Source organism: Ambystoma mexicanum, chromosome 2p, assembly GCF_040938575.1.
Source record: "Ambystoma mexicanum isolate Mex_15411 chromosome 2p, UKY_AmexF1_1, whole genome shotgun sequence".
NCBI lineage: Eukaryota > Metazoa > Chordata > Amphibia > Caudata > Ambystomatidae > Ambystoma > Ambystoma mexicanum.
The window spans coordinates 216,078,696-216,150,784 of NC_090923.1; positions in this window are offsets into that span (position 1 = coordinate 216,078,696).

The following is a 72,089-nucleotide window of genomic DNA, read 5'->3' on the forward strand; positions in this document are numbered from 1 at the left end:
TACCATGCTTCTGTGAATACCCTGTCTACTGGTCCCACAGGGCAGGTACTGCTTAATGATCAACGCCTTGAAACACTTGTGTATAGGGGTGTTACAAATGCCATATCATATCATATCTTTGTACATCTATGATTATTTCTCCTAAGTGCACTGAATACCTATTTTGAGCCTATGCTTCTACTGGTGCGCCATTTTAAAATTGTCCTTAGTCATCAAGTTACTATAAGTATCATTCTGCCTATGTACATTTATGATTATTGCTCCTAAGCGCACTGAATACTTTTCTTGAACCTATGCTTCTACTGGTGCACCCATTTTAAACTGGTTCTTATCCATTTGTCAAGTTACTATATGTACCCTGTGCCCCCATAAGGCAGAGACATCCAACCTTGTGCACCGCAATGCACACCTTCAAATACCAACCCTCACACACCAACACACAACTCGACCTATGAGCACCTCCTGACGTAACCATAGACTATGCTCCAGGGCTTTGAGATACACCTAAAGTGTGCCATCTCAGCTCACTCCAGCCACAGGCCCCTACACCACCGGCCCCTCAAGAAACATCAACCTTAAACAAGCCTACCTTCCTAATGACCCACAGGCAGGAAACTGCTATCACTACCACCAGTCATGCTGCCACAGAAACTCAACTAAATTGTGCCTTTGTCAATGCCCCTTCTATCCCTGCTCATGCAGCAGGTTTACACGACATGATCACGACCCACAACCTGGTCTTATGTGCTGTGACTGAGACATGGCTTCAGGAAGAATCTGGCCCAACTCTAGCATTAGCCCTCCCCTTGGGCTATACCATATCGCACCAGGACCGCCCCCTCACTATAGGAGGCAGAGTCGCACTCATAGCCAAAGACTCCATTGCCATCAGGAAAATTCAACCACTCAACTCCTGCAACTATGATATCTTATCATTAAAAATTGCCACCTCACATAATTGCACCATCACGCTTCAAATTGTTTACCACCCATCTGGCCGCCTAGCAGACTTGCACTCCTCCATCACACACCTTGTCTCGGACAATATTAAAACATCCTCCAAGGTCATTCCAGCTCATAACTTAAATTTAGGTCTCTATGACCCCAAAGACATCCTGGCCAAAAACCTGGCAAAAACTTTGGAAACACTAGGCTTTTCACACTCAATCACCAACCTCACCCACAACAAGGGCTGCACCATTGATTGGATAGCCCACCACAACTGTGCTCCTGAAGTTACAGCCAACCTCCCCCTTCCATGGACAGACCCCCACCTCATCCTCTTCACACTCTCCACACCCAAGAACCAAAAAGCCACCAACTTACCTATCCTTTCGCCATCCACTAGAAGTGCACGCCTAATCAGCAGGGAACGGTTAGCACCCTATCTCAATGTCCTAGCCCTCATAGAACCATTCTCCTAAAACCCTGAGGCACTGGCTCTCTCCCTCAACACCATTCTATCCGAAGCCATTGATGCCATTGCCCCCAATGGTCCGCAAAGCCAAACACACTAAACACGCAAACACATGGTTCACTCCCAAATTCTCAAATCTACAAACCAAAAAGCAGGCAGCCCTATCAAAATGGCAATCCAGACAACTTGCTGTAGACAGAATCGAGTTTAACAAACTGTCTAATGAATATAAAAAAGCTATTGTCCTCGCCAAAGCTAACATATTCAGTACCAGAATAAGTAATTCCAAGTCTAACTGTAAAGAAATATTCTCCATCTTCAGAGAGTTAGAAAATCCTGACCCCCCCCCCAAGACATCTTAAAGAATGAAGTATGGTGCGCTGACATACAAGCAGCTATGCCCCACAAACTCTATGGTCTGCACAACAAAATCAGAGCAAATCAGCTTTACCCACTCCTCTCCAATACCAGCCAATCACCTCCTCCCAACCAGCAGACTACCGACCCTACTCTCTTTTCATTCAGAGACGTCAGTGAAACAGAAGTCACTGCTATCAAGAAGAAAATCAAAACATCCATGTGCAAAGGGGACATGTGCCCAGCCTCCCTCATCAAGGAATGTGCTGACCTGCTAACTCCATTCATCACAGTGTTCATCAATGCCTCCTTTGCCTCGGGATCGGTTCCTCCTAGTCTAAAAGAAGCCTTGTTCTGTCCTCTTCTAAAAAAAAACACTTGTCCCATCCAATGCCAATGATTACAGACCTATAGCCACTGTACCCTTCCTGCTCAAGATCCTGGACAATGAAGTTTACCTGCAAGTCCAGGAATTCTTAGAATCAAAGAACATTCTAGGCCCGGCACCGAAACAGCCCTATTGGACTTGAAAAATCAAATTGACGATATCAGAGACACTAGCAAACCTGCTCTTCTCTTTCTCTTAGACCTATCGGCAGCATTTGACCTCGTCGATCACAATCTACTGTGTCAACATCTCTCATCATCAGCCTTCTTCTCTCAGAATGCAATCACATGCATTGCTCATTAATTGAATGAAGAGCCATGCATGTCTTTTCATACCTAGCAGCTGCAAACCCAGACAACATCCTCTTTGGAGTACTGCAAGGATCCTGCCTATCGCACACATTGTATAACATTTTTACTATCTCACTGTTCAACCTACCTGACTCGGCATCATGTACACTAATTATGCTGACGATACTCGGGTCCTCATTCCTCTCTCAGGCAATTAAGAGTCTGATTCCAACACCCTCAACTCCATCTACGCAACCATCCACACATGGATGGCTGAAAACTGTCTATGCCTAAATGGGGACAAGACTGAATTACTACTGCTTTCATCCACTGACTCACGCATCATCCTTGATGAGAAATACCAATCATTCACTATCGACAACATCACCATCTCAGTCTCCCATTCAGTCAAAACACTCAGAGTATACTTACACATCAAACTAACCATGTCCAGACAAATAAGCACAATCACTACCTCTGCAGCCTACTACTCCAAACTCCTTGATGTCACCAGACCCTTTCTATCTACCCCCAATCGTCTAACTATAGCATGAGCCATTATTGGCACAAGGCTAGATACTGTAATGTACTCTTTACAGGGACCTCATAAAAAAACCTAGACAAATTGCAAACCATTCAGAATAACGCACTCCGTGCAGCTTTGGGCATCTCCAAAAGAGAACATATCTCTGCAGCCAGACAACAAGCGCACTGGTTGCCTGTACACCAGCGCATTATGTTCAAAACAATCTCCATCACACATAAATGCATCCACCACACTGCACCATAGTTATGGTTTTCCCCCCTCCCCCTGCTAAGGGTAAGTTGTGTGCTCCTGGAGGGGAGTCTTTCTCTGGTCACCTGAACTGAACAACATTTTTTCACTACAGCTGCATAATTCTTAGAGACTGCATTAGCAATTTAATTGGATTCACCTGAAAAGCAAGGCCACACAGCCTCCCTGAAGAGTGTTGTTACACGAAAGCACTAGGAGGAGGAGAACAGCAGGACAAATGCAGCAGAAGGGATCCAAACCTGTGAATATTTTGGCTACAATTGGGATCTAACCCAGTGAATTGGACACTTTTGGGAATTAACCCACTTATATATTTTTTCTTTCTACGGGTAGTATATTGGCCAGGAATTGGTGTGCGCGCCTCATCTTTTTTACATGTAATTTGTGGAGATCTGGACTCCAGAGGTTACAGCACCGGGGATATTTTGCCCTACATTGGAGAACCATAGTTATGGTTTTCCCTCCTCCCCCTGCTAAGGGTAACTTGTGTGCTCCTGGAGGGGAGTCTTTCTTTGGTCACCTGAACTGACCAACATTTTTTCACTACAGCTCCCATAATTCTTAGAGACTGCATTAGCAATTTAATTGGATTCACCTGAAAAGCAAGGCAACACAGCCTCCCTGAAGAGTGTTGGGACACGAAAGCGCTAGGAGGAGGAGAACAGCAGCACAAATGCAGTAGAAGGGATCCAACCCTGTGAATATTTTGGCTACAATTGGGATCTATCCCAGTGAATTGGACACTTTTGGGAATTAACCCAGTTATATATTTTTTCTTTCTTCAGGTAGTATATTGGCCAGGAATTGGTGTGCGCGCCTCGCCTCATCTTTTTTACTCTTTACATGGACCTCATCAAAAAACCTAGACAAATTGAAAACCATTCAGAATAACGCACTCCGTGCAGCTTTGGGCATCTCCAAAAGAAACATATCTCTGCAGCCAGACAACAAGCACACTGGTTGCCTGTACACCAGCGCATTCTGTTCAAAACAATCTCCATCACACATAAATGCATCCACCACACTGCACCTCCATACCAATCCCAATGAGTCATCCGCCTCCAGCGGCTAGACCCATCAGAACAGCATATTATAACCAACTACTGGTCCCAAGAATTAACTGTGCAAGAGGTGGGGTGCCAGCTTCCATTTATTGCCTCTAGACACTGGAACTCACTGCCTCACTCCATCAGAAGTGAACCCTCTCATCTTGCCTTCTGTAAGGCCATCAAAACCAGACTGTTTGTTTAATCCATACACACAAACTGACAGGCCTCACCCTCATTCTTTCATACTTAGTACCACTGCATCATTCAGACTAGGATCTTCCTAACCTAACAACTGTATAATGCATGGTTGCATCTCAAATGTAACCTTGCTGCCTCCCATGTATTCAAACAATGCAACTTTCAAGCATACTGTAATGAGATAACCTCTCACCCTTATCCAATGAATGTCGGCTACTGTAACCAAGCCATTCACCTGAGAAATGTAATGAATACATGTTTTGCGGTCCAATGTAACCCAACCGTCCATTTATGTGTTGCAAATAAGACAGAATCTTGTAACAGCACCTCAATGCCCTGGGGCTGTTGCGAGCACTATACACATGCACATAAATGAATAAATACATACATTAACGATGAAATAGAAAAATTGTATTGATTGATCCCACAGACCTCCTGTCTCTGCTGACCATTTCTCCTGCATTTTAAGTATGAATCCAGCTGGGTCCTCATCATCACCCATGGTATATTTCATCAATCAATGTAGATTGGGAGTATCTGGAAAGGCCCTATGTAATGCATCACATACCAAGGCACTAACTCCATTGAATGATGCCCCATCATGTGCATCGTTCCCCAAGGTTACTCCTGGGTGTCCAGCCTTGACCCACACATCTTCAGCTTGATCCCCAACTACAGCAACCAATAACTTCTTCAGATCCCCTATTGCCAGGGGCAACCCTGCCGTTTGTTTTTCAAATTCATATATCCACTTGTTCGCCCCTGCTGTTTGCTGTGGGAGGGCCTTAATTTAATTAGTCTTGTCCATTTGGAGTCACGGCACATACTACGTCCTCTCTTCAACTTATGTATACGGGGCTTCTGCATCTTTGGTCAACTTCCCATACCCTTCTTCATAACACCTCTTCTCTTCACCACTGCCATACGGCCAGCTCTGTTCCTTAACCTGCCTCCCACCCACATACCTTCTGCTTGGGAGGTATTTTCAGCCAGCATTTCACCCCTCCCTTCATCTTCTCTTGGGTCTTCTATGAACGTGCCATCATGTCCTCCCCCTACATTTTCTCCCAGTACCGTAGTCTCCTCTCCCAAGATAATCCCCACACCTGGACTGTTTTCTTTCTTAACCCCTGAACATTTTATACCTTCAACATCCATTTTAAGTAATATTTACCCTGACTTCCACTCTCCCGCCCCCCGTTCTTAGTGTACTTACTTCCCTTCCTGTTTCTGGGGTTGTCTGTAACCTCTGTCGTTCTGTTATAAAACCTTTCAACCTATACTGAAACTCCCTAGACATGTACTCTGTCGATGCTGGTGCTTCGGGCAGGTGGGTATACAGAGGTGGGGGAGAGTTAGCCTGTAATGTTGCTGACACTGTGGGGGACCCTACTACTGCCGGAAAAATTCCCTATCATGCGGGTACATAGCTTGGGTTAGTGTACTCTTCTGTGGCACATGTTGTCAAGGGATATAATCCTTTAGTCCCTACCTGCATCTCATATTCCACATCACTATTTCCGCCCTTCTCACTTCTCTGTCTCTGCGCCTCCGCTCCATTCACTTGATCCTAGAAATCTTCGAACATATGCCAAAGATTGAGAATCTCTTTTCTCTTTTGTAACTGCTTCCCCTTGTATTTCGCTACTAAGTATGGGATATGTGTTCCAAAATACTCTTATTGTGTGAGTGCTACCTGGGCCATGGGCAAGCCACCCCCCTCCTCCTGTCTCCGCAATCCACCGCTTATGATATTTTTCCACACTGTCACGAAAGTGTGAGGGCAGGGCCTTGTACATGTGCTCTATTGGTGATCCTCCCCCCATGCTAGTGCCATTTATCCCTTACCAGCACCACAAAGCCCCTCTAATGCACCACAAACGATGCCACTTATTTTTAGCAACAATAACAAAAGAATCAAACCCCCACACTTCTCTCTCAAAGATCAGGAAAACACCACACCACACTATGACTCACATGATTACCTCCCCTTCTAGGGCCTGCTTCTTCACCCAAAAAACATTACTACCACAAACTGAACCAACGTGGTACACTAACAACCGTTATTTGTTCCTGGCCTCCTACTTATATGAGACAACTACTGTGTTTTTCCAAGAACCTATTCTGTCTCGTTGTACCACCTTCCCACCCCTTTCGAGGAGGGGATCCCTTGCCTTACCCCTGCCTTACCTTATCATGCCTTACCAAACTGATCAAACTAATGCTACAAATGTTCACCAGCTATAACCCTATCCTCATCCACGTCACCTCAGTGACCTTGCTCTCCACATTCTCCTACTGTTCACACTTCCTCATGCATCCGTCCTCTACTTGTTATCTCTTACAAGAGTCTACTCACATGTGCGTGTTCACCCGAACTCAACACCGGCCTGCACCCTACTCAGAGCCAACCGCCATCCAAAGAACAGAGAGGACTTTTCTTAAAATGACGCCTACTGGACCACTCGGAACACATGTTTTTTCTGAGCTGGTATCAGTAGGTGGGCGCTGCACCTTCTGGAGAATTGGCCTGGAAGCCTCCGAAGGTACAGGAGTGCTGGGATCACATCTGGGTCACCAATTGAAGGCAAGCCCCTGAACGCTCACACCAGAGACAATACAATCGGCTAGGGAACAAAGGCCCAAGTCAATCTTGCCAGGATAACAAGTTTTAATCTCATGCACAAATGAGAGCAACAGCAAAGAGCTCTGCTGCCAAGAACGTTCTGCCAAAAGGAGGTCCAATCAGGAACATTTAAGGCAAAAACATCATCAGAATGATGCAATGCATGTATCACACACCCACACAGCTGATTGGATGGACCCTATACAGGTGCTTCCTTTATCCAAAAGGGATGGAAGTTTATTGGTCCCAACACAGTCTGTCTGTCTTCCATCACGTGGGCACTGCAGGGATCATCTTCTTTTTGCGTCGAAGGTCAGGAAACAAATTAACTATACTCCTACTATACAGCATGTTTATCACTCATACCATACACTTAGCAGACTTCAAAACAGACACACAGGAGGTTCCAGGACATTCTAACCTTCACCCGCACATTTCACTCCCTTCCTCCGCGTCATCCAACTCCCAGGTCTTCCACCATCGTTTGAACTATAATTTATGCTTCCCAGCACCTCGCAATACAAATCACACAATTGTCGATGCAACAATACATCCTCCCCATCCTCTTTGAACATTTCAGGACTTGTTACTTTACGGTTGATGGTCAAAGAGCACCTGGTGTCATGGAATTTGTGGATCTTAGGGTTTAGTCATTTATACGGGCTACAACTTGTGGTCACTCGGGAATGGATTGGGACGTGCTTTTGTCAAAGTGAGATAACATGGCCACCAGGTGCCTGCCTCAATCGTGCCCTTGTGGGGCACATTCCTTTTGGGTGAAAGACACATCTTCTCAACACTTTCAAGAACAATGGACAAACAGTGTGGCTGGTGGGGGTGCAAAATGTCCTCATGGGAGCTCAGGCATGACTGGAGATTTCCATTGCCTCGTGGATTTGGGCCTAGTGCATGCAATGCTGCCTTTACTGTGCTTACCTCGCAAGCCTACTCTTCTACTTATAAATATTAATCTTTATGCAAAATAGCAATGATGCCCGCTCCTTGGGCCGCACCATATGAATATTCTATAATTGATGATGTTAGCATGGGGTCCTATTGGATGGAAAAGCACTCCAGTCACTGACCCCCATCTCCCCCCTGGTTCATTACAGTGCCTCAAATGCATCTTGCCTTATTATCAAGCTCCTAGGAGGTATGGGGGTGGAGCTGTTCCCTTCCCAACACTTCACCTTGTATCCTCTCCAAACAGACACATATTTCCATTGCGCACACACAAATAACGTGCTTCCAAATTATTTTCTTAATTCTAAAATAGTACATTTGGAATACAATTAATTTAATTCATTAATGTATTGACCACCTCTCCAAACTGATTGACTCCTTTCCTCCCCAACATCACTTAATTGTCACTGGTGACTTTAACCTCCCCTCTCTCTCCACGTCTCTATCCACTTACTTTCGCTCTTTTCTCCTTAACCACTCACTCTCTTTTGTCAACTCTCTGCCCATCCATTCAAATGGTAACTCCATGGACCTTATTCTCATCTCCTCTCCATTTCTAATATCTCCATCTCTCCTTCTCCCTCTGATCATTCCATTGTCTGTGCCTCAATCTCCAGTCCTCCTTCACCCCCTATCTCCATTTACCACTTGCATTACCAAGCACAAGTTTCTCTCCTCCAAATTCCCTATCTACCTCTCTGAACTACGCCATTCCCTCTCTCCCAATGCAATATTCACTGTTCCATCCACTGATAAAGCCTTCACTAACATTATGCTGCTCTTAAAAATCCCTTCTCCTCTCACTTACCTCTTACTACATGCACTCCCAAATCCTTCCCTCCAGGGTCTTGTTTTACACCTACTATCTGCACTCTGAAAATAACAATGAGACAAAAAACCTTCACACTTGGTGATGGAGAGAGAAGGGTGGACGTAGGAGTGGGATTCCAACTCTACCTGACTGCTCTTCAAAACTACTCCTCTGCTCTTGCCAAATGGGACTTCTATCTCTCTCTCATTTCCTCTCAATCCTCTCAACCTAGGCATCTCCAAAAATAAATCAACTCAATTCTCTCACCCCCTAAATCCTCCACCATCTCTTCTCTTTCTGTTAATGATCTAGCTTTCTACTTTGTTTAAGAAATGTCCAAACTTCAAAATGCCCTTGCAAAGTGCCTTCTACTCCCCTCACCTGCTCACTTTTCTGTACCACCTCCTCCTTCGTCTCCTCCCTCAATGCCTTCCTTTGCCCCCACTAGCCCTGATGTGATTCTTGCCCTTCTCCTCAGGGCTAACCCTTCATCTACCCCCATCAACCGTCTATCTCCACACATAGTGAAACCCATAGTTCTGCGCATTGCTACATATATAACTTCAACTGATCTGTTGACAGTGCTATTTTTCCATCATACTACAAGTCAGCTTCTGTCACCCCAATGCTTATGAAACCTGGCTAAGATCATAACTGCCCTGCCAAATTTAGTCTGGTCTTTTTTCTACCTCACTTTCTAAAATCCTAGGGCATACAGTTTGCAACCGACTCACTGAGTTCCCTTGACACAAACAACCCCCGGGATCGTCTTCAATCTGTCTTCCAACCTTGGCACTCTGAGGAGTAAGCAAATACATCTTTTTCACTCATCATTCATATATTCTTATTCTTCTCAATCTCTCTGCTGCCGAAATTACCACCAACCATTATTACCTTCTCTGAACATTATCTATAAAAGGCATCAGGGCCAAGATCCTTGCTTGGCTAGTTTCATATCTCAAAGCAAACTCTTGCAGGTGTCTTGGAACAGCCTTAATTCTTCCCCCTCCCCCTTACTGTTGGTGTTCCCCAAGGTCAGTCCTGTTTCCACTTCTCTTCATTCTCTACACTTTTCCACTTGGCAACTTCATCTCCACCCATGGCTTCTACTAAAAACTCTTCGCTGATGACACTCAGAGATTCTCTTTTTTCTCCTTATCGGACAGGCTACTATCAAAAACCTCTAACTTTCTCTCAGTCATCAACAACTGTCATCAACTGTCATCAACAACAGTCATCATCAACTGTCTCTCAGTCATCAACAATTCTCCCTCGCTCATGCTCAACTCACTAACACTGAAGTCCTCTACTTCCCATCCAAACAGACTATCGTTTCCTCTCCCTCTCTTCTATTCTTCTCTCCTGACTACCTTCCCTACTCTTCTAATGCTCACAACCTTGGTGTTATCTTTGACCCATCTCACAACGTCTCACTCTTACTCTCCAAATTTGCCACTGTGGCCAGACTTTATCTTCTTAACATCAGAAAAATAGGACATCATCCCTTCAACACTGTTCAGCACCTAATCTCCTCTTAAGTACTCTCTTTATCTTACTAGTGTGCCAGTCTACTCTCTGGCCTTCGCAAATATGTTTGTTCACCTCTCGACATATTTTGCAATATTCTTGTATGTACACTCTTCCCCACTTCACCTCCCCCCCCAGCCAGTGTTCAGTTATGCTGGTTGTATATGGCAAAGTATAAACTTATTCTCATCATCTTCAAAACTCTACACAAACATGTCCCAACATACATATTAGCCTGTCTCTCTTCCTACTCTCCCCCACTCCCTACTATCATCCTCGGCTAACCTCATTGCCACCTCTCATACCCCTTTTCCTCCTTCATTTTTGCCCTTAGTCTCCTCATTCCCTTATTTAGGAATGCTCTTGCTCTCCCACTCTGCACTACTTCCCCTCTATCTCTAGCGAAATCTAACCTCCTAGCGCACCTCCGTTCTGAATAACCACATGCAAAGCATTATAAACCACTACATCTACCTATTCTCCTCTCCCCTACCTCTCTATGACAAACCCACAGCTCGTATCCCTCACTCCTTCATTCTAAAACATAGACCTTCCTACACTATCCTGTTTGTATATCTTGCTCTACTCTCCTTGTCCCTGGTTCATGTTTCGACCTCCACTGCATCATCTAGTCTTATATCCACACCGTCTCACTCATTGTTAAGAACACTAGTCCCCCGCTATGTAAATCACTCTTAAAATGGTTTTGTAAGGATTTTTTTGCCAAAAATGTCTTTTCCATGTAACTATAATTAATTAAACAACCAAATACAATAAACAAATGCAATCATTTAAACATAAATACATTTGAGAACAATTGAGAAAATATTAATTATTGTTTATGATTATGATTATTATGATGATGATTGTTATTATTATTATTATTATTATTATTATTATTATTATTATTATGATTATTATTATTATTATTATTATTATTATTAATATCATCATCTAAGTAGTATGCCTAATGTAGAACTGTCGGGTTGCTGGCTGTTGATCTTACATATAGATGTATTTACACAAGCTAAGAATGTATAATTAAACCTATGCAACCTCACTCTTGTAGAGTACCTTCAATTAAGCACAAATACAGGTATGGCACTAAGTATACATTTAGTGTTCAAATTCTCATTCTCTTAACTTTGAACACTAAGAAAAAGATTGAGCAAGATACACATCAAACTTTATGATCCATGTAAGTGTTGATTAGCATTCATAAAATAAAAATAAGTTTCATGACTGGCAACAGGGGTGCACGGATGCAGTCACCCTCAAAGTGAGCTCTGCACAGAGTGGTCCATTAAGCGGTCTGAGAACCCACTAAGAGACCCCACGACCGTAACAAGGTGAATAGAGCTTGATGTAAACTCTCCCCTCCGCACACTGAGCAGAAAAACAGAGTGAATCAGAGACATAGGAGAGAAGCTTCCCCCGTCTGCGATGAGAGACCCGCAAGGCAACTTGTCGGAAGTGGGCTGAAAGTGAAAGTGACTCTTTGCCCGCACGATACCTAAGGCACAAAACTTGCCACTACAGGGAACGAGGGACAGGAAACCCGACACCAGCTGAAGGGTGCAGACAACATGGTTCTCCCCCGCCAGACCCGACAGGGGTCCCCCAGGCCTGTAGACCCACGGCAGACTATTGGCGGTGCACCCTGTCTGTCGAAGGTGGCATGTGAAGGTATTATGCAGCAAAGTGTGTGAACCCCAGTGACTCCCCCCTCATCCGGTTACTGAAGGATCCCCCTGCCTAAAGCGGCTGAGTTCAGGGATCAGCTTACACCCCCCGGGGGAATGAAAGAGTGAACAGCAAGGCCGCAATAACTGATTAAGGTACCAACAGAGGCGCACAAGACTTCTCTGCAGCTCACTCCGGTCCAGGCGCTCTAACCCCGGCTGCGCACCCGACCAGCCCCCACTAGATCAAACGCATCAGGGCCTGAGGAAAACTTACAGAACACTGAGGAGGAGGGGAGTGACACCCCGACACGTCCCTATGCACGGACCTCCCTCTAGCTGTGTGCCGGACTCAGATTGTGCAGGCTCTGACACATCCCCACACAGGAATCCATGTTCACGGCAGACTGGACTCTGACTGCATTGGCACTGTCTGGGATCGCTCAACTGGCCAGACAGCAAAGTGCTCAAGCTCTGTTGATCTCAGGGGCCAGTGCATAGGTGTTACGCTCACCTGGTATCCACAGGGATGCCACCCAGCTGGGTTACTTGCTGGTATGCTTCTCAGCTTTGCCCTGATGTGGTCTGCGGGGAAGGTTCTGCCTTGTGGTAGAATTAGGCGTGCTCTCCGTCCTGCCTTCTTTGCAGGGGCACGTTGTCTTTCATGGGTGAGTGCGGTCCAGTTACTTCCCTGACACCGGCCCGTTTGATATTGTTCAGGTAGGTCTTATTGCTGTTTTTTAGTTTTGTTGCTATCCTGCATGCCCTTCTTTGTTGAAAATGTCTCTTTTTTCTCCCTTAGGTATGCAGAGCTTCAGCACGGTGAACTGGCTTGGTTGAGCCCCGCTGGTAAATGATGGCGCATTAAAAGCACTATGATGCTGAAAGTAAGCGCTATGCGCAGCGCTGCGAAGTCTTACCTTTGCTAACCTGTGTTTTCCTTCCTTGTAGGTCGCGGTGTTCTTCAACACGAGTGAAATGTCCAGAGTGGTGCCAGTCAAGAGGCGACCAGCCAGGTAAGCATTTTGAGCAGTTTGTAATTTGTAAATGTCTACAGCTTTCTTTAATGTTGCCTCGATCTTCCTCTTTCAGGTTGTTCTGTTCGGGAGGCGTGCAGATTCGAGGAAGCTGTTCTCAGTAGCTGCGAGTGTTTAAAGATGAAGACTGCAGGTAAGATGCTGCTGCTAATGATGTTGTAAGAAGATTCAATCCAGCACTACAGCCAAGTCAATGCCTAGTCTGGGATACTGAATGAAAAACCCTTATTGATATATCTTTATGTCCAGGTTCATATTCTGGATGACAGCCCCTGTATAACACCCCTCTCTTAGAATCCCCCTGACCCCACTGAGCCAAGAAGTAGTTCTGTTTTGCAAGTTTAAAAGGTTTATTTGAGAATGTAAACAATATATATATATATATATATATATATATATATATATATATATATATATATATATATATATATATATATCACACTTTATAATAAATTAATAATTGAATATCACACTTAATCTGAGCAGTAATCAATAATGGATAGTCTGGCACTAGCACACTTCTTTATAATCAATGATGAGTGGGTATAGGATGGATAAGATAGCAACAATACTTTTATGGTTTCAAATAGATGCAATGTGGAATGAAAATGCAGTACAGAAAATAACTTGATAGGATTTCAGCAAAAGACAATGTAATTACTTTCTTGGACAATACACCCCCCTTTATGCAATGTAAGGAGATGAAGAGGAGAGCACACAGTTCTTAGGAATGCAATCAAATAGAATGCAGTTCAATTTCCCCCCAGCAGCTTATACAACAGATAGGAGTTTTGAAACACAGGCAAAATGCTTTGAATATGGTGACAATGAAGTGAGAAATATGCTGAAAATGCTTTTAATTCCCTTTAGGAGGTTCAGGGTGAGTGAGAGATACTAGGGATGAGTGCAGGCTCACTTTAGCAATGATTCAGAGATGGTGATTAAGAGGCAAATGAATTTTTAGCAAGGAAAGACATGACTGCTGATGGTTACACGTGGCTGGATTTTTAACCAAATCGCAAATCGCGGTAAAATTCGCAAGTGCATGAATCGTGATTGCGGAGGTCGGTTCTAGACTTGTTGGAAAGGTAAGTTTCTAAGTTTTCAGTAGAAAGTTAAACCAAGTTCCTAGCCCAAACGGTTCCAGAGATACGGACGATTAAATAAAGGTAGTTTTTCGGATTTAAAGTAAACTCAAAATGACAAGTGACAGCTATGCAGCTGCAGAATTGACAAGTGACAGTCGTGCAGCTTTAAAAATGACAGATGATACGATTTCTAGGAGGCAGATCTACTTAGGTTAAAATAGTTTGGATTAGATTATTTTAACTAAGAGATTGGTTCTGCACAGTTCTGCTAGGTACTCACAATATAAATTTGAAATAGGCCTTGCCACGGATCTGGTCAGGTTTTGGACTGGACTCCGGTTCTGGTCTCGGCATTTCACAGTGATCTGGGTCAGCTCTCTAGCTCTGCTCACAGCGGTCTGGGTCACTCTGGATCTCTGGTCTGGTTTCTGGGTCTCTCTGCTTTCTCTGGGTACAGCACTGCTTCTGGATCTTTCTGGCGCAGGGTTTCAGGCCAGAATCAACAGCTCAGCCCGGCTGTGAATAGTCTGCAAATGATTTTAAGGTTGCTGAGGCCTGCTGAGAAAAGTTCTCAGTTTGTGGGTTTAGGCCCTTGCTTTAAGTTCTGAAGTAAAGTTCTGGTCTTTGGAGATTGATGGATTTGAAGTCTGGATCTCTGGATGTGAAGTCGTCGGTCAGCATGCTCCGCAGCAAATGGAATTGAATGTCTCTATCTGTCCCAGCAGTCTCTTTTTATGTGTTTTGAAAATGGGTGTGTGCCTGGGCCTAGCTAAGCCTGCCCCTCTCTACTTGTCATTGGCCCAATTCTCCCCTCTCCCATGATTGGGGGAAGGAAATGTGAGTCAGAGTGATGCTGTAGGTTTTATGGGTCAGAGGATCCTCCCCTGGTCAGTTTGCCCACAAATCTATATTTGATTCAAATACATATTGCACAGATACACAGTTGTTTAAAATTACATCCACCCATCACATATCACATGAGGTATACTCTGTTCAAACTCTGCTCTTCCTGGGGGCTTGCATTCAGAAATGGCAACATTTTGCACTTTTTAACTGGTTTTGCAATATCGGACATTTACCCAAATTTACACACATGTGCGCAAGGAGTGTGGACATTAATTGATGAAGTGTCAGATTTTTAACATGCAGACATTTGGAGTGAAACTCTATTTTCCGCTAGCAACCCCCCAGATCATACCACCAGGTCCTAAAACCTCTTAAAATGTGGGCAGAAAAATCACGTGAATTATGGTATCATTTAGATAATTTTGACAAGTCCGCACCATGAGTTATACATCTTTCTTAAAATCATATTCTGGCCAACAGGGGTATGTCTTCCCAGGTCACATGGTGGAGAAACCAATCTATCCACTTTCTTTAAGCTCAGCCTGTCCTCAGAGGGGGCTGCCCCTCCCTGTTTCTGCCAAGAGGAAGACACTTTTACGATGCCCCCAATATAACTTCTGCCTGAGACAAGGAAGGGCTTTGTTCAAAAGGAAGCCATTTACGATCCCCCCAATAAACCATTTGCCTGGCCCAGGACAGGCCTTTGTTCAACTCCCTGTAGCTGCTCCACCCCTAATCTAATCAGAGAGGTGACAACTCCTTTTGGCAAGGGGAAGAGTGCTGAGCAGGTTTTAACTCATGTGGGGGTAGATGTCAGGCAGAATTCAGTTTCATTATGCCAGGTTTCAGCTAAATGTCACTTTTTGTCCCCCAGTTTAAGTCTATTACGATTTTTACATACACATTAAATAATTACTTCCTTCAAGTCATTTCAGAGTATAGTTTTACATTGTATCCACCTCTTATCAAGTCTTTCCTTGGTCTGGTTTTGTTTCATTTGTTCAGTTTTACACAAAAGTCTGGTGGTTTTAAAACGCCGGCTTTCTGATAGTGGTGAGTACTGGTAATGCAACCATTTTTGGGATTTAAGAAAATGAATTCCCCACAGTTCTAGGTTGCTTTTGGCAATCAGCATTGCCATTCCCAATGGTTTCAGGCTACTGTGTGGGTAGCCCAATGGTGGTTTTAGGCAGTGCCCTCCTGTGCTCACAACCTACGCAAAAATGGGTGGCAGCCTATTCTTCATGCATTTCCCTGTGCATTTTCTGGGAAGTTCTGGCCATCATGATGTTTTCCATGCCAGTACTGCACAGTTTTCCTATTCTGGCGTACATGTGGGCTTTTTGGCCATCTTGGATTTTCTAAGCCCACAGAACCAAATGTTGCAGCATGATAGCTCAAACGTGGGTCAGGACACCCAACAATGTTCCTTTTGTCTCCTTGCAGGTTCTGCTTCTTCGAGGTTCGAGGGAATAGCTGGACACGATGAGCGTCACGTTGCAAGCTGCAAAGTAACATGAAGCATGTTCTGCAGTCAAGGTGTGATTTATTTAGCCCAGGTAAAGTAGTACCAGGGAAAGTAATTCCAGGCCTGCCACACCCAAAACACTAGACCGCATAGCTTGGTTCTTAGGAACCAAGCTATGTGGATGCCTCCATGGTGGCTGACAATACAATAAAGTAGTTCCCAAGCACATTGTTGTTCATGGTGTATGAGCCTGGCGCCATAGGCGCCAGGACTGTCCCCATGAGGGCTTTTGAAGAGGATGCCAGGCTCTAGAGGCCCGAGTCCTGACTCCACCTGGCCAATGGGTTTGCCAGAGGGGGTTTTGGATGAGGGTCGTGACAGCAGGCCAGCGTATGGTTAAGCTCTTAAACAGAGAAGCAGGGCACTGGGGCCTGCAGCTACGACTCACAGGTTCCAAAATGTTTCACATACTGAACACCCGCCTTGACCCTCAGAGCCTTAAGCCCCAGGATGCGGATATACACATCTCAACCTCTTTTGCGGATAACCCATGGACAGCATGGCTACCGCACACATTGTTGACCCATGTTAGAGAGGAACCGAGAACTAGGGCCTGTGAAAAAGGCACATGGTCCCAAACTGAGGACTAAACGCAGTGGAGCAAGCTGCCCAGGCACAGCCACAGCCACAGAGGTCCTGCTTTGCACGCAGCTCACAGGTGAGGACGCTATCCCATGGAGAAAGCATACTGGACACTCAATTGGTGGGGCCAAATGGGACCACCCTCTTGTTTTAGCAATTTCGATTGCCCCACTTTCAATAATTCAAACCACTAACTGCAGGCCAAACATGCACATGCCATTGTCATTTGGTGGAGTGGTTGGGCTCCCAATCCTGGGGCATGTGCCCTCCTTCAACCCAATGTCCATGCACCCCATGAGGCTCACACAGGGACAAAGCTGCTGCGAGAGAGAAAATAAATGGCACAGCAGACTCTGTCACTAACGAGGCGGATATTACTAAGTGATTCACACCAACCAGAACTGACATGGAGAGGTGAGTCGTGTTCCCCACTGCAGATCCCCCACAATTGGATTGAAACCGAGAGCGCCTCTGCCATGCCAGCCCCTCGTGGCTACTTGAAAACTGGGCTTCTGTTGGACAAAGGGCCACCCCAAAATCTAACACCCACCATCACCCCGAAGAGAACAGAAAGCCAACCCTCCACACCTTAAAGCTATCCCCAGGCTCCAGCAGAGGCAACCCCAAGGATGACAAAGAGGATTGTAGAGGATACAAGCAATGCCAAAAGACACCTCTGCCCACGCAAAGCTGACCAGATAGTGACCTGTCTAGCCCTGGCTGCCAGATTGCTGTCACCCCCGGGTATATCTGCTGCGAAATAGCAAAGGGTTGGGCCCCCAGTTAATGGGGTGTGTGCCCTCCTTCATGGCACTACATTCTGCGTTCATTTGATCTATCCCGAAACACCTCCGGGGAAAATACAGGCTGTAAGGACCAAGTCTTTTCACCTACAGGACCCTGTGAAGTGGGACTGTCATCTTCATCAATTCTCGCCCGCACTTGGGTGAATGAGTGCAATAAAATGTGTTAGGTTGCATATCTGGCTTGACAGGAGTTCCTGACTGAGTGAATTCTCTTTAAGCCGAAACATCACCCATGCCCCAGCTCACAAAGGCCTGACAGCCACAAAACCGAATTAAAGACATCTGGGCACACAATTTGGCACCTACGAACAGGAACTCACCACACCTTGATACCACCAGACTCTCGCCCACTGAGAGTGTACCCCCTGCAGAGCATACTTCGATAAAACCTCAAGGTCAACCCTGTAAACTGTATACACTTTTCCTACAAGGGCTGGGCCCCCATACTGGTCGTGGGTGTGCGCCCTCCTTCGGGGCGTGAAACGCTTCATATATACAGACGCATGGCCCCACCCCAAATATGACCAGTGAGCGCAAATCTCAGCCGGAGGACCTGTTACGAAGCCCATGGACTTAAGGTTGAAACTAGCGAAATTCGTATACTCTCTATCTCCCTTGACGCTGGGAACCTTCCAAAGAGCAATCATGGCAATCTCAGGAGCGGAGGCGACTGCCACCAGGGGGATGTTGTGACTTTATTGAATGAAATTAAAAACACGGGGGCCAATATCAGAGGGAAAATTGACAAAATCACGCAATGGACGGACAAGATGGAAGAGATACTCGAAGGAGTCGAGAATAATCAGTGTTCGCTAAAAATACCTTGGAGACGCAAATGGACCAAAGAATCGCTGAAATAGAACAACGAGAGGAAGAATTGCGTCTCAAGATGGAGGATTTAGAAAATCGCGAGAGGCAAAACAATCTATGCTTTGTTGGCATACTGGAAAAAGAAGGGGCGTCTGAAGGAGACCTCAAAAAGAGGCTCCACGACATAATGAAGCTCCTATTCGAGGACAAAGCAATTGATGAACCAAAATCAGAAAGAATACACAGAGCTGGAGGAACAGCAGGCATACCAAGGACCGTTCTGGCTCGCTTCCATAATTATCAAGATAGGGCCAGAGTCTTGGAGAAGGCTAAACATAGCCGGCCAGTTGCCCACGGCGAAGTACGAGTGACGATTTTTCAAGATTTGTCTTCCCTGACTCTCGCCGTGAGGTGGCTGTGCATCCCCCTCACAAAATGGTTGAAGGAGCGCAGAGTACGCCACAGATGGGGCTACCCATTCTGTTTCTCGTTCGAGCTTGAAGGCAAAAAAGAGCGGCTGAGGTCCGAAAGAGACATTAAGAACTGCATATCTGAGTTACCGGACAGACACGAAGAAGGGCGAGACCAGGGAGAGGAAGGAAAAGGAGACAGACTGTGGTGCATCCAAGGCCCAAGGAGGAAGCGTATACCTGGCTCAAAGAAATATGGAAGAGGAAATGCCTCCCCTGATGCAGAAGATTGAGCATGCCTGATAATGCAACACATCTCCTAGAAGCCACATATCACTCCACTATAAGGGGGATCCGAGTGCTCACTGACACACGATGCTCTAGAGTGAATGGTTGGCAGATCGGACCCGCTGTAGAAAACCTCCCTGTTCGCCCGGAGCATGATGGTCCCTTGGCTTCCGAAGTAGGAGATTGCATATACCCCAGATACTGAGGGGACCATGGTTTTCAGGAGGTGGTTGGTCGGGATCTTGTTTGCCCAGGAAGGCCTCACGCTCTGCCACAGGTACAATTGTATTAAATTTGGAAACCCCTTGCTTGGAGGATGTGTTAACTGTTGGGGCTGGATTTGTACAGCAAATACATGTTCTTTCTCTGAAGTTAATGTTTGGATTTTCGGTGTGAGGAGTGAAAGATACCGAACATGCGAATGGGAACAGAATACTGGGGGTCTGGGCCTCTGAGGAAGGCGGGAGTTGGAATACTTATTAGAAAGGAATTAGACTTTAAGGTCACCAAGATATGGGCTGATGTGGAAGGAGGAGCGCTGCTGGTGGCAGGTCTCATAAGGAAGGTGTCCATCATGTTTGCTACAGTGTACTCCCGCCAACTCGGGCAGTCCCGATTCCTCACTAGGACGATCCCCAAAATTATGTTGGAAGCCATGGGGCATGTTCTCCTTGGAGGGGACTTCAATTCATGGGCTGACCCCAGACTGGACAGGAGGGCAGGCAACCCCAGAGCACGGGAACCAGTCGACCGTGGTTGGGCGGAGGTCATGGACATGATAGACCTCTACAGATTATGAGACGCATGGCGGGGGCTCCACCCTGAGGAAAAGGGATACACCTTCTATTCTGCCCCCCATAATGCAAAGACGAAAATATCTCGAAGCTAACAACCTTCTTGGCAACCTTCTTGGAATACGACTATCCGGTTTCCGACCAGGGTACAGAACAGAATCTGCACTCATGGACCTAAAAATCCAAATGGATGAAATCACTGAGAGGGGTAACATAGTAATTCTCCGCCTTCTCGAGCTCTCTGCAGTCTTTGACTTAGGGAACCATAAAATATTATGCCAAATCCTCACCTCTACAGTCTACTTCTCCTCCAAAGCCACTACCTGTATTGAATCCTTCCTATCCAAATTAACAATGAGAATCTTCTCCAAAACCCCCGTGGCCTCACCATCACCCATCACATGTGGAGTCCCTCGGGTCTCCCTGACACTGTATAACATCCTTGTGAAGCCCTTCTTCGACCTACAGGATGAACAGGGTGTCCCCTACACTAATTACATGGGCGACACCCAAATTCTCCTGCCCATCACTGGCAACTACACTGCCAACACCGATACTTTGAATAAAACATACCTAATCATCAAAGCCTGATGGCCCAACATGGTTTATGCTTAAATGATGAGAACACAGAGCTACTCCTCGTTGACACTCAACCACGATAAAATAAACTACAAAATGACTACAAATCCTTGAACATAGACGGCAACACTATTGCAATTTCCAAGGAGGTAAACAGCCTGAGGGTCTATCTAGACTTGTCATTGTCACTAACATGACATGTGAATGCAATGGCTTCCATGGAAGCATACATGGCAAAACTCATTGACGGTTGCAGACCATTCCTCACCTCCAAGAGCTGCCTCACGTTAGCCAGAGAATTGTTTCTCTCTAAAATTGAGTATTGCAACTCACTCTTTGCAGGTTCTGCCAATCGCAGCATCAAAACACTCCAAATGATACAGAACAATGCCCTAAGATCATCCCCGAACCTATCAAAAAAAGAACACATATCTTCGACTAAATGGGCAGCCCATTGGCTGCTGGTTCATGTTTAAAACCCCTCACTAAGACACACATGCCTTGCAAAAACAGCCCCACCTCATCTCTAGGAAAGATTTTCCAGATTACAAACCAAAAGACCCACCTGGTCAGCCCATGTCCAACTCCGCTCTTTTCCCAGATTCAAACTTAAAACATCTGGTGACTGCAGGTTCCCAGTGGTTGCAATCAAACTATGAAATGCACTCCCATTAGAGCTAAGGTCAGAGAACTCCATCGTGTCCTTCTGAAACATCTTAAACCATGGCTCTTTGCACAAGATGTATAACTCACTGTGGTGCTTACTATACTCTGTACTTAAGCTCTCATGTAACCACTGGCACTTTGGGCTCTGGACAGGCACCTACGTAACCAGCCACCAGACCCTTGTTATTTATGGAATTGTACATAACACCAACTGTTCTGCATCTATACCTTGACACTGCTCCACTCAGTGATCAGAAGCCCCCGGACTGGCAGCGCTATACACATGCGAAATAAAGGTGTCACTGGTCCCTAAAAAGACTAGTGATGGGAAGACTGAAGTCTGCCTTTGTGTGGACTACAGGGGGCTCGATTCTGTCACGTAGACAGATGCTCACCCATTCTTCGGGCAGATAAGCTTATTGACAAGCTTGGTGCTGTCAAGTATAAGAGTACTTTCGACCTAATGGCAGGGTATTGCCAGGTGGGCTTGACAGATTGAGCGAGAGAGAGGTCAGAATTCTCAACCCCAGAAGGACATTATCAGTTCACTGTGATGCCTTTCGGATTGAAGAATGCCTCTGCAACTTTTCAGTGGATGGTTAACCACATTTTTTTTGGGTCTGGAAAACGTCAGTGTCACCTATTTATATGAAATTGCTGTGTTCAGCCACATCTGGGAGGATCCCTTATCCCACCTTATCCCACCCTGTGCTTTAGGTGCTGCAGAATGCAGGTCTGGCTATCAAGGCCGTGAAGTACCAGATAGCACAGGGCCCCATGACTTACCTAAGCCACCTGGTCAGTGGAGGTAAGAAACAACCTCTTGAAACAAAGGTACAGTCTGTGAAGGATTAGGACATCCCCACCACACAGACGCAGGTGAGAGCCTTTCTAGGTCTCACCGGGTACTACTGGTTGTCCATCAAGGGGTATGGGACCATTGCCATGCCCATGAATGATGTAACTTCCAAGAAAATGCTGAAACAGGTAACTTGGACCCCTGCCTGTCAAGACTCCCATCAGGATTTAAAGGATGGGTTGTGCAGGGCCCCATTTCTGAAAGTGCCAGTCCATGGCCAGGAGTTAGCTATTCAGACAGACGCCTGTGATTGTGGGACTGGAGCATTGTTAGCTCATCTGAACTGTCAAGGGGTAGAGCAACCTGTCGCCTACATTAGCAGGTGATTGACAAAAAGGGAAAGGAACTGGGCCAACAAAGAGGCTTACATGGTCGTGTGGGCCATAAAGAAGCTGAAAACCTACATCTTTTGGTCACCCTTTATGATCCAGACAGACCACCGGCCTCTTCGATGGGTAATGGCCTTGCAAGGGGAGAACCCTCAGCTTTGCGTTGGGCCATATCCCTAAAGGAATTAGATATGGACATCCAGTGCAAGCCAGGCGCCCAGCATGGAAATGCAAATGGCATCAGATGAGACGTTTGCCTTGATGATGGACCAGATCTCCTGGGATGGTGGTTCACATGTTAAGGCTGGGGGGCATGTGAGTAATTTAAGCATATGCAGGGTGTGTTTGCACTCGACTGGCTTTTTTGAAGTTTTATATGGAATTGAAGGATGATGGCAGATCCACCTCTGGAAAATTTGGGTGATAATCCACACACCTTTTCCTATGCCCATGTATGACATACACATAGACCTGTGTACTCTGGGTGGACACAGCCTACAGGTGCTGTCCCCCCTTTCATATTTAGTTAGGCTATTGCAGCCAAGAGTACACCATGTCATCTCAGAAGGGGAGGGCAAAACCTTCCTCCTTCTATGGCCAGCCTGATTAACTATCAAATGATCCATGGATCCGCCCTGTCCATTTGTTGACATACTAATGGAGTATACTTAAAACAGGCAACATGTGGCCTGGCTGTAGAGGCTAACAAAGGAGACATGAAACCCCAAACAACCTTTGACATGCACTGTGTCAATCTGAAGCTAGCTTCACCCTTTGGATCAATGGACAGTGAAATGGCATGTCTGGGAATGCGTGGATTGCAGTAGTCATCCCCGCATGGAGAACCCATTTAGATGGTAGGAGTATGTTATTTGACACAAATAGAAATTCTGTTCCTGCCACACCTTCAAGGAGACCTGCCACTTTAATTAGGACACACAGAAAGCCCCACTAACTAGAGGGACCCTTTGATCCACAACTGAAAGGAAGATGGGTGGGCCTTAGTATTATTACATGTTTTCATCCCTTTACCTTTTCTGTTGCAACTCTCTGTTATGACCTCATGCATACAGGAGATTGTTGCTGGAGACCCAGGACTGGTTCATTAAGGTAGGGCTAGTTTACGCCAATCACTGTGGCCCACTCTGCTCTAAAAGAGGGCTTATCCCCTCTTTTGGGCAGATCAGCTAAAGACTTTGTAAGGAGTAGGAAGAAGAACTTAACATTGGACACTGACTGAAGTTGCATTCTGCCTTACATCTTGCGCTAGTGAAGGAAGACCAGGACCTCCAAGAGGGATGCAAGATTCCTCCCCCAAACATCTCCCAGGAACATAGGGAGATACTGAATCCAGAGGACCCTCCAGCAGCTCCAGAACAGGTACCCAGTCAGAAAATAGTGCCCTACTGAAGAAACATGAGATGTCTCAACCAGTGTATCAAAAATGCCGAACAACACACACCCACCATGTGGATGATAAACTTTCTTACACATAGGGACAGATTTAGAGAGGGTGACACATGAGGTTGTTTTATAATTCTTTGATGTTGATTACTGAAGCCATGACGAATGAATGGATTGTTGTCAATGAAACAAGTCAAGGATTTAAACATCAGACAAGAACAGAACCAAGCAGTGTTACTGTAGCCTATAGGGACCACGTCCAATCCAATGTGTCAGCTTCTACTAGAGGTCTTGAGAGAATTGCTACTTGACTTGAAAGGTTAGGGGCAATGGACAATTGGAATCAGGGACCTTTCCCATTCAAATAGTTTAATCAATGGACAACACATTTAATGCTTTCAGCCCTAGTAATTACCTCTAGAAATACGAAAATTGAGATTATACAAACCCTCCAAAACAAGATAAAACACCACACTTTTTTTCAGGATGTTGTTACTGCAAACACACTAAGACTCACTACCATCTTGAATAACAAAGCTAAATATCCCGCACAATCCCAAACCTCCTGGGAGAAAAAAAAAACCCTTTGCAGTTTTAGGGCATAAGAGTGATGCCTCAAGGAAACAAAACGGCCACAAGAGATCTGCTTGTGTATGTATAAGGGAGCCTCCAAAGCGAGATACTTGAATGAAGTTGCTATGTTAAATTATCCACAAATTTTAAGAAGTGATACCCTCCTGAAAATATCCTTACATTGGTTGAGGCATGTGTGAGGTTGTCTCTCCATCATTAAAAAAGATCGTTTTTAAGTTGTGTCCATTGCTGGGAGAGGCTTCCGTACATTTGACTTTTGATCTCACTTTGGTGTTTCATCAAATGAAGCTGCATCTCCAGTCCAAGAAACAAACAGCATTTATAATGGCTGGGAGTGTATTTCAATTCGTGAGCATGCTGTTTTGATTAGTATCATCTACCACCATGTTTTAGAGAATTATGAAAGCACTATTCAAGACGGAAACAGGGGGTGTGCTTTCAAGATGAAATACTAGGGTATGGTCAAGATCATGAAGTGTACGATGCCAAGCTTGGAAATGTTCTAAAATAATTAACAGAGAAAGGACTCAGGCTGAGCAAAGACAAATGTAGGATAAACCAAAACACCATTGAACACCTAGGTCTTGTGATAACTGCCAAAGGGAATGAACAGAGAAAAGCCATTGTAAATACAATCAACTTGACAAAAGAGCCAACGGACGAAGAAAAACTACATCAATTCATTGGGATAGCAGAATAATACTCTTGTTTCATCCTGAATTTTGCAGACAAGGCGATAAATATGAGATACCTACTAAAATCCAAAACGAAATATAAAGCGAGCACAGCTTGTACAAAAGAATTTGAAATGATGCAAGTTGTGCTTGAATGTACACCATTATTGAAGAACTTTAAGCAGAATGATCTGTTAACAGTTAAAAGATCAAAAGAAAAATTTAGAATTATTTTGTGTGGCTCGTGATTCTTAGTTCACACACACCACACACCATTGAAAGGAACACTTTAGTGTGATATCACTTCAGGAGCATACATTTGATCATGAATATGTGCCAGGAGAGAAGAACATACCAGAACACCTTCAAGGCTTGCTACAGATGAATCTTAACAGTAGTCCGGAGGGACACATTGAAGAGGAAAGTGTCCTACGTATTTAACAGAACATGCTTTTGCATGATGAGTAAGAAAAAGACATGGATGACAATGGTGTGGTAAGGAAGCTGAAATTGGACATTTGGAGAGAGGTGGTATGCAGAAAAAAAACATAATAGGTTCTTACCTGTAGGGCCTCATTACGAGGAAGGCGCTAGAGGGTTAACGGTGCCGGTAGAGCTGCTGGCCCCGTTAACCCTCTACTGCCTCATTATGGAGTCTGCTCGCGGGACCCGCTAAGGACGCCTGGTAAAAACAAGCGTCCTTAGTGGCACCCGCGAGCAGACCAAGATGCTAACAACGGGCCCGTCATTAACAGGCCCGTTGTTAGCATCCTCCCCATTCCCATTGAGCCCTATGGGGGCTCAATGGGAATGGGGATGTACCAGGTCTGGGTTCCTTGAATGGGGAAATACTGGGCCCTCCAAGGTCGGAATGGCCCGGTATTTTCCCATTCAAGGAACACGGACCCGGTACCCGGTATGGGGGTGGCATGGCTCCCACCATACCACTAAAAGTGGCATGGCTACCACCATACTTGTAATGGTGCCGGTAGACTTTTATGGATGAATTGCAAGTAGCAGTTTGTAATGTATTGAGGGGGAACATGATAATACCCCTGTAAATGTGGGGCAGAGATTTGTGGAGGTAGCAACTAAACAATGTGTTCTTGTGGAATTTTGGTGGCTGTATTGTGGAGAGACAGGTTAGGAAATATATAATGTGTGGATTAAGTGAGATAAATGTAGTTGCAAGACAAAAAGTGTTGACTCAAATGAAGGTGCACGCCATCAGAAAGAGTGGGAATGGATATCATTGGTCTTGTGTCGGTCATGGTGTCAATCACTACTGTGTGGTATTAATGGATACATTATCCAAAAAGGTGCAGGTTAAAATCACCAGGGATGTTACTGCTCACGATGTCATACATTAGAAGGAGGAAGTCTTCAAGAGGGAAGGATTTCCCTTTTAGATATTAACTGACACGTGTATAAATCGGACAATGAGAAGTTACCTTGATGAGTTTAGAATAATGCACAAGTTCAGCTCCATTTATCACCCCCAAACTAATGCCATCGATTCAGGAAGGTTATAAAAAATGGCATTGGCCAACAAAGTGGATGGTAAAAGAATGTGTTGGAAAAAGCAGTAGCGCACAGGTTTTCACCACACAGTACAACAGGTTTGTCTCCCTTTGAGAAGAACTGGGGTGGGAAACTCAATAGTAGATCTTGTCCCGTGTAGATGGGAAAAGCAGAGTGGGTAACCTAAGGGCTAGAAGTGGTTAGAAACAAAATCGAGTGCAGCCAAATGTATTGCAGAATGAGGTGTGAAGAATAGAAATCCGATACGGTAAAATAAGGGGACTATGTGATGATAAACCAGTCTACACCATTACATGAAGGCCCTATAAAGTGGTTGCATCCACGGAGAGTTGTAGGTGCTGCATGGGCTGTCAGGACTGAGGACAGAAGGGTGTGGAACTTGAGCAGATTTTCAAAAGTTGGAGAGGAGCAGAAAGTAAAACTAATAATGTGGCAGAAAAGATGGATGTGAATTTGGCAAGAGGAGAGTTGAGATTGGCTAGGAAGAGACCAAGAAGGGATAGGGTGCGCCCAAACAAGTTCAGTAGTGAAGTTCTGCGTGGATGACAGGGAGATGTGTAGTATCCAGGTATTGGAATGTAGAATGGGAAAGGTTTAGAATGGAAGGTGAGAATGCATGGGAGTCAGAGAACGAGTGGAGAGTGGTGGTACAACCAAGTGGTGTACAGAGCTGGTGGGGTATATTTGTAGATGATTCAAGAATAAATAAAGGATACGTAAGTCTATCTACTCTGCAATTACTATAGCAACACTATGTTACCCGGAGGTTTTGGGTCTGTTGAGTATCTTAGTTATGATACTATTCCACCAGATGTGCATCAATGAAACAGCAGGGTTGTTTAGCAAGTCCCATTTGAGTAATGTGCTGTTATCTCTCAGCCACAATCAGGGGTTATGTATCCTATCATGCAATGTGGCTGGTTTCCTTTCCGAATACTCTAATCTTGATTGACATATGTTTGCTAAAGCTGACATTGTTTGCACGCAAAGGTAATCGCCAATACTGCCCCTTCATAAGGTGGGTTATTTGAAATTTCATACACCTGGGGCCAAGGGAGAGAATGCGTGGCTCAGTTGGGGCCCATTCATACGTGTCAATGTGAAGTTAAATGCTGAGACTGTGATAAGAGAGTCAGGTTCGCCAGACATAAATTATTGAAATTTCTAATCCCAGGTGGTCGTCGTTTAATACTTGTTTAAGTGCATATCAGATCATTTGAAGCTAATAGTGCTGAAAGAATAATGGCCCGGCTAGAGACCATGATGAACGATTAGATCATGACAACTGACAATTTCAGTACTGTGCTTTAAGTGATTGCCAGGGATGAAAGCTTACAATTTGAAACAATGCTAAATAATATAGGGGCTCTGGGTGAAGAGAACGAAGCATTGAAAAGCTCTGTATTCTTAGCAGAGTTAACAGTGAGCCAACGTTCAAACGTGTTTTTAGTTACAAAGCAAATTGATGCCTACGAGGACTTTTAACGGTGATTGCCACAAGGTGTCAAATCAATTTTAAGAATATTGTATATAACAAGATATATTATATATTGAAAAAAGGTGCACGTGTGTTACTCAGTTGAAGATCACGTGGTGGTTGCTAGGGCAGAGAGTGACCATGAACTTATTTTCCTGCATCTAGACTAAGTTGTATCTGACAAGGCTACAATTATAAATATTAAGACCTCTAGACCTCTAATTTTTGCATTCAACTTCAAAAGTGTATGAGTGTCAAGGTCGGAGCCAAACAATGGAATTCCAGTTAGTTGTAATAAGAACCCTCTGTGGCAAAGCCCTTGAAGGACAAGGGCGCAGAGTTGTGCACCGCAGGTCCACAGGTTACGCTGCCGAATCGACACTCACTACAACTATGCCATGCACTCTTACGCCACGATGCTTGATGCCATCCTGCCTTTAAATCCGGCCTACTGAACCCTCTATGGCAAAGCCCGGGGAAGCCAAGGGTGCAGTATTTTGCACCGCAGGTGTTAGGCAGCAAAGGGGTGCAGTGTAAAGTTTAAGTATGCAATGCAGTCGTCGGCCATCAGCGACCTAAAGGCAAGGAAAGTGCCGGGAGGGGGAGCAGCCACTACTGCTCCCTAGTAAACTACCCGGCCTTTCAGCGCACTTTTACCCTAAATCTTGTTGACATAACATACTCTGTCTTTGCGTAACCTTAATCTTGTTGAAATAACATAATCTGTCTTTGCGTAACCTTAGGCTCTATCCCCCCGAGCGGTTAGCCATACTTGAGTGTTCTGTCCTTCTCGTGTTCCTTCAACTGTGGTTACTGTTGTTCTGTGAATCTGTGCCCCATTAGGCTCTCTCCCACTTCTAAATCCCCTTCAACTGTGATTAATGCTGCTCTGTGAATCTATTCCCCATTAGGCTCTCTCCCACTTCTAGGTCCCCTTCAACTTTGTTTACTGTTACTCTGTGAATCTGTGTCCCATTAGGCTCTCTCCCACTTATAGGCCCCCTTCAACTGTGGTTAATGCTGCTCTGTGAATATGTTCCCCATTAGGCTCTATCCTGCTTCTAGGTCCCCTTCAACTATGGTTACTGCTGTTGTGTGAATCTGTGCACCATTATGCTCTCTCCCACTTCTAGGTTAATTTCAACTGTGGTTACTGCTGTCCTTTGAGGCTGTGTCCCGTTATGCTCTCTCCCACTTCTAAGTCCCTTTCAACTATGGTTACTGTTGCTCTGTGAATCTGAGCCCCATTAGGCTCTCTTCCACTTATAGGTCCCCTTCAGCGGTGATTAATGTCATACTCTTGTGTGCCACCTGTCTGCTCCCCCTTTGGTGATCCCTAGTATGACGCCCCCCCTCCACCTTCTCATGTTGTGCTTCCTTTGAGTGCGGGGCAGGGCTGTGCATCTCTCCTTCTGTTTTCGCTCCGTCCCCCTCCTGGTCTCCTCCTCCCACCCTCTATGGTGCTTTCTGTTTCTTCCATCTTCTCTAACTGCTCCTCTATCTCCTATCATATCACGCTTACTTTGCCCGGAAGGCAAAGGTTCAAGAGGGACATCCTGGTCTCTAACACAGGGTTCCCTATCGCTGATACCTACATCATTGTTTCCTCCAGACACACTCTCACTGAAATCCTATTTGTTGTTCCATCACCAGACCTATGGACCCTTCATATGGTCTTGGCTCTCTCCCCTATCTCTTCCTCTCCCATTAATGGTGGCACTCTGTGGGAGACCCTCTTGGCCTCCTTCCACTCCTCCAATATCATCATTAATGTCTATCTGAATGGCACCATTTTGGTCCAGGGCCGTTAGCCCAATCCCCTCCTGTTTGATAGGCATCTCCCATGTCTTATTAACGTTCTGCCTTCTCATGCTACTCCTACTAGCACCTCAGCGGCTCCTCTTCCACCCCTCACTCCCACATTTGCCCACTCTCTGGTCCCTCTTCTACTTCTGCCGGGTGTACCTCAAGCCTGTACCCCACCCTGGAAGTCTTTAAAATGTGGCAACCTGCTCCACATTGCTACACTCGCTCTGCTGTCAAACACTCCTCTCACAGCTGTCACCTCCTCAAAGAACTTGACCTGGATGTCCTCTTTCTCACTGACAAATGGTTCACAGCCAGCTCTGTCATGAGTTTGAACACTCTCCTCATTGATGGCTACGAGATGCTGCCCGAGCCCAGAACTAACCAACCCATTGATGCAGCTCTGATCTTTCCTGAGTGGCTCCCTGCTTCTGTCATTCCTACACAGGCCTACTCCTCCTTTGAATACCTGGTAAGCACTCTCTCTCTCTCTCTCTCTCCTGGAGTCTCTCTGACTGTGGCCAGGAGATGGCTCTCAGAGTGGGCTGACCTCTCCTCTTCTCTCATTGCCTCTACCTCTCAATTTCTCCTTATGACCTCAACATCCACCTGGATGCTTCTAATCCCTCAGCTTGGCTTTTCAGCAACATCTGCACCACTCCCTCTCTCTCCATTCTGACCTCTGGTCTGACACACTCTGCTGAACATATTTTGGATGTTTTCATCTCCTCAGACATCCCCTCTCTAACCCTCTCACCACTTTTTTCTCTTTGACTGACCACTTTCTACTTTCCTCTCACTTAAAACTTTCTGTCCCTCAGGCAAATCCCATTCCAGCACTGCCACATACCTTTGGGTCATTCTGCCCATGAAGCCCGTGTCAGTGGATGCCTTTGCCTCTACTTTCTCTGCTCTGCCTTTTCCTTCAGCTGACCTCACACTCTGACACAGCCCCTGTCATGAGAAGCCTACCACCAAGTGTAACTCTTGGGTTGATCCGCCATCTCGAAGTGTAAGTGCAGGGTGACTAAGAGGAAGTGGAGGCATTCAGGTGCATCCTCTGACAAACTGGCCTGACATCTGCTCCAAAGGCAATACAGACTCTCTGTCCTGTCCAAGAAGACAGCCCACATTGAAGCCTGCATCGTTGCAGCCTCTAACAACACAGCTGAATTCTTTAAAATCTGCAAGGAACTTGCAAAACCTGCTGCAGTCTCCACCTCTCCTGTTCTCTTCCAGGCCCTCTGTATGGCAATGACCTCTCACTTCACCACTAAAACCCAGGACATCCTGTACTCTATCTCCTCTTCCTGTCCCTCTCTCCGCCCCCCTTTGACCTACTCTCCCACGCCTCCTCCTTTCTCCTCTTTCTCTCTGACTACACCTGACAAGATTTCTAGACAAGTCCAATCTATGAAAATGTCATCCAAACAGGTACTCCACTTCTCCTCCATAACAATCAAGAACCATATTGACATCCTTGCTCCAGCCTTGGCCAATTTCTGTAATCACTCTTTCGCCACTGGAACTTTCCGCTCACTCCTCAGGCACTCCCTTGTGCACCCCTCCTTAAGAAGTCATCTGCCAATCCTACCTGTCCGGCAAACTATCACCTGATCTCTATCACCCCTTTCCTTTACAAACTCCTGGAAAAGCTGGCCATCTCCCAGCTTACTCTCCACACAAATCTGTTGGTTGTCTCCATGACCATCAGTCTGGCTTCAGAGCTTCCAGAGGCACGGAAACTGCTCTCCTGAACACCTGTCAAAATCTGCTCTCTAACCTTGATTCCAATAGTCCTTCTGTCCTCATCCTCTATGTTCTTTCCTTTTCTTTTGAGATGGTCAACCACACTATCCTGATCAATCAACTCTGTGTGAACATGGGCATCATGGATCAGGCCCTAGAGTAGTTGAACTCCTTCCTCCTGGACCATCCCTTCTAGGTCCAACCTGGTTCCTTTCTTCCTGCCACCTCTCCCTCCACCTGTGGCATTCCCCGGGCTCTATCCTCTCACCCTGGTTCTTCAATATCTACTTAGCCCCTTTGCCCCCCCTGATCTCTACCTTCTCCTCTAACTTTCAGTGTTATGTGGATGACACTCCGGCTCCCCTCCTCTCGTCTCTCGCTCATTCCTGAAAGTCTATACACAATTCAGGATTGGTGCACCTCCAACAATCTCTGCCTTAATGCCAGTAAGATGGAGATCCTTCTCTTTGGGACCCCTCCTCCCGCTTTCCCTCTCTTACTCTGGCCTCCAACCCTGGGCACTCTTCCTTCACCTACCTGTGAGGTAAAAAGCCTTGGTGTCATCTTCGAGTACACACTCTCCTTCTCTCCTCATATCTCAGACCCACTAACAGCTGCACCTCCTCAAAGGTACTCTTCCTTTTCTCACCTTCTCTCAGAAACTCACTGTCTCCAGACACCTGGTTCTTTCTAGGATGGACTACTGCAACAGCCTCTTTCTCAATCTTCCTTCTGCTACCACCCGGCCCTTTACAACTAATCCAGAACAGGACTGCAACAATTACCCTTGGCCTCAAACCCAAGGACTGCATATATCTAGCCCTGACATTTCTTCACTGGCTCCCAGTGGCTGCAAGGATCAAGTTCAAGACCCTTTGCATTGTCCTCAAGGCTTTCTGGGTCAGAGGCACGCACTACATCCAACTCTGTCTTCCAAAATGACTTCCTTCTCGAGCCCTTTGCTCAGCTACCTCCAGCTCTCTAAGGGTCAGACGCTTCTCCAGGAAGAGAGTAGGGGGTAAATCTCTCTTCTCTGATGGTGCCTCCCTCCGGAATGGCCTCACTGCCCCTCTCAAACTTGAGCCAGACCACCTGACGCTCTGGAAGCAGCTCAAAATGGTCCTCTTTGCCTCTGATTTCTCTCTCTCCTTCCCCTGCTGACCTACCTGTCTGCTGCACTGACTGGTTGTTTGGCTATCCTTAGAGTCTCACTGGGTAGCAGGCTCTTTCATGGTCAGTAACCCTTCACTGCCTCCGGGCCTACAGCACACTCAGGGGCTGTAACTGCAACCTCTACAGTCCTGTGTCTCCTTGCACTTACCCAGAGATGTGCTGCCCTGGCTGCACTTTCTTAGAGCATTGCTGCCGGCTTTCCCCTTCCCTCTCCCTGGCACCCCCCCAACCCACCCCTTGCACTTCTCATTCTCACACTTTCACGATCTGAAGGACACAATGCCTAGTAAGATTGTTTGTTTTGTCCTCCCTCTGTCTTCCCTCCCTTGTCTTATCGCGCCTAGAAACACTTGTTTACAGGCGTATTATAAATGACTTATCATATCATATCATATTCACATGCTATAATATGTTCTAACAACAAAAATCCTAAACAATCCCATGTCAAGTTGTGCTGCTTTGAATTGTCTGGTTCCACTATTAGTGACTTCCTCCGGAACCTTGATTTGATCACATGCTAAAACATACATTTATAGGTTTGGATATGTGTTAAGGCAAATTGGATGACCCATCCAAAACCTGGCAATGATAGACAAGGGCTAAGCGACATACAGAAGTGGGTTCTAGCCATATCCAGAAAAGACAGATTCATAAAATCTATCTTTGCTGAACATCGGTAGACAAATCACTGGGCTGGTGCACTGTCTGCATAGTGAACACTGGAGAACCAAAAGGGTCGTTCATTCTCTATCTATTGGTTAGTTCTTGGAGCCAGGAATTTGAGCGTCGAGCAAACGGGAATAGAAGGTAAGGAGAATGGGTAGGAGGCATTTGGTGCATATGGTGTGGGGGTCCGGGTGAGGTGAGGTGGGGCCTGGGGGTAAGGTGAATCATGTGGGCTGGGTCACAGTTTGGGAGACATGAGGAACATAGCCCCTCTAAGTAAACATGTAGGGGGAGGCAGGTGTGGGAGGGAGGGATTGAGGGAGTAGCAACCCCCCCATAAGAGAAAACAGTGTGGAGCAGTCAGTAGAGATGGGTTATTCAATTAAACATTTGGTAATATATGGAGGCTAAGCAGAGGTGCACTGTAGTCAGGATCTGGTGTGAGGGCTTTCCAGGATCTGTGATTTGTCTGGTTGTATATGGTCAAATCGCTGACATCCAAGGAAATGGTAGTGCAGGCTCAGATATACCATTGGCTATCGTGGATGTCATCCACTCTGGGCGCCCTGTTTCATGAGAACTCAGTCCCTTCTGAAAGTACTTGGACGAGGAAGAAAAGGCGCTACCTATCTCCTGCCCAACATCAAACATGTTCCTTTTGTGGAGAACATAGTCATCTTGTGAGATATTTCCTTATAAGAGTAGTGAGAGGTCAAGGACCGCCCGTCCTATCCTAGAATCCTCCATGCCCAGTGCAGTTAAATAATAGATGGGACAAATTGGGATGAAAACCTGGGAAGATACCTCCCTAGAAAAAAGAAAGATAAGAACTGAAGAATCTCCAACAAGTTTATATATGCAGAGAAGAAAAAAAAAACGGCCCATCGACTGCCCTTCACTCTCAAAGGAAAAACCGTCTGGGCACAATTAATAGTGAAAGCAGGGGATGTACCTTCAGACCTGAACTACTTCCCTGCTGTAGGAAAGCAAGATAGAAAGAGTATGTGGGCTATATTCGGTATTACCCAAATGGACCTTTTACAATTGTCCTTTTGTCCTAATTGACCTAACAATAGTAGTCCTAATTGACCTACTGCACTATTGACCTTTACCTTTGTTTTACTTTATATATATGTGTGGGTTGGGTTTGGGGTACTAAATTATATAATGGGATTGGGTAGGGGGTTGAGGGGTTTTTGAATTGAGCGGGCGGCTGCAGTGGGATTCCCCCCACATATATGTCCTAACTGACCTTCATTTCACAATCATTTGTAAAAAGGACAATTCTCCTTGTGAAAAGGTCAATTAGTATACATCCCTGTATTCATGGTCATGTTGGAAAATACCCACAGACCCAAATCCTCATTACCATCTTCGGAAAATAGAGCTGGATCACAGTATGCCTGATCCCTAATTTACCCACTAAATTGGTCCTGGTCAGCACAGGGCCACATCTTAACCAGTGGATGGAACAACTTACGCACATAAGGGCTACAAACGGAAATACAGGAAACTAGTGCCCCACCGAGACTAAATGACCTTCTGTGTAAATAACAGAAACTGTGTTATCAGCTTTAGATGAGAGAGCCACCAACAAAAGGGCAAGGGTATGTGATGAATCTGTGGATGTCATCCCCTGTTCACTAGGGAGAGTCCCTGTTCATGAGCACTCAGTGCCCTCTAAAAGTAAAGGGACAAGGAAGAATGGGAGCTACCTAAGTGAAAATCCCTTTCCCAGCACTATGACGAGGAAGATCCCCAATGGCTCACAAAGAAGCAAAAAAAAGTAGTACTGTGACCACGGAGAAGGGTGGAGGAATGAGGATTACCAGCAAGAACAGTATCTGTAGAAATGAACAACATTAAAATAAGGAATGGAGAAATGACCACATTTCTTTATCGATTTATTTAGAAATTTTGGGACATTTTACTAAAATATCAGTGTGGGGTGGGGTAAGGGTAATGGTTAGGGTATGAGAGGAAGGGGGGCACCCACGCATTGTTGAAAAGAAAAAAAAACATTTGGTCATTTCTCCATTGATAATTTCATGGTAATCCGCAAGAACCACATTCCGTAGTCTAGTGTTTTCCCATGTCCTACTGGCCAGAGCCAGTATGAAAAGGAAGACAGACTCAGCAGAACAAGCTGTTGCTGTGGACCAGAGGCTCTGTCAAAAGGAGTGGAAACCTTTGGCTGCCAAAAAAGCACTGAAGACTGTGGAGAACCCATTATAAAAGGACCGAACAGAGAGCTTAACCCTCCCTGGGGAACCAGTGGAACCACATGCTACAGAGTTGTTGTAGCACACCAGAGAAGGGAAAAGACTGCAGAAGTCAAAGACCAAAGCAGAAAGACCCCAACACCAACCAAAGACTACCGAGAGACGCCAAAGGTAAAGGGTTTGAGAGGGATGGTTGGCAGGGGCAGAAGGGAACGATGCCTGGGGAAGCAAAGTACCATTCTGAGACCTCCCCAAGAAAGAAAGCAAAGAAGACGTGTGTGGACCCACCCTCAGTGGAGATTACCGTCATCAGATATCTTCCTCGTTCCAGTACTTGGAAGGCTAGTGAACCGGGTCTGCCACGTTATCGTGAAAGAACACTACGGGTTTGTGACCTGTAAACCAAAGTTCTGAAATCAAGGTGAAACAAGGTGAGTGAGAAGAGACCAGGGGATGGAAGCATCCTCCCTGGTGTTGTGAAGAAGAGGCCAGGGGAAGGGAAACACCCTCCCTGGTGTTGTGAGAATTGCATGAGAGAAGTCAAGAGAAGGAAGGCCCTCTATTGAAATTGCAAAGAGCCTAAAGAAAGCCAGGGGAACGGAAAGATGTCCCCTGGTGTTTGTAACCACAGTGAGAAGCCTGAGTGAGACCAAGAGACAAGAACTATTCTCTTGGTGTCACCATTTTGAGAGGAACTTCGCTTTCCTTTTGAACCAGAGAACTTTGCTTCTGTGGAACTTTGATTCCTTTGCACTTCTTTGGAACTTTATTTATTGTGTATTTTTCTATTGTTTATTTGTAATGTGCACTATGCAGCAACAAGTGTTTCAAGGATCATCAAGACAGGAACGGCAGGAATAAAATAACACAAATATTTTCTTAAAAGGTCTTGAGGCATTCGGAAAACATTCAAGGCCTAAAGAGTGAGAGCAGGCGACAGTGGGCGGAAGGGGAGTGCAGGAAGGGAAGTGAAGGGAATGGAGTGAAGATAAACAATAGTGTTCTGACTAGGCCATTACATGATTTGGAACATGCAAGTGCTGAACATAAAAAGGGAGGGAGAGGTGAGAGGTACAAACAGATAACAGTTTAAGTGCAGGGAAACAGTAGGTAAAGTGCACTCAGAAAACCAAAAATGCAATTGTGCAAAGCAGGTGAGAGCGGCTGCAATCTGGGAAAGCCACACCTCATGGACTGTGGGGCTATGTCAGGCATACACATAGGCAGTTTTAACATTAGGGATGAGGAGAACTGAACACAAGAGCAGGACAGCGGAGGGGGTGTGAGGAAGGAGATAGAAGAAAACAAAGAAAGGATGAAAACAGTAAAGGGAATATTTAGGAGTAAAGCAGGGGATTGCTACGGAAAGGGTGCACAGTTGGAGGAAAAACACATGGAGGAGAGGGTAAAAGTGTACAGATAGGCAGAAATAGACCCAGAGGAGCAAGGGGCTACAAAGTTAGCAGCACAAATGAATACAAAACATCACAGGTGACCCCAATGAAACTGCAGTTAACGAGCAGTACACAGCAAGACAGCGCAAAAAGGACAAAACATTAATGCAGGACGGAAAGGTGAAATTAACAGCAAAGTCTGCAAAAATTCAACAGTAGGGACCAAATAGGTATGGTGTGGTGTGCCGCATAGCTGCAAACATTCACAGGAAGGTACAAGTAGGTGTAAGTAAGATGTGATGTACATCGAGGAATGTGAAAAAGCTCAGGTAGAGCAGGAGGAAGGTACGGTTGAAATAAATCAAGGTAAGAAACTGAGGCTGAGCAATATCAGTCAAGAGGAGACAGAGAGAGGGAAAAGGTGCCCGGAAAGGTAAGAGGGTGCACAGCACAGGTGGGACTGAAGTAAGGGTGGTGAAATAGGCAAGGTAAGAAGATAAGGCATCAGGTTACAGGTGAGGGAGGGAGGGGGTAGAGGAAAAAATGAAGGCAGGCTAGTGTAAAGAGATTGGAAACAGCAGAAAGGGGACAATAGGAGAGAGGAGAAGAGAAAGGAGAGGAAAGGAGGGTAAGGGTAACAAGAGGGTGAGAGAGTGAAGCATACTATTGGGAGCAGATGAGCAGGAAATAAAGGTGAGTCTGGAAGAGCGGGGAGCAGTGAAGAAAGGGTGGCGATGTCAAAGACGGCAGACGTTGGGCTTGCTTGTTATCACAAGTCTGTGCAACGGATGAGGATAGCAAGGGGGGGTTAACCAGCCACCGCGGCAAGGGGCAGCAGAGCCAGGGTTGAGGCTATGAAGTTGTGAGGAAGGCGAGGGAAGCAAGGAGTGTGCATGAGAGGCAGAACAGGGGCAGAAGGCAAAGCGGCAATAAGCGGAAAAGTGATAATAAAAGGAATGAAAGAAGGATTTGGAAGAAGATGAGAAAAAGACAGAAGGAAGGGACCTGCATACCTTTAGGAGTACATCATAAAAGAAAGCAGGCCCCTCAGCACTGTACGCAGCTGGACAAGGCTAGACAAGGGCCTTAAATAGGGGCCTAGAATGGTGGGCCAGAAGAGCCTACCGGCTTGCGGGGGAATTTCCCTTTTAGATCAACCTCACCCAATCAAAAGGACGTCCAGATCACACAGAGAAACCTGAAATGCTCAGGAGTGTCGAGGCCTGCAGGGTGGTAGACTCAGTAGTGCAGAGTCGGCCTGCAGCCTTCTTTGAATGGAGCCGAAGCTCTATATTTGAAGTCATGTAGAAAAGCATCAGCCTCCTCCCACACTCAGTCAGATGCAGGAGGGGCCTGATGCACAGAGGAAGTCAAGAGACGTTTGTAGGGCTGAGGGCCCAGAAACAGTTTTAAGGGGTTTGGAAAACCCAGCTGCGGCATGGAGGGCTTGGAGCCCAGGGCAGTAGCAAGTGAAGCGGCCTGGGGTCTAAGTTACGCCTGGAAATATGGGAAGCCATGCTGCGCAGCTGGGGGCTTGTAGCCCAGGGCAGCAGTATTAGAAGAGGTTGGGAACCTAAGCTGTGCCTAGAAGTGACAGAGAAGTTGGATGAAGAAGCTGAAGAAACTTGTGGCTCATGTGCAAGGCGCTTGGAGCAGAGGAGGGTCCTGATGGCCATCCCAGCGCTTGGAGGGGTTTGGAGCCTGTGACTGGGCTTATAAAGGGGCTCGGAGCCCATTTGCAGCAACACCATAATGAGTTGGAGCCCACAACAGTAGCGTCTTGTGGGGCTGGGTGCCTGTGCAAGTGGGTTTGAAGGAGCTTGAAGTTTTTTTGCTATGTTCTGCTGGCATTGTGAATTCGTGGTTCAGCACCTGTGAGCTTTGACTGGACTTGAAGAGAGCTTGGAGTTTGTGATGTGCCTAGGAGGGGCATGAATCCCTTGCCGGATAGCAGAGGGGCAGTGTCTTTGCCTATGGTTTGGAGAACTGTGTGCTTATTGTTTTGGGAACTGCGTTATACAAGGATCCCCAGAGGTACTTTTGACTTTAAAAGATGCTGCCACGAGGAACAGTAAAAGAAGAAAATTGAGTTTTGCTTTTGATGATTTTGGTTTAAGCAGTCAATTTTAGTTGTTGACTTATATGTCATTGTCATGTGAGGCTTGTTGATTAATTGGTCATTTCTGTGTGAATGAATTGGAGTAAATGGAGTGAAGGTAGAGTGCATGTAGTAGCTGCTGTGGTTTTAATAGGTATTTAGCAAAATGACTCTGACATCAAGGTGTGGATGAGTAACTTCTTTAATCAGTTTCCAAGTGTAGCATCCAGTTTCTAGAGTCATTATTCATCAGATGGTAAAGTCCAGGTCTCATAGACAAGCACCGGCATCCTCTCTCTCAGGCTACATCTCTCAACCCCCTCAAGAGAACACCAGTCATACACAAACATTCCATCCAGTAACATTCCAATGTCACTCATCACACTCACTCCAGATTCCACTAGGATGCAGGAGAAGACAGATCCTTACAGATCTCTAATTCACTCTTCTGGATCAAGAAGGCCCACATCCTTTCTAGTTTAGTTGACAAGGTAAGAAGTGCAAATTGTTTTTCCACACAGGACAGTGGACAATATATTTTGAGTCCTTAGTATTTGCTGTGAGGCAGGGTATCCCTTCTTAGTAATAGGGTTAGGTAGGTTTTTCCCTTTTCTTTGAATAAAGGTTTATGCCAACAAACTTACCACTCCTGTGTCTGTCTCCTACCTCTGAACCCTCACACTATTAATTTCCCAGATGCTCCGTAGATTAGACCTTTTTATCCCTCTATATCTGAATTAAAAGTGCAAGAATGTATATGGTAATCAGTCTGAATACAAATATAATAACACCCTGGCAGCTCTAGAACAGAAGGTGATGGAGTCATTACTCTACTAAAACGTTAGAAAATCACATGGCCTATATTGATTAATATAACCTTCAAATATTAACCCACAATCTGGGCAGCTCCCCTAAGAAGCTAACATGTATGCCAATGTTAGCAGATATGTCATCTTTGATTAATGGAGAAAAGGTCTGTAGTAGGATATGGGGCATCTGAGGAGCTGGGTTTAGTATGGTGAGCAGGAGAGTGTGGGCACTCCAGAGTGTAGACAATATTTGAGAGTGGAACAATCAGTGATTGACAACAGTTTCTTTAATAAATATGGTATTCAGGTCCTCCCTGAAGTGTAAGATAGAGGGGGCAGTTTTATCTACAGATGTCACTTGTTTCATATGCAGAGTTCATAGCAGGATATGGTTTGTTGACTGTTTTCCCTATTGCAGTTCTTTGCCTCCAGCCTAGTGATCTTGTGGCTTTTGGTGCTGTGCTAGAGTCTGCAGATGGTATGATTGTTGACCAGGTAGAGTGTTGTTTTGGTTGTGACTGCTTTCAAGTTTGTGCAGACTGTATGGAATATGATGCATGCTTTAAGGGTAGCCCATTCAGCTTCTGGAGGATTGAAGTGATGTGGTTACATGTTTGGATCCAGGGATGAGGCATGCTGCAATGTGCTGGAAGGCTTTCTATGTAACAAATGTGCATCTGGGATTCCTGTAGGTAGGGTGTTCACACCATCCAGGGGTGGGCTGACAAGGATTGTGGCATATGTGGCAGGAATGAAAGGCTTGATCTTGAGGAGGATTACAAGATGGTACCATGCAGCTTGGATCTTATTGGCAATGTGTGTTTTGCATGAGAGCACAATTGCAATGGTAAAACCTACAATCTGACTATTGTTGATAAATGTCACATACGCACAGTAACCCATTACGATGTTAATGCATTTAACACCAATGACCATAACCTGAAAGTGTATTTTCTCGGCCTCAAATCATTTATTAAGGCACGTTTATTACGAAGTATGTACCCCCAGGCACTATCTCCAGACAGGCCTCTGTCAAACTCCAACTGTCTCTCCGGAAATTCCCTTGTTCATACTTCCAGATGTCTCTTGTGTAAAAGCTTTTAACCTGAAGGCTTGCTCCAAAAGATAATTTCTCCTGGGTTTCTGAGAACAATACAAATATGCATTTTACAGCCATCTTACAAAAAAAAGGCAAGCTCGCCACAATAGAAACTCGAAACTGGAAGATGTCCTGACAGCTTTGATCCTATACAATAACAGTGAAGCTGGGGCAGAGTCCACCACATATCAGAATGCTGGTTCTACCTATATTTCAGACACAATGGAATGTAGGGAAATTGAAAGAGTTTACTGATGGCATGTGCATTGGAAAGGCCAGTGGAGCTGGGACAGAGTTAGTGGGCTTTAATAAGTGACCTATTTTGCAAGTTCAAATCCACTTTCTGGAGTTATAGATGTGTATTTCAAGTGTGGCTTCCACAATAATAGTTAGTGGCCATGTTCATCATCAAAACTCTTTATTTTGGCCTCCCCTTATACCCATAGAGTATTTGCAGTTGGTGAAGATCTCAGTGACCAGAATAATCACGGATGCCCCCTAGAACAGATCACAATTCAGTGATGCTGTGTTCCATGGCTTGGCGAGAACACATGTATTTCCTTCTTGGTCCTATACTTAACACATTACACCATTAACACTGTTTGCTACTTAGTTATCCAAGATAATTTGACCCCTCACTCCAGTGGTTATATTCCTTGGCGTTCTTCAGTCCAAACACATCAATCCTCTTACTGTTCTGACTTTTCATGTTGTACAGAACGTTAAACATACTTCTTCCATTGTAGCTTCCACTTTATGGACTGCTTCACCACCCAGCCCTCCAAGTGTCCTTGATCAACTTGCCTTTCTTAGATCCATTAAGAGCTGGCTCCATCCCTTCTTGCAGCATGATCATTGTTGTCTACCCCCATACAATAGCATGTTCTCTAACCAACTCACTGTCTGGCTTGATCACCCATTCACTCACTCTATTACACACTCACTCCCTTCTCTTTGATGCTAAGATCATTTTGTATTTTTAATCATTAGCTTTGTTTTAATGAACAGCAAGAGGCATGTACTACTTTTAGGGAAAATCAGACATCATTGCTCCTCCTCATAAAGTTTAGTAATCTTTCTGGAAGCATCATGGACATTGCCATATTAACATTCAATCAGCTCTTACAATGTGGTTTTAAGGATAGCAGCAACATTCCTAATTCACCCATCCATTCCTTGCCTTCTCTTTACAATTTTTGATTATGTGAATGTGGAAGGGTTATGTGTATATCCGACAGCCAGGCTGTGCCTGATTTGCTGGAAAGACTGCAGCCCTGGAGGTTGCCTCTCTTTGATACTTTGTGAGGGCAGAGAAAACCCTCTCCAGGGAGACGACACTCCCCAGGAAGACATCCTGGGAACAGGAAATAATGGACACACCCTTCACAACATGATACGCCTCACAACATGGTGCAGCATACCAAAATTGCCTTCGATGCTATTGACAAGGGAAGGTGGTGGGGAAAATGTAGGCAGAGCGAGCTCTGACCAGCTGGAGGAGGGTACCACCATCCAACTTTCTCTCATTACCTGTCTTCTTTCCTGTCCCCTCTACTTCCTTTAAAACAAAGCTTGTTGAGTGTGATGTTAGAAGGCAAAGTCATTTGTTTCTAGAACAAGGATTGGACACTTAAAAAAGAGGCTTGCTTTTGTTCAATCACCTGTAGAGGTTTGCCTGTTAAAGAAGGGGTCGCCCACTCTTTCTTTGAATCAACTTGTCAACCCTTGAAGAAGAATTTGTTTGGACCCTGTTGGGAGAGCATGGCTTTTCTATGTCCTCCAGTTGTGGGGGAAGGGAGGTAGTCCAAGGTAGAGGTAATGTCTGTCCCCTAACCAGGGCACATTGGGGGTGACCTGCTCATGGAGCAAGAAGTACCCCTCTGCCAGCAACACTGGTATCCAAGACCTCACAATGCTGAAGTACTCCTACAAGTGTGTGTTAGCCTCCTCTGTGTTTGGAAACCAGAGAAAAGGTACTACTCCTGCCTCTGAGACTCAAGTAGGACTCATAGCTCATGAGAGAGTAACAACAACCAATATTCCTGCTATTTCCTTGTCAAACTGCTGTGAACAATGATTCAAGCCTGAAAAACCCATATGACCTCGATCAAACCAAGCAGACCCCCGGGATCTGCCTTTTACAATTGTCAGTTTTCAAACCGCTGTTCAACACACGCTGTTGCACCACTCCAACTGAAAGTACATTGTTTCCTGTGCTCGTTAGAATGAAGCAATGAGGCAACCACAACTTTCAAAATGCTGTTCAATCCACAAACCTTTTCATCGCTGATCCAGTAGACAGTGGAACCCTGGAGTTGGCCACAAACTTCAAACTTCGAGCACAGCATTGAACCAGCTCGCCCTCCACATCCTTACATCAGCCCGGCCACCATCGAGCATCGACAGTCAAAACAAATCAACCCTTGTGACCACCATGATCCGTACCGCTCAAGTAAGGCTTCAAACCACACCATCAGTCAAGTCTACCCCACCTGGACATTCTTATGTACTAGCATGGCTGATGCATTTTGAACCAAATCAAACTGCTGAATACCAGTAAGAAGCCTGGTTCTCCATTGCCAAACCATCAAGACAATGCAATTTTATTATTCGCAGATAACTGCTCCCAGGTCCAATTTCGGCCCTAGAGACGGGTTTGGTCACTCTAATCCCTTTTGAACTTCACAAACATATCCTTTACAAGAACATTGTGGTTTGTATGGTCTCCCCTCTGCCCCATCTCATTACCCAAAGTGCTGCATCTTTCTATCTTGTATAGTCTGTGTTCTTTCTACAGGGGTGGGGTTTTGTAGTGCTTTCTATTTAGTTATTATTGCATAGAGGGAGTTTAATTAAAGTATATATATTTTTTTATCAAACCTTGATTCGACATCACTTTATTACTGTTTAACCTTTTGGATTGCTACTGTTTCACACTCACATTCCTCTTGAGAGTATAGCCTTCCCTCAGCCCACGTTACCACAAAAGCTGAAGGAGATACTCTTAACTGTGCCTGGTGTACCTTTATGACTGGGTTCACTCTTAGGTTGTAGAAGTGTAAGTACTGAGTAGACACTTCAGCCCCTACTACTCATCCTTTTACTCCTGCAGGGCAGAAGTCATTTTATAACAATAATAACATTAATAGTAATAATACTAATAATAATGATAATAATAATGATAATAAAAAAGGGAAATGTCAACATTTTTATAATAAAAACGGCAAGGGTAATGAGGCTTAAAAAGAGGAAAAGATGAAGGCGTACATCAAAGAAACAAAGAAGAAGAGTAACATGAAGACGAGGAAGTGATTAGTGGGGGCAAAATGGAGGTGATGAGGGGGTGTAGGGTGTTCCTAGTTGTAAATTAAAGAAGGAAGGAATAGAATTAAAAAAGAAACACTAAACCCAATGTTAAATTAGGGGTCCGAAGTAAAATAGGCAACACAAATACACTTAACTGAAATGGCTGCAATTAGTTGGGCTTGCAGTGGGATGGTTTTCCTTGAAATGTCAATAATCTGAGTTATTCTTCATGTTACAAAACCAGTACAGAAGAACTTTTTCAACAGATAAGGGGCCCCATACATACTTAAGCATATCTATAATGTATTTATTTTTTTAAAAAAAACGTATACAGTGGACACTAACGCCTGAAAGCTTCTATGCGCTGGTATTGACAGCACAGAGAAAAAAAGCTCGTCAGTGAATGGCACACTGGTGAGGTAAAACATGTAAAACAGATGGGTTTTGAGCGCCCTGCGCAAGGGACAGTACTCCTTTAGGAGGGAAGGTAGGCCCCTATTAAGAGCACAATTCGTAAATGTGCACACATCAGAGCTGCACGTGGAGCAACACAAGTTTAAAAAAAACACAGCATGCAGCAATATGCTAATTATATGCTAATGATACCATTTAAACACTGAAACATTAGCCATGTCAGCTGTCATGAATCAGGTTTAATCTCCCAACCGCTTGGATAATCAGTACTGGATCCTGTATCTTTTAATTATGGCCCTGTTGGCGTGAAGGTTTGACGCTTGGCACAGTTACACTGGATGTCAGCAGATGTCCACCCTGTGCCTCCTGCAAAATGGCTCCAGTTGGCGGTCTCAGCCCAGTTCGCGCAGTGTAGAATTACCCACACCACGAGAGCCATTATCACATGCTCTGGCCTTCAGCTACACGCAAAGCACAAGGAGCAATGGTCTGAGGGGCAAACACATGAAATGTCTATTTAATACCCAATTTCTGTTTGTAGAGAAGACAGTAATGGATCCCCTGCATAGGCTGAAACGTTCCTCCCGATATCTGGAGGTTTCAAGTCATCATGAGCTGGAGAATTCAATGGCAAGTCAATGTATAGATGGATCCTTCCAGACACAGCCATGGTCATTAAACTCTCTGGGGTGTATCCTTCTTAAATCATGCCAGGGAAATACAGCTACTTGATAAGGGAGGAAGGGGAGAAAGAAAGAAAGAACGAAAGAAAGAAAGAAAGAAAGAAAGAAAGAAAGAAAGAAAGAAAGAAAGAAAGAAAGAAAGAAAGTTAGTTTATTTGCTTACAGTAACCCGTTGTTCCTTGCCTGACCAGCCAGTTGCAAAGTAGGCATATAAATCGACCTAAGTAAATTAGGTAAATTTGATATCAAAATAAAAAAATATTCAAAAAGAGAACATAAGAGTGAAAGAAAGGAGGCAACAAGCGATAGGAAATAGAACATAGAGAAAGATGGAGAAAAAGAGAGAGGGAGTGAGAGAGGAGTCAAATAGACTAAGGTGATGAATGATGAATGAGCATGTATGATTATGCATATAGGAGACATCTCCGAAAATAGGACACACACGCCTCAAGAACACACCAACTCTCGAAGATAGTTCTATGGTTTTAATTAAAGGAAATAATGGGCTATCCGTCTCCTTTTTCTACCATGGACAGTTCCCTCCCTAGCCCAGGCACCCCTCAACACAAGGATGGTCACAAGAGACTGGTAACCCCTACAGTCTAACCACTGAATGGCCATGATGGCCTGAGAGCGAACTTAAATCTAGGTGAATACTAAGTTAGATGCACAATACAATTAGCACATCAATAGATGCCTTCCAGACACTTAGTCCTTTCCTTTCACACTCTTGCATTCCACTCCCTGATGTTCTACCTTTCTCTTTCTTATACTCTTCTCATTTTCTTCCTCCAACTCTCTTTCATCTCTCCCTCTATTGCTCTTCCCCTATATCCCTGGATTGTCCTCATTCTTACTCCGATATTTCTTCCACTCTCTACTACATCTCACCCCTCCACAATACTCACCCATCCCTAACACTATGAAGTATGCAACCGTACAGCAAAGGTTGGTTAACTTCCTTTATTCGCATATAAACTTCTTATCACTTCTTATCATGCATTTATCCGGCGCCCCGCACAGCAACCTCCAGCCTCACTCGACATCCCTCTTTCAACCGTCTCTCTCACGTCACCCGTCTCCACATTCTATCACACACATACTAGCTAGAAGCCACGAGCTGGGGAAGCCGCGAGCCTTCACACGCTGAAGCTATATTTAATTACTACATCATCCCCCCCCTAAACATTTTAAGGAATAAAGAAAACTTAAGATCAACTAAACTAATATAGCCTAAGAAAATACCACAAATGTGGAAAACTTAAAGAATGATATTACTATAATAGTGAATGCGTAAATTACGCTGTATGGGAACCAAAGGATAATGCGAAAGACTATAAATATGGAGTATGTTACATGTCATAATCCCTTGACCAAAACGGCAATCTCCTTTCTCTCGAATTGCGTACATTCCTGCTTCCAATCACCCCCTCCCCTTGTTGTCGCTGAACCACATCCTCACCAGCATGTCTTCCCAAACTACCATCCACAACATCGTTTCTATTTAGAATATTTTCATCACCAAATACATCACTTACTGGCCTCTCTGCTTTGACTTGCATGTGTCCCTGCTTGTCGCCTTTCCACATCCATTTACTAACCCTATCCATATTCCATACAGATCCTCCTGCAACTCTAACCGCTCTTTTGAACACTTGTATTACCTTGACAGGCCTGCTGTATTTAGAGTCTCCCTTCTTAACATTCCTTCCAAACTTGATTCGTACAAAGTCTCCCGGCAGTATCTTCAACTTAAACTTTTCAACATGCATATTACTTAATTAATGTGATTCTTGATGTTTCCCATGACTTTGTGACCCAGTACACACACCCTTCCTCCGATTAACCCATTCAGGATTAAGTAATGTATTTGGAGCTCTCCCCCTCATTAATTCAAAAGGTGATACCTCCATTCCTCTTTTGACTGACATCCTAGTACTCCATATCCTTTCCTTAAGAACCTCATCAACCGGTAAATTGTTACTCAATGCCAATTCGACTGCTTCTACGATTACACGGTTGTGTCTCTCCACCAACCCATTGGTTTGTGGGTGGTATAATGACGAAAACCTCCATTCAATACCTGTCCTCTTGGCAAATTCTTTCATTTCATTACTTCTGAACTGAACTCCATTATCACTTATTATTATTTTAGGAAATCCTTCCCTTCTGCATATCTGCATTAAGAACTTAGTTACCTCATAAGTATCAATTTTCTTCACTGCTTTGACTTCTACCCAACCTGAGTAATAATCCACTAACACAATAAGGAACTTTTTTTCTCCAAACAATTTTAAATATGGTCCGATGATGTCAATTCCAATTAGCATCTCCCATGGCGCATCACCTTTGTCAATGCTAATTGGTTTGGACTTGACAATCCGACAACTCTTATCACTGTTTTGACACGGCCAACAATTCCTGATAAACCTCTCAATCATGATATCCATGCCTGGCCACCAGTATTTCAACCGCACATTATTTTTAGTGCCTGTGATGCCAGGATGGCCTTGGTGCGCCTTAAGTTCATTCCAAAACTTGTGTGGCGGAATTAACTTATCTCCTCTTAATAAAATCCATCTTCCATTGACAATTCATCCCTAATCTCCCAATATTTCCTACAACCTTCGCTTGTAACTTTTTTTTCAGGCCAACCAAACTCTGTGTACTTTCTTATATCTTGCAATTCCTCATCTTTAGCCAATTCTTCTATCCACATCTCCTTGGACATGACCTCGAAAATAACTGCTACTATTTCTTCATCTGGATCTGCATTCACTTCATTATTCTTTAACGGCAATCTAGATAAATAATCGGCTATTATATTCCTCTTTTCCCGGCACATACCTCACAGAAGAATTGTAATCCTGCAATTTTAAACTGAGTCTAGCTAATCTCGGAGATGCTTTACACATTCCTCTCACGGTGAGAACTTCTATCAACGGTTTATGGTCAGTTTGAATTACAAATTTGTTTCCCCACAAATATTTTCTAAAATAATTCACTGACCATGAACATGCCAATAATTCCTTTTCGATTACAGAATATCTGCCTTCTGTTTCTGAGATTGCTCTCGAAGCATGACTGATGGTTTTTTCATTGGCATCTTCATCTATCTGTGTTAACACTGCTCCTAGACCATTTCCACTCACATCCACTGTAATCTTGCTGAGCCTCCCATAAACAAATCCTCCCAATTCTACAGAATTGCAAATCCCTCCTTTTATACTTCTGACTGCCTCACTACATTCATTATTCCAAACAAACTTTGCATCTTTTTTCAATAATTTCCTCAATGGTTCCATTGTACTTGCAAAGTTTTTCACAAATCTGTTGTAATATTCACACAAACCCAAAAACGATCTTAGTTCGTCTTTGTTTTTAGGTTCTGGTGACTCCTTGATAGCTTCTAATGCATCTCTTTTGGGTTTATAACCTTTACCATTTACTGCATGTCCTAAATATTCTACCTCCTCTACCCCAAATTTACATTTGTTCATCTCAATTTTCAACCCAACTTCTTCCAACCTTTTCAACACTTCCTTCAATCTCCCATCATGCTCCACCGACCCCTTGCCAAATACTATTATGTCATCTTGATATACCAGCACTCCACTCAGACCTTTCAACACATTAGTCATAATTCTTTGAAATACTGCTGTTGCAGACGCTAGTCCAAATGGCATGCGTTTGTAACGATACAATCCATGAGGTGTAACAAATGCTGTAATGTCTCTACAGTCTTCTGTTAATTATATTTGATGATATGCGCTCGATAGGTCCAAAGTGGAAAATACATCAGCATTGTCAATGCGATTCAACATCTCAGAAATGATGGGAAGTGGAAAAACATAATGTTTTTGTTGACATCCCTCAAATCCACACAAATCCTAGGTTTGCCATTTTTCTTCAATGCAATTACAATAGGGCTCACCCACTCGGATGACTCAATTTTTTCTATAACTCCTTCAGTTTCTAATAATATCAATTCCTGCTCCACCTTTTCAGCAATGGCAAATGGAATGGGCCTGGATTTCGTGTGCCTAACAGGTATCGCTCCTTTCTTGAGGCGTATTCTGTGTGAAAAATCTTTTAACAATCCTAATTTTACAGCTTTGCCTTGCTCCTTTTCCTTAACTTCCTTAGTTTCTCGTGCTTGACTCTTATTGACAACCAAAACTTGCTCTTAGTTACATGGATCCAACCTGATTCTTAGTCCAGCTTGATCTCTCCACCCCAAAACATCTACTCCTTTTTCAGCAACATATACCTTTACTTGAGATTGTCTGTCTCTGAATTGAATAATACTAAAGAACCAACCAATCATCTTGATTCTGGATCCTTCAAATCCTCCAGGATTTATTATGTCTGATACTTCCATCTTGGTTTTGAGGCCACGTTTTGCAAAATTTTTCCAAGTTTTCTCTGTGATAATTGTCCATGGCGAACAACTATCCACCTTCACCTTGAGTTTCCAATTGTCCAGGAATACCTCACAACTCGGGCATTTAAATTCTCCATCAGGTGGTTCTTGTATAAGGAACACTCTTTCTTCATCCGATTCTTCTTCTTCTTCCATTATGGCAGAGACTTTCTTCCTCCTTCTACACGTAACAGCGAAATGGTCTCTTATTCCACAATTTCCACATTTTTGTCCCAATGCAGGACATTGTTTAGCATAAGCATAATGGCCAGTTCTGCCACAATTATAACATCTGTCTCCTTCCCTCTGTTGGTTATACTGAACCCTTTGATCATTTTGAACCCTGGTTTGATTCTTCATCCAGTTCTCTCCTCTGTATGAGTTCCCTTTCTGCTCTAAATTCTTCATTCTGTTGTTTCGTCCTGCATTAATTTCACCTTTCTCTTTATTCTTGATATTCGTCCCACCTCTGTCTTTAGGTCAAATTACATTCACCTGAGCTTGCTCCTCGGTTTCCTTCTCTTGCATCTCCTTGTTGCCCTGGCTATGTTTCTGCATGCTTTGTGCAGCTTCTTCTTTCTTGTTTTTCATCTCTCTCGAACACAATTGAGTGTGTTCCACTCGCTTTGCTATGGCTATGGTTTCTGGTAGGGATGGGTTGCCCACCATCCATAACCTATCCTGAATAATATTATCTTTCGAGTGGATAATGATTTGATCTCTGATTAACTCATCCAAGGTGATGCCATTGCTAAATCGGCACGTCCGTGACAGTATTCTCAATGCAGAGACATATTCTTCAATGCTCTCATGTTCTTTCTGCACTCTGGTGTAGAACTTGTACCTGTTTATAGCTACATTGGTTTCTGGAGCATAATATTTGTCCAATTGCCTAATAGCTCTATCATGTTCATCCGCGTCACCAGCTTCATCCACAGTTAATTCTGGCAATTCTCTGAACTTCCTTTGTCCTTCCAACCCCAATGCGTGTAGCAGTAGTAACTTCTTTTTCCGGGATGTGAGTTCCTCCTGTTCTACAGCCTGAATGTAATTTAACCAGAACTCTTTCCATTCTGACCACAGGACCACTGGTTGACCAGGAGTTGGAAGGAAACTTGCCGGCGGTTGTATACTGATGCCTTGCAGCATCCTTAAACGTTAAATGTATTTTCTTGTTATGCAGCTGTTCCTTGTACAGTTGTTGAAATTGCTAAATTCAGAAATTTAATCTTCAAGTACTGTGAGGAGGAAGAGTGGATCACTGTCTACTCCTCATTCTGCCTCAATGTCAAACATATCATGTGACTTGTACATTTATATAGGTCCTTTCCTCTGCTTTCCTCTCTGTGCTATATACACAACCTGTCACACGGGGGCGGGGCACAATTCATGAAATACGACCTGATTCTCAGCACAAACCAACGTAATGCCAGCACGTTGGTTCGGAGCGTCTGCTCTCCTTCACCGCACAAGCCTGCGCCGTGTGGCACAGCAGCTCGGAGCGTCCGCTCTTGCGTAGTAAGGCGATCCTGTTCACCTTTCCAGGACAAGCCTGCACAGCGTGGTGCAGCAGCTCGGAGCGTCCGCTCTCCGTAGTTTTTTTTTTTTTTTTTTTAAATGAGCCGGCAATAAAATCAGCTGATGTTGCTGTTTCACCCGATTCGGCCCGTGGGTTCTCAGGGTGCCGGCATCCTCGTCGCCATTTGAAGTATGCGACCGTACAGCAAAGGTTGGTTAACTTCCTTTATTCGCATATAAACTTTTTATCACTTCTTATCATGCATTTATCCGGCGCCCCGCAGAGCAACCTCCAGCCTCACTCGACATCCCTCTTTCAACCGTCTCTCTCACGTCACCCGTCTCCACATTCTATCACACACATACTAGCTAGAAGCCAAGAGCTGGGGAAGCCGCGAGCCTTCACACGCTGAAGCTATATTTAATTACTACACACTACTACTCCTCTCCACTATTATTACTGCTCTACCCTCTCTGATGCTTCTCTCATCTCTCCACAACGACAAGTACTCTCTCTTCTCCACCACTACTACTCTCGTCTCTCCATTCTACTCTGCACTACACTACACCCACGCCTCCTCATACTCTGACACTCACCTGACAGTCATTCTCATTCATCCTCTACACTCCCACTGTTAGCCTCATTCAAACCCCTTTCACTCACACCCAAGTACCACTTTCTCCCACCAACCAATACCTCACCTTGGGCACTCCATCAATCCTTTTTCACATTCCTCAGCATCGTCCATCCTGAGCTTGCTCTTCTGATCATATTCTACTCCCTTGACCTCACCTGAACAGCCAACACGCTCCTGCTTCTTGTGCCCATTTTGATCTCCACCTTCTCCTTTATTGGTCCTCTCCCTCATCTGGTTTCCAGGCCACCTGCTGACTTGCTTCCCCCAGGGGCTGGGATACAGGCATGAAAAAGCACATAACGGGTCGCAAGCTCTGCCTCTGTTTTTTCGTGTGTGGGAATGGCAGCCTGTTCTGCATAAAAGAAATATCGAAGTTTGTTTCTCGGCTGAACACAACTTCTACAATGGCGTTTTTATGTGGGGGCCTCTCCTCGACCGAGCGAAGTTGGATGAAGAAGCTGAAGAAACTTGTGGCTCATGTGCAAGGCGCCTGGAGCAGAGGAGGGTCCTGATGGCCCTCTACCTAGCGAAGGTAAGAATACTGCTGCAGTTAACAATGCAGCTGCAGTTTGTGTTGTGCTGAGCATCTGGTTTTCTTGTTTGATGTGCAGACCACTCTGTTATTCTGCTGCAGGTAAGGTAATGGTAATAGTTTGTGTCCAGAGTGCTGCGATTGTCGGTTTGTTGTGTGGATCAATCAACAGTCCCACAGTTCTTCACTGCCTCTCCTCTGGTTGGGTTTCCTGCTCTCTCCTTCACTGCCAGGCCTTCTGGGTAATGTATTTCTAAGGGACACATGGAAAATAACTGGCCACAATTGTGCAATATGAATATGGGGCAAACAAAAGTTGGTACATAGTCTGTCATGCAGGCACAGGTTCAAGGGACAGAGACTGTGGATTTCCTAACTCCAAGACCCCACCTTTGGGGCCAGAAAGGCTCCTGTAAAAGCCCTCGTATGCCTCCCACCCCAACCTCTCTTATTAGGGTTGTGTCCGGGCCCCAGTCACAACAATGACTAAATAGATAGAGCAGTTGGGTTAATTGTCAAAGCTGTTCTCTACAAAACCAGCTTGAAGTGTTGGGTAATTTGCTGGAACTCTTACCATTACCATAGCTAAACTGGGCTCACGGGATGACACATGTGTGAAATGAAATAGTTGTGGCTTGAATAAGTATGAGAGATGCTAGCCCCATACCTGAAATTCAAGTATATCATGCACATAATCAAGTACACACTATTGCTAGATGACCATATAAAATACCCCCTAATCTTGTAGTCCTGTGCAGTATCTTGATTGGGTCCAAAATGTTGATATGTGGACTGCCAAGGTATGGTTCCATAATCTGTGATATTATGAGGGCTTTTAGATGTGCATCGAACAATATTGTTTGCTTGATTATATGCATGAAATGCTCAGGGCACGGCTACTATGTAGGGGGAACAGGTCAACCCCTACATACATGCATGCACCTCAATCATCTCCAGCACAATGCAGAGCCCACTTGATGAGCATGTTTCAGGTGAAAATCAGACTTTTGATGATCTCAAAATTGCTTTTCTCAGGGGTGATTTCAGGACTGACAAAGTCAGGAAGACCTATGAATTGAAACACATGCACATGTCCAATACACTGACAGGAGTCTTGAACGAACATTATGATTTCATGAGTCACTATCTGAAAAAACACACTCACACTTTCCACCCATAGTGGTACAGTGATCACATCATCTAGACCTAAGACTTTCCTTCAATTTTTATAAGCCATTCACAGGCATTCAACTCAAAATGAACCTTGCCCACCAACATCTCTGAGGCAATGACTAGTTGCCAGACTTTCTCCAACTCAGCCCCATCTACCTTCAAAATGCCCCATACCAAAAGCTTCCAAGGAACATGGAAGGGCGCCTGTTGAAAGCAAAGACCACCTTTTCCTCATGATTGTAGTGTAACACAATCGCGCTATGGTATTCAACACAAACTTACCACACTGAGGGGCAAGAGTCGAAGGCCTAAAACATGACTGGTTGTGCCTCCCTTCTTTCTGCCTTCTAGAGGCATAGGACTGATATGCGGTGGATTGTTTCAGCACTGATCTTGCAATGGGACCAGCTGGACATACCAAGTTTCGACTGGAGTTTCTACATCCCCACGTAGAGTTCCCCATGATGTAATTGTATATGCCATTGAAAATCCTTTCTGTTGCATTATGTGCTCATGGACTTTACAACAGGGAGACCCCGAGTTAATATGTTCCTCACTTGATTACCTTAACTCTCTCTTAATTAAAGTTATTTTCAGTTAATTTCAAGGGTTTTGTTATACTATAGTTTCTTCGATGCCTTCTACTAATGACTTTTGCCCATGATCACTGGCTACCCACTGATGCACCTTCTCCTAACTAAATAGCGTACCACTGCTGCAGGAAGGTGAAGAGAAGCATGCTGACAGTATACAAAAATAGGTTGTGGGTTGGGAAGCACAGAAGCAGGATGTTTATGTTTTGTTTATTTATTTATAGTATTTATTGACAGTGCCCAAACCCACCAAAGCACATAAGAATGACAGCGTTGTAAGTATCACAGCACCGATACAACCAGGGGTGGACTGGGAAATAAAAGAGGCCCTGTAAATAATTACTGGGGACCAAAAGAGGCCCTGGAAACAATTTTCACAGTGGCCCCATATGACACATTTTAAGCAAGCCCAATGCTTTTCCGATGGGAAAATGTGGAAATACCACACAAAAGAGGCCCAGGGGGCAGAGGCCCACCGGGAAATCTCCAGAGTTCCCTGTGGGCCAGTCCACCCCTGGATACAACGCTTTTTGGAGAAAAAAACAACAACAAGCAAAGTACAGAATATAAGAATATACAATGAGTCAGTCAAGGAGGATTAGGATCAATCACATAATGTTAATTTCACAAAATTGCAATACCTTACTGGAAGTTATGTGCACACGTTAAATAATGGCCCATGACAAAAGGGAGTAGGACAGACAGCTCCATCATAAACAAGATGTATGACTGAACCTTTGTTTGGCGGCTACCCCCTTTTTGTGATATACCATCATAAACAAGAGCAAGATTTGTTACAGTAGAGACGAGAAATGTGAACACTACTCATATCTGCTGTCAGTTAATAGCTGAAGCTAAGGCAGGAGGGTCTCGAAAGATGGCAACAAGGGAAAGAAAAAAGCTAGCAATGGTTGGACATGAGAGACATGCAGAAGTGTGCACTATTGAGAGATAGATTATCCAATTATGTTATAGGGCAACTTTACCAGGAGAAGCTTGGGATGTCCCCCAAATATTCCTTCACTGCTGCTGCTCAAATCCAGAACTTGTCTCATACCACACCCATCCTTTACATACTGTCACTACTTCTTCCCTTCCAAATGCTGTTTTGACTGTATCTCTTCTCCTTCTACCTAAACCTGTATGTTGTTTCTTCCCATTGGTTTGCATTTCTGTCTTGCCTGCTCCCTCCCTTTACTTGTTAGGTCTCCTTTTCATCGTGCATGCTGTCTGTGATTGTTCACTTACTGTGGTGGCTGCTGCTCCTGCAGATTGTTCCATTCTCTCTCCTCACCAACTTCCTCCTTTCTAGGAGTTCTCCCTGCCACCTGACATTTCAATGTAACCAAAATATTAAAAACCATACCAACAACAAGGGTCACACCCAGGATTGGCTAGCAGACATGAACTATCACACCACCATTAAAGCCAACTCACCATGCCCATCGTCAGACCACCATATCCTTACATACTCACTGCAGCAGGCCCACCGCACAAACCCTTTATCAACCCCACTCCGTCCACCTCTGCCCGTAGTGCACGCAAACTCACAAAGGAAAACTCATCCTGTTCCTCAACGTCCTTAATCCAGACAACCTAGAAACCACAGACCCAGCACTCCTAGCGCACCACTTCTCTTCCTCTCTCATGAATGCCATCAATACCAATGCTCCCCTAGCCACCAAAAAAGGAAAACCAGCTATCCACATTAATGCCTATTACACTCAAGAGCTCGACTTTCTCAGAAATGAGAAAAGACTAGGTGAGACGAATTGGAAAAACTCCCCATCTGAATCATCCAAACGTGCCATTTCCACCCTCTCAAACCCATACGAAAAGGCGATTTGCCAAGGCCTCCTTCCTTAACACTAGGATTGCCAATGCTGCCTCAGACTCCAGGGAACTGTTCAGCATCCTCAAAGAAATGGAAACACCAACCCCCAAGTCTCCACGATCAACAAAAACGTAACACCATTCAGAACGCCCTTCTAACCAAAATTGACACATTGAAACACAAAATCCAGACAAAAGAAGCAATCATTATGCAACAATCTCTGCCCATGCACACATCGCCAGCTTACACCCGTGATGCCCCACGGTTCCACTTCAATAAGGTCACCATACAGCAAACCACTAGTATATTTCAAAGCCTAAAGCCCTCAAAATGTAAAGGGGATATCTGCCCAGCTCCATTAATCAAAGACTGTGTCCTTGAACTAGCACCCTTCATCACAGCCTTCATCAATGCTTCCTTCAACATGGGCATAGTATCCTCTTGCCTTAAAGAAGCCTGGGTCCTCCCCTTACTTATAAAACCCACACTTGACCCTACCATCACCAACAACTACCAGCCAATGACCACTGTCCCATTCCTGCTAAAAAATCCTAGATAGAGCAGACTACCTACAAATTCAATGCCACTTAGAAACCAATCAAATCATAGGCACCCATAAATCTGGCTTCTGTCCGGGCCACGGCACAGAGCCTGCCCTCCTGGACCTGAAAATTCAATTAGACTCCCACAGAGACAACAGGAAGCTTGACATGCTTCTCCTCCTGGATCTGTCTGCAGCCTTCGATCTAGTTGATCAACACATCTTATGCAACCCCCTGACTTCATCGGCTGCCTTCTCCCAAGAAGCTGCAGCCTGGATCTCCTGCTTCCTCGAAGGTAGAGTATTGAAAGCTTTTTCCGACAATGTGTGTGCCACTCCTTCCATAATCAGTGCAGGGTCCCACAAGGATCCTGTGTCTCACCTATGCTCTACAACATTTTCACAAAGCCCCTCTTTGACCACCTGGACATGCTCGGCATAGCCTACACTAACTATGCCAATGACACGCAGATTCTTCTCCCGCTCAGAGGGTTCTACCATACAGTTTCCTCCACCCTCAGCACTACCTACACCACAATCCAAGCCTGGATGGTAACCCATGGCCTCTGTCCTAATGACAAGAAGACAGAGCTCCTCATTGCCGGTCTGGCAGCTGCCTTAAAAACCCTTGACTCCCAATAATCCACCTTTAATATTGACAGATCCATGATACCTGTCTCCCTTCGGTAAAAACTCTAGTAGTCCACCTCAATGCCATTCGCTCCATCACCAGATAAGTAAATGCTATCTCCTCTGCAGCAGCCTACTCAAGCAAACTGATCAATGCAGCCAGTCCCTTCTTATCTAAAGACACTTGCCTAACTACTGCTCGGGCAGTGATCAGCGCCAGGCTCGATTACTGCAATGTCCTCTTCGCCGGCACATCTACCCACAACCTAAAAAGAATTCAAACCACCCAGAACAATGCCCTACGTGCTGTCCTCAACATCCTATGATCTGAACATATCTCAGCCGCCCGAAGAGCCGCCCACTGGTTAGCCATCAAGGACAGAATCTTATTCAAGACTCTCTCAATCATCCACAAGTGCCTCTCAAAGCAAGCCCCTCCTTACCTAGCACAGAACACTAATAAAGCACACTCCAATAGACCTACCAGAGCGAAACATTCACACAAGATGATCCAACCCAAGTTCAAATGAACCAATGTGGGTGCATCCAGTTTCCGAGTTCTGGCTGCCAAATACTGGAACTCTCTCCCACCTGCCCTGAGAGCGGAAGAATCATACTGGATCTTTCGCAAAAAACTCAAAACTTGGTTATTCAAATAATCCCACATAATATTCCTCTACCGTAGCCTGCTGGAACTTATAATATGTATATGCTGTTCTGGCTTATCCTGTGTATCTAACTCAGGCGATCTGTAGCTGTGTTAGCATGCCAGTAACTATTGGCCTCATTCCAAGATTGGAGGTAGTCATGGCGCTATTTGCGCCATGACTGCCTCCAATAACGGTACCGGCACCGGTCTCATTCAATGGGGACTTACCGGTGTAGTCTGACCTTTGCGGGACCGGTAAGTCCCCATTTAAAAAATCATTCCCCATTCCCATTTGAACCCCCATAGGGCTCAATGGGAATGGGGAAGTAGCTAATAACGGTACCGCAATTTGCGGTACCGTAATTAGCTCTGAAGTCCCTTAGCGGGACCCGTCCATAACGCCTGGTAAAACCAGGCGTTGAAGGAGGGACCCACTAAGGGAACTCCTAGAAGGGCGGTAAGGGATTACCGGCACCGGTCTCATTAATGGTGCCCGGTATCCCTTAACGCCCTACTCGTAATGAGGCCCTACATCTCTGCACTTATTTCTTAATCCTATGGCCACACACTGTTCCCCATGACCAAAATGCCTGTATTGCTATTTGATGCACCTATGCCTATGCCCAACCTGGGCTCATGTAACTGAAAAAAGCGCTCTGATGCCCATGGGTTTGTGTGCGCTCTACAACTGTAAAAAAATAAAAAAATAAAAACATTAATGTAATGGTCTCTCGGATTGCTGCTTCTGTTCATCTGCTCTCATATATTCTTACTTGTGCTGGCAGAAGTCTTGTCTCTGCCTTCACATTTACCTTTGCCTTAGTCTCTGATGTTCCCTCATTGCTGTTTTATCCAGACAGTGCACTTTTCCTACTGCACCTGTCTGCTGCATAGTGCCTCACCAATTCTACCCTTCCTAGAAATGGTGCATGCTTCCCTGCCCTCACCTTCTTCCGGGTGCCTTTCAATCTTTTCCCCCATTAGTTGTCATCACTGAGTTCACACAGTCTCTCTCTACCCGCTTTAGATCTAATGTCCATCTAGTCATCCTTTTTTGTTATCTGGACTTGCTCACTTCTTCAGGTTGCACTTCTTTGTTCCCTTCTTTCTCCTCTTCCCACACCTTTCAGTGTTCGTGATCTCAACTGGCTGCTTCTACTCCTAAGCAGAGCCACCTGGCTTGTGACATTTTCATTCACAAACATGCATAAAAAGCTAAACATTTACCAAAAAGCAAACCGTTTTTTCTGTCAAACAAGCAGACCTTAAAATATGCTTGCCTAAGGCCTGCAACATATGGTCCGCTCTCTTCTGTCTCTTCTGTCTACCAACCCTTCCACCCAAATGGCCTACATAAGAAGAAAGATGAAGTAATGGGCTAAACAATACCAGCAGCATGCAAGAAGGCAAACCTCACAGAAGACATCACAGTAATGTAAGATATATTAGATGATTTGACCAGGATCACTCTATCGTCTGCTGGCAAATCGAGGATACAAACATGAATGCTGTTGTTCCATAGTCTTGAATTTGGATACTTGTTCACCTCTTGGACTAACAGTTTATACCATCATTGGAGGCGAGTGCCTAGGTTTTACAGAAACCCATATGACCAAACCAATTTCTTGACCTTCACCATACGGATGATATGTTAGTTTTTGTAGCACCCCCTATCTGGTACAGGTACATTGCTGATAATAGCAGTTGTTGTTCTGCAAAACCAAGTACATATGCAGGCAGGTTTATAAACTTCAGATATAGGAAAGGCTCGGCCAGCCTTGCTGGAATGTGATAGTCTAATTTTGCATATGAACACATAATTCTGCAATGGTTGCTTGAAACACTGAGCTAACTTCTGAACAATTGTAGCACTCACTTTATCAATATGCATTTCACCATCACCTATTGCACATGCTCAACATAATTCCCACAGGAACGAAAGAATGCAACAGGGTTGTGCCATGAGGAACACACAAACTATGTATACCACAGTGAACACAGAAAGCAATACATGATGAATTGATCAAGGCAGAATGCACTTGCCAAAACAGAAAGGCAATGGGCCTCATTACGACCCAGGCGCTAATGGGTTAACGGCGCCATAAAAGGCTGCGGCGCCGTTAACCTATTCGCGCCTAATTACGAGGTCCCTTTGCGGGACCCGACCTTAACGGCTGGTTTTACCAGCCGTTAAAGTAGGGACCTTGGTGCTAAGTACGGTGCCGCAATTTGTGGCACCGTACTTAGCGCCTTCCCCATTCCCATTGAGCCCTATGGGGCAAAAATGGGAATGGGGAAGGGCCATGGGGCCATGGGAAATTACCGCCCCACCAACCTTGGAATGGGGTGGTAATTCCCCATTCCGCCATGGCGGACACCGACATGGACCATGGTGCTGATAGCACCATGGTCCTCCGCCTGGGTTGTAATGAGGCCCAATGGGTTTAGAGCCTCAGCAACATCCCATAAAATATCCTGATGTGTGCTATTTAACACTGGTGAACAATGGAAACTTACTTCAGATCAGCTAGCCTTGTTGGGGCCCCTGAGGAAATATCCCTTTTGCCCTCTCATAAAAAAAGTTTCTGCTCCTAAGCTCTGATGTCTTATTCCTTTAATAGAAACATATGTTGTCTCTACCTTTGCACGTATCATTGCCTCAGCCTCAATTTCAGCCTCAATTTCTAACTTTACTTCAATACTATTACTGCTCTGCAGTCCTCCTCTCTTATGACACTCATCCATTTCATGACTTACTTGAAGATCTTGGAATGGGCATCCGGGGGTTATCAAAAAGCTTGATGTCGGATAACTATATGATCCTGGTGAACACTCATCGTCCTGCTGTTGAAGGTGAGAGGCCCCCACAGGCCTGTCAGTGAATTACCAACAGAGTCAATAAAGGTACATCCCAAGAGGGAATAAGACCAAGACAAAGTGGGAGTGTGGTTAAAGTCTTTTTATCTAAACTTAGGGCAAACAGAATCTACTCTGCTCACGCCGAGAGCGCTCTGCAGGAAACATGTTACAATTCAGTTATATGCAAGAAAATCTTCATCAGCTGTGGGAAGGCCTAGGGGGCACATGAATGATTGGGATTGGTTGCTAAGAGCGGGCACCTATGGGTGCTATGTGGTTGGTGATGGCTGATTGGTCCATGGGTGCGTGGTGCGTTGACATCATGATGTGATGAGTGGGGTCAAAATTTCGGCTGGGCTCATCTGTCCGACATCCGATGGGTTGATACTTTCTATTTCATTTTGCCCTTGTGGCCACAAATTCCCATCCATTCATACGTTTGATCATTTCGTCCGGCAGCAAGGTCAGTAGGTTGCACATGTAAAAACAAGGCACCATTCTCCATTACTGAACATCAATTATATATTTCTACCAAGGATATCATTTTCACATTCAAACACATTCAAATACTGGGTTGGGGGTTCTTGTTTAATAATGACAAGGGGAGGCTGGAGTATATGGTTGCCGTGGCTGGATTATAAGAAATATATTTTATCTTAGACGTGTCTTTCCTTGGAGGGGTTTCAATGACCAGCTGTTCAAACAACGTAACTCAATATTAGGCCAGGGTGTTCATGGATGGGGTTAGGCCCCCCTTTCAAGGCTTTTGGTCTCACGCCACATAATGGCTGGAGTCTTTTGCATTTACACGCAGTAGGTTATCGCTTCATATGCATTTTAGCCTTATTTGGATGAAATATACATATAGCATTGTTCACTTTTCATACAATGTGAGCAATATCATAACACTAAGATAGGGGGAGGTGAGAGAGGAACAGATGCCACTTATTCACACGACATGAATAGTTAAGTATGACTGACGGTTCACATGACATTGTCTAACGATATGCATGCAATTACATTCTACATTATCGATAGTGAGGTAGCATTGTGCGAGCTTGCATGGATCTGAGCTCTGTTTGCTTGTTATGGGCGTAAGATTAATTGTGTACATATTTCAGTGTTATATGTCAGCATACACTTTACCATCACTATACAGACTAGCATAAGAACTTTTAATAACACACGTATATGTATTTACACTGCTTTGCCCATCAACTCGCTTAAGGTGTCAGCTGGTTTATATGAACTCTTCACATTATGAGAGAGCCTCATTTTGCACATACAAGTCAGAAGGGAAAACACATTCACTGATTTAAGAGTCTCTTTTGTTGTTGACTCTGCTCGGGGGTACAAAGAGATTAGGTTTCTCTGGCTCATGTCTGAGGGGTGCAAGGCAGGTTTACGGAGACAGATAGCCCTGGCCTTCGCTCTCTCCCCCTGCGCTTCCTCTGAATCAAATGGAGGGAGTTTGGACGGCAAGTGATACAGTGTGGATATTGTTGCGTTTCTGCTGTCAGCCTTCTCATGGGAACCAGGCAGTTATGTGGACGGCAGAGAGGGGGTGGCAGAGGGGGTTGGGGTGGTCTACGCTGGCTGTGCACTTGACAGAGACAGCTACAGACTGGGGTGAAATCTGGATGGCCTCTTGCTTGATTGTTAGATGGAGTCTGTATGTTACAAAATGGAGTCCTGATTTTGCTATACAAAGGTATACATGGGGATATGGCAGCGGCCATGGATGTGTTTGTACGAAAGGGGTGATGGTTCCCTGAGGTGTTCCCGCATGAGTGCCTCGAGTCGCTGACCCTGGACTCAAAGCAGCCACGACTGGGCCCACCTGGGAAGCATGGGAATAAGGGGAGAGGGTCTTGAATGTCCCCTCCTTCCACTCACTGTCTACAAGATTCATGTCAGCACCAGATTCAATAAACCTGGGAGTAAGTGTTCACCTCAGCACTTCTGCTCAGAGTACATCCCTACTGACAGGATTCATACCAGCACAACATTCAAGTTTAAAGGAATTGTATGTACATGTATGCTCAACCCGATCACTTGCCTCATAGTTTTTTACATGTACATACTACCTGATGACTGTACTTTAATTCAAAGAGTGGAAAGTATAGGCAGATAACATGCCCAAACCTTTGACCATCTCCAAATGATTCTCACTATAGGAAATGTTAACGCCTGACTAGCCTGCCCAGATGAAAAAAAAACAAACAAAAAAAACCTCTAGCCCTGGGGAATCAGACATTTGGTGCAAGCCTCACAATGATCAACGCGCACCCATCTAATGGTGAAGTTAGTCTTGTTTTCTGGTATGTCCAATGTCTTCTACCATGTAGATGGATACATCCTTAAAAGTGTCATGCTCCCACTTGTACTGCGTGCAAAAGGTCAGTTCTGGCCAGACCCACACAACAAAACTCCACTTCTCACTTAAATGATAACATTAAAACTTCTGCAACTTGCAGGGATCCCCCAGATGTTTTAATAACTAATCTTCAGAAGGAGCTTTCCAGAACCCATGTTGCCAAAAATGACAGCTGGAATGATTCAGCGCTAGCACTCCTAAAAAATGAAAATGGAGCCCTAGAATGCCACTGGGTTCAATTCAGTGACCCAGAAGACAAAACGATCTGCCGGAAACATATGAGCGGCCAGAGTGCAACAATAACATGAAATTTAAAAAAATGTCTTCCAGCACAAGCGCATTGCAGAGGAAACTAATGCTTCTACTGATCTATTGAAAATGTTCGAATAGCTGACAACTTCCGCTGAACGTACATCTGTCCAATTGCTTCAAATGACCATGAAGATAAGCTGTGCAATTTGTTTTGAATAGAAACGAGAACAGCAAAAACATCCAAAACAATCTTCACTGGTCATCAGTGATCTTCCCCCGTCCAAATATAGTGCCTGCTTCTCTAGCTTCAGGCTAGCTTCATAATTATAAGCTATGCTCGTCCTTGTGCAACTCTGCAGACTTTAAAACTATGAATAACACCAAGTACTTAAATTTCCTGTCAGCCTTAAATGACGTTGAAGTTAGCATACTAAACTGGATTACATCATTTGTGGACACCAGCGAGTTGGAAGTTAAAGCAGGGCATTATCCCCAAAAGCGACTGTATACAAATGTTGGGTTCCCCAACGATCTAGCCTCTCACTATGGCTGTTTCAATCCTACTTGATGCTTTAGCTAACCTCATTGGTCTATTCTCTACTTCCTTCCAAAAATACACTGAGATTTCCTTCAGACTAGGGGGTGCTTCATTAGGCCTGCACTGTATTTCTTCATTCTTTCCGAAATCCAAGAGTGGATAATAGGTAACATGTGTCTCAATGCTATAATAAGACTGTCAATGAGTGGTTGTCTCTCCACCATTAACACCATTTCTTTTGGGCAATCACATTAGGCTCTACCTTCATCTACTCTGCCAAACATCAATGCATGGTTCTGATGTTCTCCTCTCATGTGCATGGTAGGTTTAAGAGCTTAAATTGCACTTCCAAGTTTATCTATGTAAATGCATCCTCCCTCTCCATACTTTGGCGCAAACAGTGGAAGTAGAATAGGGATCATTTTCTGTTAGAATAGATCACTATGATAGACTTTAGCTCATTCAACAACTTCTGGTGATTCAGAATAAGGCTCTGAGAACTAGGAATCACCCCGGCCTTGATATCACTGCAGAGGCTCCAAGTGGACACTTGCATCAACTTCAAGATTCTTTGCCCCATCCATCAAGTCTTCTGGGATGCTTGAAAAGGTTATCACAGGCGTAAAATGCAGAAATGCTGTCCTGCCTGGTCATGTACACCAAACATAGGGACCTTTGATAAAAAGAAGAATGAATGCAGAACATCAGACTCTGTGGGTGCACGCTCTGGAGTTACCATCCAGGCACATTTAGTACTGATGACAGTAACGTTTGCTCAGGAAAAAGACTACAATATTGTTTTGTGTTTAACAAGAATGTTTTTCCTTGACAATGAGGATCGCTTGACATACTGTTTGAAAACCCTTTATGAATGTATCATTCTCTTGACTATTTGGATTTCATGTTACTCTGGTTTAATGTTACATTGCTTTCTCATCTACCTTAACAACTTTGAACTTGATATATCATGCATTTAACTTGTCTTTTGTACTTTTCTTCCTTCCCTGGCCCTTGCACTTAACTGATATTATATATAGTACAACGCTGTGGATTATCAGATTCAGTATCCCTCTCCATGGGAAGACAACAGTGGGTGTATTCACTGCTGGCATCCTACAAATTAGCAATAAATAAATAAATAAATCATCCTCATAATTACCCTCTGGCTCATCATCAGTGGAAATGGATGATACTGCAGAGGAAGATCAGAAACACTGCATAACCTGTAAACCTGCACTATGTGTAATTTCCCCTAGTCATCAGAACATACGATCAGAACATGCAATTACCTTTCTGCCCCAGAGACGGTCGGATGCACCCCCTCTATTCTCTGTTGGCATGTTTAGCTGCTCTGGAAATGTTGGCACTCAAAATGTTCATCTTCTGAGTATCCCAAGAAAATGGCGCACTTGTTGCACAGTCTATTCTTAGTCGCTGGAACTATCTCTTGCTTAAATGTTCAGTTTCACACATAAGACACATTGGGCCTCATTACGGGTTTGGCGGTAGCTGTGCCTGTAACAAAGGCACGGCTGCCACCAAACCCGTGATTTTACCGGCACCCGCAGATGGGCAATTACCGGATCATGCCGAGTTCGGCGGACCTGATAATTGTCCATTCGTGGGTGCCGGCAATAAGGGACTCCCCATTCGGCCCCATAGGGCTGAATGGGAATGTGGAGCTCGGATGCACCTGCACCATTCATAACGAGTTGTGCTCGCGGGTCCCGCACTTGCCAGAGCGAGATTCACGAGCACAACTCGTAGTATGGCGGTATGGTAGCAACGGTGCCGATAGCAATACCGAGGCCGTTGTTGCCTTGCCGCCATACTTAAATGAGTCCTATTTTCTCGGCCACAAAAAGATGTCACACATGTGTACAGATACTTAAATGCACTCTTTTCAAATATCAAGCAACACTTATTTTCTCTGGTCACGAAACAATATCAATTAGCTACAGCCACAGAACCCATTCTACTATTGCACATGAATTTAAAAAAGAAATGTTTATGCAAGCATCTAATATTTTATCTTGCCACTAAAATATGGTGCTGTGATATACAGCAATTGAATGATTTCACTGGTCACAAACAAGTATACGATGTTCCTATCCTCACACTGACAATACATGTCAAGTGCACTTATGTCATGTCAACTGTTCTGGCCTGCACCTGCCTGAACCATGCATGCAAAATATATGCAATTTTGTCCTTAACCACCCAAAGTACTTTGGGCACACCACTCACAATGCTAAAAACAGCTTGATGAGCCCAAAATACATAATATCTTGGAGTTTCGCATTGTGAGTGAATATGTGCCCTGAGGCTCACTTTTCAGCAACAGGTTTGAAATCTGGCCACAAGAATGTATGGGTGACATACATATTCGTGTTATCACTCACCAAGCAACAACATGCAATGACTATACTTTCTCTTACCACCATGGTCCACAGTCCTTTTTTTGCTTTTTTAGTTTAAGATCGCCTCCTGGGTGTATCAAATAGTTGGTCATATGGTCGGGTTTCTATACAACCCATACATCTTCATTATTGGCTCTTTGGGAGTCATTACAAGTTTGTGGTTTAGGAAAAAAACTGGCTGTAATTTGTTTAACAACACTTTTTTGGGCAGTAACAGTTTTTGAAATTTGTTCGCCAAATGATAGGTATTGCCAAATTTTTAGAGGCAAAGTGCAGATTCAAATCCTTCACTATACCTCCAAATGTCGCAGATTTACAGTGCAGTAAATCCGCCGGCATTAACGAAAATTCACATGGGGTACTATGGATTCCTAAAATGTGGAATTATAGCACCGCATCACCACTTGTAAACCCTAGGAAACTTCACTGGACCAAATGGCAGTAACAGTAATCAGGATTGGCAGTAATGCATTGGATTTACAACAGAAATAACAGCAACCTCATAATGAGGGCAAACGTCGTTTTGGCTGGTACAGGGGTCGTCAACAGCTCATGTTGTTTCTCTTGGACTCAGCTAACAGGTATCACGGCACAGTATGTTAAGTAATTTAAATGGCAACCTGCATCAGGTGGCTTCAACCTGGCTGAGAAAAACAGAGAGCTCATCCCAAAAGCACCAGAGGCATGCTTTCCATCTGTGTGAAGCTGTCTGCAGAGGAAAGGGGCCCTACTAGAAGCATCCAGGATTGAAGTTTGGACTTCTCATGTAACCTCTGACCCCAAAACCCCATCATTGAAAGGTCTTTCCAACTCAAAGAGGGGCTTCAACTGGGCTGGGAATAACACCAAGCACACCCCAACAGAACCAGAGACACTAATTCCATATTCCTGAGACTGCCTGCTGCTAATCTGAGCACATCATCCTCCAACCAGCACACTCCCCTCATCCACCTGCACCATCAAGTGACAAAGAGGGTTCCTGGACCAGGACTGCATTTCCCGGCCTGCCCAGCTCCTGGGCTGCATGCTGGTGGTCCCACCTCCCCTTCCCGCTGCTGGATTCTCATCACCACTTCCAGTACTTGACTCATTGCCTTGGGGAAACTCAGCCATGGGTGACCCAGCAAAGGGCAAAAAGCTAAAGGCCAACCTCCAGCTTTTCATCCCACTTCTTTGCCTCTTTGTCTTTGAGCTATTTCTTTTCTGTGTCCTGCTACTTGCTTGTGAGTACCAAGTACATCTTTGCTTAGCCCTACCTTCACCATCCATTGCTCACACTATGTCTTCCTTTCTCTTCTACTTCTTTCTTCATTCTTCTCTGTCCAAACCATTTACATTCTCTTCATATGCCTACCATCTCTTTTTCTAGACGCCAGCCCTCTCTTTGCTGAAATACTCCCTCTATTTTAAAAACCTCCAACCCTAATTTTCAACACACTTCCTTTTTTCACATCTACCCCAGCACATCTGTACTTCACATTCTCAACATCAGTATGCTTCTCCATCTCACTCTCTTTATATCGCTCATTGAAATGAACAATCTGTCTGTAACAAGACTTCCTTTACCTCTGACTTCCTTATTTCCCATTCTTCCTCTCTTGGCCTTATTACTTTAAGAGAAACCTGGATTTCTATCTCAGACTCAGCAACCCTTGCTGCCCTACAGGGTCCTGCCTGCACTATTACCGGCGGTGATGTAGGACTGTTTGCATCTTCCAAACTTCGTATCTATCCTGCTCCCCTGTCTCCCAATATTTTACGTCTTTTGAATACATTATCTTCACAACCACTGCTCCATGATGCATTCATATTATATCTCTCTATCGGCCACCTGATACCGTTGGTCAATTGTTCAGCCACTTCTCCCAACTGATTGACTCCCTCCCTCCCAATCTTCACTGTAATTACACTGGTGACTTTAACCTCCCCTCTCTCTCCACTGACTTTAGCTCTCGTCTCCTTAACCACTCACTCTCTTCTGTCCACTTTCTGCCCACCCATTCAAATGGAAACTCCCTTGACCTTATTATCATCCCTCTTAATTTGCTTCCTCTAATATCTCCACCACTCCTTGTCCCTTTGATCATTCCATTGTCTTTGCCTCAATTTCTAAACCTACTTCCACTGTTTTCTCTCCATCTACCACTTACATTACCAAGCACAAGTATTACTTCTCCAAATTCCCTATCCACCTCTCTGACCTACCATACTCTTCTCCAATGCAAAATTCACCATTCCATCCACTGACAAAGCCTTCACTAACTTTACTTCTGATCTTAACACCCCCTTCTCCTCTGAAATCCCTCCTACTACCTCCACTCCTAAACCTCCACTCCACAGCCTTGGACTACACCATATATCTGCACCCTGAAAACAACAATGATGAGAAACCTTGGCACTTGGCAAAGATGTTGGCACTAATCCTCTGTTCTCGTCTCTGTCAAACGTGACTTCTATCTCTCCCTCATTTTGTCTCAAACATCTCAAACCTAGAAGACTCCAAACATTTCTCAACTCAATTCTCTGACCTCCTAAACCCTCCTCCATCTACTCTACTCTTTTGGCTAATGATCTAGCTCTCTACTTTGCTTAAGAAATGTACAACATTCAAAATACCCTCACAAGGTATTTCCAATCCCCCCACCTGCTCATGTTTCTCCACACCTCTACTCTCCTCTCCTGCAACAATATCTTCCCCCACTAACCCTAATGAGATTCTTGACATTTTCCACAGGGCTAACCCTTTGTGTGCTCCCCTCAACCCTCTATTCCTACACATAGTGAAACTCAAAGCTCCTAGCATTTCTCCATATCTCACTTCCCTCTTAAATTCCTCTCTTGGCAGTTTCACTTTTCCCTCATCCTACAAGTGGCCCACTGTCATTCCTTTCCTTAAGAAATATGGCCTAGATCACAACTGTCCTACTGATTCTCATCCTGTCTCTCGTCGACCTCACTGTTCTGAAATGCTAGAGCGTGTGGCTTTAGACCAACTCACAGAGTCAGCATGTGTGTGACAAACACAACCTTCAGGGTCCTCTTCAATCTTGCTTCCCACATCTGCTTAATCATCTCGCCTCAATGTCAGCAACTACATTGCACACTCGCCGTGTTAATGGTACATCTATTCTTCTTCTTCTTGACATCTATGCTGCCCTCAATACCATCAACCATTCTGCCCTTTTTAGAGAAACCCCTCAATGCTCACATCAGAAAAAATACAACCCACTAGGGAAACAGGCCCAGCATACTTCTAGTAAAGGCAACAACATGTTTTGTCCACAAAAATAGAAATGCACCAGCAAAGTACTCTGCTGCCATGGAACGTTCTGCCAAAATCAGTATGAACAACACATTATGAAGGCACAAAGCGTCATCAGTGTTGTAAAATACATAATGTACAAATCCAAATGTCTGGTTGGTGCGGCCTTATACGTAGGCTACCTGCTTCATAGGGGATGCCAGGCCATTAGTCGCAGCCCCATCTTTCTGTCTTCTTACACGTGGGCTCCTCATTGTGTGTCAGCAGACATGAAGCTACATTTAATTGTTTATTTGGCAAACAAAACAATGCAGGCTCTATCTCTAACCTGATGTACACCTGGTACTGCAGACAAGGGCTAGGAGGATACTTCGATTCCAGACCCATCAGCCCCCATTCAAAGCTCTCACCCTTACTTTAGCTATGTTGTTTTACCTCTCCTGGCAACACACACCACAACTCACTTGATCTATGGTGAAGGAAACTGATCCCTGCTTTCTGATCTTCCCTGATTGATTGGGGGTCTAACAGTTTTATGGTTGGTGGGCTGGCACTGACTTGTAGATTGGAATGCTGGGGGCTTTAGGATGGGGACCTTTGGGTGCTATTACTTAGAAATGGGACAGGGAAGGTCAGAGGCTTGTGCCCTCATTCTTGAGGGATTGCTTTTTGCAGAGAGCTGTCAACCCCCTTGTGGACTTGTAGGGTGCATTCCTTCTGGTATATGAAATGTTGGCAACATGAAACAATGAAGGGTCTATGAATCTCTGCAGCTCTGGCCTTTCTCACCGTTGCCCAAGCTATATCATATTCCCTCATGAAGGCACTTTTTTCTATGTGTGTGGCTTGGGATTGTGGCCCCGGCTGCAGCCCGAAGTTAGGCCTCGATTCCAATATGGCTACTACTATCTCAGATGGTGTTTGGTTCACTATGTTTGCTAGAACAAAAAACATCCCCATCTTTCCTGGACTATGGCTCTTGCTGCCACACTTCTCCCCTGTCCCCTCTCCAAGTCTCTAATGCACACTTCCAGGCCTCTGCCTCATTTGAAAGCACAAGGGGGCCTGGAACGAGTGTACCCCTTCCCAACATTCCCACTTTCATTAATACTACATTAATAAATTCCCATGCAGGCCCCTCATCCTTCTCACTCCTTCTTTCATTTTCCTATCTTTCAGCTTCCAAGTTTGGAGGTGACCCTTCCTTTGGTACCCATGCCTTACATACAGGCTGTAAACTTTCTCCTGCCTGTGCATATTGCTCAGGGGTACATGTCATGTATAAACATCCTCCATTTCTGATAAATCTACCCAGTGTTCTGTGTAGTTCTTAGAGTCAGGTGGGGGAACTGAGGTGGGAACTGGGGGTGAAGATGTTGCTCTAACGCAACCATGCGTGACTTGGTTGGGTCATCAGTCTGAACTGAGCTGTCTTTTGTAGCAGAAGGTGCCTCCTGTACCCCAATTGAAACCATCATCATTGCCCTGCTAGGCACTGCTTTAGCAGAGCATCGAAGTCCGAGCCGATAACCAAACAAACACGATCACAGGAACCAGCATCTTCACAATTCCCCCATGCAGGTTGGCACCCACAAAAAAGGTTATCGAACCAATCAGTCTCTTGTATTCCAGCTTCTGTTTGCATGTGAGTGCCAAGGACGTGTAGGGCCCCTAATATGTTGGTAAATGACCCATTTGCTGTGTCATTTTGAGGTTCGTAGTTGCAACATGAATCACCTATCTTCTTGCAGACCCCTCCCACCATGGCCGTGAGGGGGTCCAACAGGTAACGATTCTGCAACGTCATCAGCCAGATTTCACACATTTCCATCTTGATCGCATTGAGGCCCTGTTCATTGTCAATGGACAGCTGGATCACATTCCACCGCACAATGTGTAGCCATTTGGCATTCACAGCGGTCTGCATTCCTGGTAACAGTAATGCGGCAAAACAGTTTCTTCTTTGCTGTAGAGTTGATATTGATCTTCGAGTCTTAAGATAGGTAGTTTGACC